Source organism: Malania oleifera, chromosome 1, assembly GCF_029873635.1.
Source record: "Malania oleifera isolate guangnan ecotype guangnan chromosome 1, ASM2987363v1, whole genome shotgun sequence".
Lineage (NCBI taxonomy): Eukaryota > Viridiplantae > Streptophyta > Magnoliopsida > Santalales > Ximeniaceae > Malania > Malania oleifera.
The window spans coordinates 48,010,510-48,082,598 of NC_080417.1; the positions used below are offsets into that span (position 1 = coordinate 48,010,510).

General features: G+C 36.6%; 3 protein-coding genes across 3 annotated transcripts; 2 read left to right on the plus strand and 1 right to left on the minus strand.

The window, feature by feature from the left end:
- Positions 1-34,617: 34,617 nt before the first annotated feature.
- LOC131161137 (secreted RxLR effector protein 161-like) lies at positions 34,618-35,118 on the minus strand. The gene has a single exon (XM_058116898.1). The coding sequence runs from the start codon at positions 35,116-35,118 to the stop codon at positions 34,618-34,620; it is 501 nt and encodes a 166-aa protein (XP_057972881.1).
- Positions 35,119-48,769: 13,651 nt separating this feature from the next.
- LOC131161340 (proteasome subunit alpha type-7-like) lies at positions 48,770-49,578 on the plus strand. Its single transcript, XM_058117086.1, has 3 exons — positions 48,770-48,824; positions 48,921-49,024; positions 49,417-49,578. The coding sequence occupies exons 1-3, from the start codon at positions 48,770-48,772 to the stop codon at positions 49,576-49,578; spliced, it is 321 nt and encodes a 106-aa protein (XP_057973069.1).
- A 1,056-nt stretch (positions 49,579-50,634) lies between these two features.
- Positions 50,635-51,048, plus strand: LOC131161405 (glycine-rich protein 23-like). Its single transcript, XM_058117185.1, has one exon. It carries the CDS (start codon positions 50,635-50,637, stop codon positions 51,046-51,048), a length of 414 nt encoding a protein of 137 aa, XP_057973168.1.
- The last annotated feature ends 21,041 nt before the right edge of the window (positions 51,049-72,089 follow it).

Below are 72,089 nucleotides of genomic sequence, written 5' to 3' on the forward strand. Positions count from 1 at the left end.
GGTGTATTCGAAGAGGTGGGGTGAATTGGAATTTTAAACATTTTTCCTAGGTTAAACTAGATATTAGTGTTACATAACCTACGATCTTTCTAAGCATATACCAAATTAATATATAAATAGTATAATCAGAGTAATGTAAAATATCATACAGGTGCTAAAAATAAATTGCAGATAAATAAAGCTGACACTAGATATGATATCGGGGTTTAGCCAATACTGCCTAAGTCCCCGCCTTGGGCATACCCGCCAAGGATTCCACTATTGTTCCTCACTTAAATGGGGCGGAGTAGAAGCCGTTTACATCCTCTCCTTACGGGGCAAGAAAAACCCCAGTTCAATTACAAGGTTAAACCAAACTTATCTCATTTACAGGACTGTGACTCCCTAGTTCACTTTTCAGGGTAAACCAAACCGGTCTCACTTATAAGGCTGAGACTCCCGAGTTCAATTCCGGCCTGAACCCAACCGATACATGAAAAATATTTTTGTACACATGAAAAAGCTTCTAAATACAAGCATGAATGTACACATTAAGCTCATAAAAATACACACTCCAATAATATGAAATAATGCTCAGGGAGTAAGGGTGCTTTCAAAATAATTTTTGTAATCTTTGAATATAAAATGCATGATGTGCACCTTAAAGATTTTAAACATTCGTAAATGAAATTGATGTGCACCTTGAATGTAAACAAAATCCCTAAATAATACTCTATTGTAAAAATGATTTCAAGAGTAAATGAAAGAGAGTGTTTGGAGAGTATGAAAAATTTTGACCCTAATAAAAGAGTTTTGCAATATATTGGCCTAACAAGGCTTACAATTATTATTTTGATGATAACAAATCATGATGTATTTAATATGGTTCGAATGAAAGTTTTTCAGGAAAAAGGCAAAGTTTAAAGTAAGTGATAAAGCTCAAAAGGATGATAAAGTTTGTGGATCAAAAAAAGATCTTGAAGAGCATGAGGATCAAAGATAGCTTGATAAAAGCTCAAAGAAAAGATCAGAAACTCAAAAATAATAGAAGAACAAGGACTTACTTTAAGATCAAGGGAATAAAGTTTTAAGAATGTTTGAATGTATTTGAATGTAAGTACTTCAAGTTAATTTTAAGTATAAACTGAATTCGACTGCTAGTGTTATGTCACTTCTGTGTTATAAGTTTCTTCTATGACAGGCGACTGCCAAGTCGTGGCAGGTGATTGCTACTCGAACGTTGGCTAAAAAATCTTCTCGTTAAAAACTTCCAACGGGAAGATTTTTTAAATGGATTTTTTTGGCACTACTATTTTGAAAAACTTGGGGATTACTTCAAGGAAACTTGGGGGACAAGGAATTACTCTTAAAATTCTATAAATAGCCCCAAACTTCAAAGATTTTATACACCAAGAAATTTCCAGCAATCAAAGTTCTCTAAAAAACTCTCAAACTCTCTTGTGTTCATTCATCTTCAACTACTAAGTTACTGCTGGTTCAAACTTCGAAGTAAAGCTTTTAAAGTCTGAATCTTTCAATACTTGACAGATATTTGGTGATTTAAATTCCGTTTTGAGCTTTAAATTCTTTTATATTTGAATTACTTTGAAGTATACTTGTGCTGAATGTTATATTAACCTACTCTGCTGTGAGAGTATTTTCTTGTACACAAACTCTTTTCTATCTTGGTTCTTGTTTACAGACGATTCAAGGTTGTAGAATAGTTGGACCAAACAAGGGAATATGGTTTGGAGAGGTAGACTCTAGCCTAATGGAAGAAGTGATTGTAATCGGTATTGTTCCACCCGTCAACGGAACTAAACTAGTGAATCCTTTGGTGGTTTGCCAAAGGCGAGGATGTAGGTTGGGTATAAGTCAAACCTCGTAAAACCTTGTGTCTTTCTTCTCTTTCTTAATCTTTGTTTTTCAACAATACTTACAACTTGCGTGTATGCTTTAAATTGTTAATTCTGAGTGTATGATTGTTAAATAGACCGGAGGATAATTTGTTTTGGTTTGATCAACATTGATTGCAGAAACTGAAAGGGACTACGTTAGTTGATCATTCTAAACTTATTAATTTAAAAGTTTGTTTAAAAACTAAATATTAAGAAGAATTGTGAGTTTGGAATAAACACAGGGCTTACATAAATTCAGCTTACTTTACAATTTAATACAAGGCTATTGATTCAAAGATCAATATTTTGATTATCTTGTTGATTGGTTGTAGTTGAATTGATTTTGTATTTACTTGTTGTGATTGTTGAAAAGTAAAGTTTTAAAATTGAAATATTTTTAAAAATTTAATTCACCCCTCCTCTTGAGAAGCTATCCTAATTTCACAATAAAAATGTGTTTTGGGGGAACGTTGATTAGGATAAAATGAGGGAGAAAAGTTGGCTAATCAAAGTTGCTAATCAAAACAAATGAGGGGGTATTTAAAAATTTTACAAAAAAATATGACCGTTAGGGACACTCTGGGTATTTTGGAAAAAGATTAATTAAGTTTAATTAAAAATAACTCAATTTAACCTTGGTGAAAATTTGAACAACTCGAGAAGTTCGATCGACCATTTTTAAGGTTCGGTCGACCAGGGTGCTCAGTTCGGTCAACCAGGAAGAATTTGAACTACGAGTTCGGTTGACCATTCATAAAGTGACATAATTTTTTTTTTATAAAAAAACAGAACGCTTTTATTTTATTTATTAATATCTTAACAAAAAAACATAAAATATAGAAAATAGTACATCCTTTTATTTAATATTTTTAATGTGATATATATATATAAAAAAATATTGCTTACATAAAAAAAAAACATATTACTATTTATTTGATAAGAAGATTACATATAAAATATATAAAAGTAAAAACATAATTACTTACATAAGAAAAAAAACCATATTACGGTTCAAAAAAATAAAATAAAATAAAACAAAATATATCACTATTTAAGTTGATAAAAAAGGTGAAAGCAATTTAAAACGTGCATAGGTGGATGGTGCGTGTGGCCGGACACGCGACACATTCAATTTTCAAAATTCATAAATTAACCCCCTCAATGGCACAAAAATCAAAATACTAACTGAGAGAGAGAGAGAGAGAGAGAGAGAGAGAGAGAGAGAGAGAGAGAGAGAGAGAGAGAGAATTTTATTTTCATTTTTTATATAAATATAAATATATTAAAAAATTATATCATCATTAGAATTTTAAGACAAGATTATACTGGTGCAAAAAAATATAAATATTTTTTAAGAGTGCAAATATTAGAAAGAGAAAATTTTTAATTAAATTATAAAATGGGTAACAAATAAAAAATATTGCTTACATAACAAAAAAAAAACATATTACTATTTATTAGATAAGAAGATTACATATAAAATATATAAAAGTAAAAAAATAATTACTTATAAGAAAAAAAAACATATTACCGTTCAAAAAAGTAAAATAAAATTAAATAAAATACATCATTATTTAGTTGATAAGAATGTGAAAGCAACTTGAACCGCGCATAGGGGATGGTGCGTGTGGCCGGACACGCGGCACATTCAACTTTCGAAATTCATAGATTAACCCCCTCAACGGCTCAGAAATCAAAATACTAGCTCTGAGAGAGAGAAATACTAGCTCAGAGAGAGAGAGAGAGAGAGAGAGAGAGAGAGAATTTTAATTTCATTTTTTAGATCATTATAATTATATTAAAAAAATTATATCATCATTAGAATTTTAAGACAAGATTATATTGGTGCAAAAAAATATAATTATTTTTTAAGAGGGCAAATATTAGAAAGAGAAAATTTTAACTAAATTATAAAATGGATAAAAAATAAAAAAATATTGCTTACATAAAAAAAAAACATATTACTATTTATTTGACAAGAAGATTACATGTAAAATATATAAAAGTAAAAAAATAATTACTTACATGAGAAAAAAAAACATATTGCGGTTCAAAAAAATAAAAAAAAATATATCACTATTTAAGTTGATAAGAAAGGTGAAAGCAACTTAAAACGTGCATTGGTGGATGGTGCGTGTGGCCGGACACGCGATACATTCAACTTTCGAAATTCATCAACGGCTCATAAATCAAAATACTAGCTGAGAGAGAGAAAAAAAAAAATTTATTTTCATTTTTTAGATCATTATAATTATATTAAAAAATTATATCATCATTAGAATTTTAAGACAAGATCATACTGGTGCAAAAAAATATAATTATTTTGTAAGAGTGCAAATATTAGAAAGAGAAAATTTTTAATTAAATTATAAAATAGGTAAAAAATAAAAAATATTGCTTAAATAACAAAAAAAAACATATTACTATTTATTTGATAAGAGGATTACATGTAAAATATATAAAAGTAAAAAAATAATTACTTATAAGAAAAGAAAACATATTACCTTTTAAAAAAGTAAAATAAAATAAATAAAAATACATCACTATTTAGTTGATAAGAAAGTGAAAGCAACTTAAACCGCGCATAGGTGATTGGTGCATGTGGCCAGACATGTGACACATTCAACTTTCGAAATTCATCAACGGCTCAGAAATCAAAATACTAGCTGAGAGAGAGAGAGAGAGAGAGAGAGAGAGAGAGAGAGAGAGAGAGAGAGAGAGAGAATTTTATTTTCATCTTTTAGATCATTATAATTATATTAAAAAATTATATCATCATTAGAATTTTAAGACAAGATTATACTGGTGCAAAAAAATATAAATATTTTTTAAGAGTGCAAATATTAGAAAGAAAAATTTTTTAATTAAATTATAAAATGGGTAAAAAATAAAAAATATTGCTTACATAACAAAAAAAAAACATATTACTATTTATTTGATAAGAAGATTATATGTAAAATATATAAAGTAAAACAATAATTACTTATAAGAAAAAAAAAACATATTACCGTTCAAAAAAGTAAAATAAAATTAAATAAAATACATCACTATTTAGTTGATAAGAAAGTGGAAGCAATTTAAACCGCACATAGGAGATGGTGCGTGTGGCCGAACACGCGGCACATTCAACTTTCGAAATTCATAAATTAACCCCCTCAACGGCTTAGAAATCAAAATACTAGTTGAGAGAGAGAGAGAGAGAGAGAGAGAGAGAGAGAGAGAGAGAGAGAGAATTTTATTTTCATTTTTAGATAATTATAATTATATTAAAAAAAATTATATCTTCATTAGAATTTTAAGACAAGATTATATTGGTGCAAAAAAATATAATTATTTTTTAAGAGTGCAAATATTAGAAAGAGAAAATTTTTAATTAATTTATAAAATGGGTAAAAAATAAAAAATATTGCTTACATAACAAAAAAAAAACATATTACTATTTATTTGATAAGAAGATTTTATGTAAAACATATTAAAGTAAAAAAATAATTACTTATAAGAAAAAAAAAACATATTACCATTCAAAAAAGTAAAATAAAATTAAATAAGATACATCACTATTTAGTTGATAAGAAGGTGAAAGCAACTTAAACCGCACATAGGGGATGGTGCGTATGGCCGGATACGCGCCACATTCAACTTTCGAAATTCATAAATTAACCCCCTTAACGGCTTAGAAATCAAAATACTAGCTGAGAGTGAGTGAGAGAGAGAGAGAGAATTTTATTTTCATTTTTAGAGAGAATTTTATTTTCATTTTTTAGATCATTATAATTATATTAAAAAAATTATATCATCATTAGAATTTTAAGATAAGATTATATTGGTGCAAAAAAATATAATTATTTTTTAAGAGTGCAAATATTAGAAAGAGAAAATTTTTAATTAAATTATAAAATGGGTAAAAAATAAAAAATGTTGCTTACATAACAAAAAAAAAAACATATTACTATTTATTTGATAAGAAGATTACATGTAAAATATATAAAAGTAAAAAAATAATTACTTACATGAGAAAAAAAAACATATTACGGTTCAAAAAAATAAAATAAAATAAAAAAAATATATCACTATTTAAGTTGATAAGAAAGGTGAAAGCAACTTAAAACGTGCATAGGTGGATGGTGCGTGTGGCCGGACACGCGACACATTCAACTTTCACAATTCATCAACGGCTCATAAATCAAAATACTAGCTGAGAGAGAGAGAGAGAGAGAGAGAGAGAGAGAGAGAGAGAGAGAGAGAGAGAGAGAGAGAGAGAGAGATAATTTTATTTTCATTTTTTAGATCATTATAATTATATTAAAAAATTATATCATCATTAGAATTTTAAGACAAGATTATACTGGTGCAAAAAAATATAATTATTTTTTAAGAGTGCAAATATTAGAAAGAGAAAATTTTTAATTAAATTATAAAATGGGTAAAAAATAAAAAATATTGCTTACATAACAAAAAAAAAACATATTACTATTTATTAGATAAGAAGATTACATGTAAAATATATAAAAGTAAAAAAATAATTACTTATAAGAAAAAAAAAACATATTACCGTTCAAAAAAGTAAAATAAAATTAAATAAAATACATCACTATTTAGTTGATAAGAAGGTGAAAGCAACTTGAACCGCGCATAGGGGATGGTGCATGTGGCCGGACACACGGCACATTCAACTTTCAAAATTCATAAATTAACCCCCTCAACGGCTTGGAAATCAAAACACTAGCTCTGAGAGAGAGAGAGAGAGAGAGAGAGAGAGAGAGAGAGAGAGAGAGAGGATTTTATTTTCATTTTTAGAGAGAATTTTATTTTCATTTTTTAGATCATTATAATTATATTAAAAAAATTATATCATCATTAGAATTTTAAGACAAGATTATATTAGTGCAAAAAAATATAATTATTTTTTAAGAGTGCAAATATTAGAAAGAGAAAATTTTTAATTAAATTATAAAATGGGTAAAAAATAAAAAATATTGCTTACATAACAAAGAGAAAACATATTACTATTTATTTGATAAGAAGATTACATGTAAAATATATAAAGTAAAAAAATAATTACTTATAAGAAAAAAAAACATATTATCGTTCAAAAAAGTAAAATAAAATTAAATAAAATACATTACTATTTAGTTGATAAGAAGGTGAAAGCAACTTAAACCACACATAGAGGATGGTGTGTGTGGCCGAACACACGACACATTCAACTTTCGAAATTTATAAATTAACCCCTCAACGGCTCAGAAATCAAAATACTAGCTCTGAGAGAGAGAGAGAGAGAGAGAGAGAATTTTATTTTCATTGTTTAGATCATTATAATTATATTAAAAAAATTATATCATCATTAGAATTTTAAGATAAGATTACATTGGTGCAAAAAAAATATAATTATTTTTTAAGATTGCAAATATTAGAAACAGGGTCGGCTCTTCACAGTATGGGGCCTTAGGCAAATGATTTAATCAAGGACCCTTAATATTTTTTTTAATTTTTATTTTTATTTAAAATTAATTTTTCTAACTTTTTGAGATGCAAAATCACTAATTAAAGTTTTATATTCAAGATTTTCAAGTATTTCTTTTCCTATTGATAACATAGCCAATCCATTTAATCTTTCTTGTGACATAGTTGATCGCAAATAATTTTTTATAAGTTTAAGTTTTGAAAAACTTCTTTCTACAGAAGCTACTGTCACAAGTATCGTTAATAAAATTCTATAAGCAATAAATGTATTTGGAAAACAATCTACCTTTTTTATAAAGTTCAATGTTTCAATTGGTGTACTCGTTTCTTCCAAACTTTCTTTTAAAATTCTCAATTCTGAAAATAAATCAAAACCATTAATATCTGAATGTGTTCCACATTTTAAAATATTCTCAAGTGTCAAACATTTTTGTTTCAAATTATTCTCATCTAATGATTTTAATATTTTTAAATCATATAAAAAACCAAAAATATTCTCATATGTTTGAAATTGTTCAAATCTACTCTCAAATGAAATAATAGCTTGATCTATTATGTATAAGAAAAAATTAATCCTAAAAGATTCTTCAGCTGAGTGTGTTGTATCATCATTAGCATTCTCATCAAATTGTTTTTTTCTATTAATTACACGTTTTTTACGAAATATAGGTTCGATATTCATTTTAAGTGCAATCTCTTTTGCTGAAATCATAGAAGATATAAATCCATTCTCCCTATAATTTTTTAGAAAAACAATAAGACCTTTTAATTAATTAATGGTGACATCAATACACATATCTTTTGATTGTAAATTTTTACTAACACAATTAACAGCAAATAATATGTCATACCAAATAATCATTCCTAGTAAGAATTCAAAATTTTTCATTTCATAAGTTGCTATACAATAAGATTCACTCTTTGTTTTTGGATCATCACTAGTTTTTTCTAATTGAAGCAAAGCATCTCTAATTTGAGAAGCTTGAAACCTTATTACCTTAACACTCTCTATTCGACTTTCCCAACGTGTTTGTGATAATGATTTTACAGTTAAATTTGGTACATATTCGGTTAAAATTTTCCATCGTTTCGTAGAAGAAGAAAATAATGTATATATTCCTTGTACTACTCCAAAAAAAGTTATAGCTTTAGAACAACAATTAGCCATATCACAAAATACTAGATTAAGACTGTGACAACCACACGGAGTATAAAATGCTCTAGAATTTATATCTAATAGTCTCTTTTGTACACCTTGTTGTTTTCCTTTCATATTAGATCCATTATCATATCCTTGCCCTCTTATATTCTCAATACCAAGTTCAAATTTTTGTATGAGATTTATTAATTCATTAAAGAGTCCTTCTCCTGACGTATCATCTACTTTTAGAAATTCTATAAAATGTTCTTCTATTTTAATTGGCCTTGTAGAAAGATTCAAATATCGTATTATTAAAGACATTTGTTCTTGATGACTTACATCCGGAGTGCAATCGAGTATGATTGAATAATATTTTGTTTCATTGATTTGTTTCATAATTTCTTTTTAATATTAAGAGTTAATAAATTTATCAATTCATTTTGCATATTATGACCAAGATAATGATTATGAATTTCACTATGTTGAAAACGTCGAATATGTTCTTTCATTATTAGATCAAATTCTGCAATCATTTCAATTAAACTTAAAAAAATTCCATTATTCTCTTGATAAATTCGTTCATTTTTCCCACGAAATGCCAAATTATTTTTAGCAAGAGTTTTCACAATAGAAATAATTCTCAATAATACTTTTTTCTAGTATTCTTTTTCTTTGTTAATTTGTTCTTCTATATTTTTATCAATTATTGTATTTTTTAACAATCTTAACTCTAAATCAACCCCATTTACTCATATTGAAAATATGTTCTTCACTAATTTCGTGACTTTTAAGTTTGGTACTAAGATTTTTCCAATCTTTACACCCTTCATTAGCTAGTTGTTGGTTATTTAATTTTTGGCCAAATAACTTATAATAAAAACAAAATACTCTATCTAAATCTTTAGAATATATAAGCCATTTTCTATCATGTTTCTCTCCATTTGATAATTTTCGAATATAATATATATTTGAAAAATGTCTTGAATTTTCATCTTTTGGAAAAATTAAATCATTATCCCTAATAGGACCTTTTTCAACTAATAAATTTCGTAATTTGATATCTATATTTTCCCAATATTTTGGAACATAAATATTATCATCATTATTTATTTATTTTTCTTCTATATTGTTAAAATGTCTTTCAAAAGAAATATCATTAGTGAACATTTCCTGTATATCAATGTTATCTTTATCACTATTATTATTATTATTATTATTATTATTATTATCTATCATTATATTAGATTCTAATTCCATCTCTGGAATTGATTGCTCGTTTTTTGGAGGGTTTTCATCTTGTTCATTTATATTTTGCTTAGAACTAAAAATAAATTTATCAAGAGCTCCCTTTTGAGATGACACTAATTCTTCTATTTTTTTTTTCTTTCTTCGTTTTTCATATCTGGATTCATATTTTCTTGTTGACATAGTTAAATTTCAAAATTAACACTATAAATTGACAAATTATGTAAACAAATAAAAATAAATTTAATAAATCTATAGAAATAGTAGATTGAAACAATATAACCTGATTATTATTATTATTAGAAATCGACCGGCGAGCGAGACTTTAGAGATATCAGATTCTTGCCGGATACAGCGCTCTAACCTCAAAGCTTCCAAAATCTAAGAAAAAATAGAAAAAAAAAAATTCAGAGTGAAAATAATAGAAAAATAATATACAAACATTGCAATCAAAATTAGAGTTGAAGAAAATTACAGAGAATCGGAGGCCCGAAGATGATGAACACAATAGTTGGAGCAAAAATCATAGAAAGACCAAGAGATGAGAGTGAGAGAGTGTGAGAGATGAAAAAAAAATTTTAGAGAGACTAAGAGAGAGAGATGGGAGTAATAGATAATTTGAAATACAATAAAATTGTTAGTTGGGAAGTATAAGACTTGAAAAAAAAAGAATTAAATTATATTTATTTTATATTTTAAAATATAATTTTATTTATTTGTTAATTGGGAAGTCAATTATGGGAATAGAGCATAATAAATAATATTAATGTTATTTAATTAAAAAAAATTTTGGGGCCCTAAAAATATATTATTATATTAAACAAAAATTGAGAGGCCCCAAAAATTTGGAGGCCCTAGGCGGGTGCCTTAATGGCCTAAGGGCAAAGCCGCCTCTGATTAGAAAGAAAAATTTTTTAATTAAATTATAAAATGGGTAAAAAATAAAAAATATTGCTTACATAACAAAAAAAAAACATATTACTACTCATTTGATAAGAAGATTACATGTAAAATATACAAAAGTAAAAAATAATTACTTATAAGAAAAAAAACATATAACCATTCAAAAAAGTAAAATAAAACAAAACAAAATACATCACTTGATAAGAATGTGAAAGCTTAAACCGCGCATAGAGGATGGCGCATGCGGCCGGACACGCACATTCAACTTTCAAATTCATAAATTAAACCCACAACGGCTCAGAAATCAAAACTAGCTGAGAGTGAGAGAGAGAGAGAAAGAGAGAAGGGAACCACCGCGATGAATCCCTACGGTTGCACTCTTCCTCTCATCGCCTCCATCCCCCGGCCTCGCCTCCACGACGATCTCAACGTCAACGACGACTCCGTCGACGCTCCGCTATCCCTCTTGGACGACTTGCTCTGCTCCATGGATGCCCTCTGCTTCACGCGCCACCGCCTTCCTGGCTGCACCACCGACGGCCGCGTCGAGACGATCCCGAAACATAGCGGCGAGGACTCAGTCCCTCGAACCTCCAATCATGCAGACGGCGGAATGATGGCTGTATCCGATTCCACTCCGCCAGCCCCCATGATGGTGAAAAAGCGGCGGTTTACGGCCCCGCTCGACGACGGCGGTGACAAATTTGACGGAGAGGGCGTGACGCGAAAGCTCGAGTTTGAGGTATAGACGATATTCATTTGGAGTTGAGGGTTTCATTTGGGTCTAAGGTTTTGGTGGTGTAAAGGTTTTAGAGACACGGTCGAAGACGAAATTTGATGTATAAGGTTTTGAATTTCGCCAGAGGAAGTTGGGTTAATGCGCGGACATGAAAGAAAAAATTAGAATCTATTTGATTGAAACTTGAAGTTTACATGGTTAATTTCTCTCTCTCTCTCTGGTTTAGTTTGGGCAATTTTGTGGATTGCTGAAGATGGGGTTACGGGGTAGGATTTTTTTGAGTACTAAATAGCGTTGCTGCCAATAATTGTGAAAAAAATTCAAGAACATTTGATTTGTGTTGTTTTTATTTCACTGTTTTGATCAACATTCTATATGTGGTTTGTTTTTTCTTTAATCTTGAAAAAGGAAAAAAGAAAAGCTCAAATATGATCATGAAGTTCCCTAAAAACATGTGCGTAAACACTATGAACTGAAACACTGCAATCAAATTTTAAAAGATAAAATAGAAAATTATAAGTAGGATGTTTTCAAGCATACCTTTAGAAATAGATTATTTTGATTACAAATTTTTCGCAAGTTAAGAAACTGCAAAAAATAGATTTCCAAAAAATGGCAACCAGAAGAACTGCAAAAGCAAAGAAAACTGGAAGCTGTTTTTATTGTTTCCCCTTTGCTGAAAAATTTCAGATAATCTAACGACCAAAAACAAAAACATGTTTTCCATTTTTCTTGTAAAATAGACTAAACACTGTACTTAAGAGATGACTTTTACTATGATTTGACGCAGTGCCAACTGAGATGTAGTGATAACAATATCATCGACATAGACCAACAGATAAATTTTTACAGAACCATGAGCAAAAATGAATAAAGAAGGATCAGCTTTGGAAGCAAGGAACAAAATAATAATAATAATAATAATAATAATAATAAAATAAAAAATAAAAAAATGAGTCTTTTAGTGTTTTTGGCAGGCTTGAATAACTTTGAAGCAATAACTTAAGAAGCATCACTCTTTAGACTTCTGATTGAGATATCTTTTATCTTCAAAAAACTCTTCCGTTCTATTCTCTACACTTACCAAAAGGGCCAAGAGTTAGCTGTATTCTTAGTCCCTTCTTGTTGAAGGTGGCATCCTCCAACTTGATAAAAATTCTATGATGGTTTTTGAAACAATGCAGGGGACTTCAGAATATATGAGATGGGAGAAGTTCCCGAAGCCATCAGGCCAGTGGGCAATCCAAAACTCATTGTTGTGAAGGCCTTCCATTTTCTCTTTTCCAACAAATTCTGTATTCAAAACTCTAGCTTTATGTTTCCTCGGTGGGTTTCCGGATTCCCAACCTACGCAATCACCAATAAATTACAAGTGGCTACAAAAATCTTGGTTCCATTTTAAGAACTCAAAAAAATGCCCTCACCTATTTATAATTCATTTCAGTCCTGAGTGAGCTCTCTCTCACCCTCACACTCTCCTTTGCACATATGAATGAATTTGTAGATAATGTGGAAATTTTAGAATGTCAATTGGTCTTGGCTCATTGATTTTAAATTTAAATTTTGTAAATAGTTATAAAACAACGTAACTTGACCCTCATATATATGAATTGCACATTTATTTGATGTGGGTGAAAATATTGTATTCTCTACAAAGGATTGAAGGTTATTGACTAAGGGAGTCCATTGGTTTCCTTAAAATTTAACAGGAATATTTAGGGATATAGTTTTTGTAACAACCCCCCCCCTCCCCCCCCATAGGCCCATAGTGACATATAACCCTGTATTAATTAATGGGGCATAAACCCCCCCCCCCCCTAATGGGGCCTTTAACCCCTTGGGAAGGCCATACAAGACACATACCAGGAAAAGGTGAGGGGACTCTCTAGGACACTCCAAGGCTTTCTAAGACCCAGAGCTGAACAGCTGGCTTCTCTGTTCGACTACTTCTCGCATGCCCCTTCAGTTGTCAATGGCGGTTATTAGATGTCTATTTGTCAAACTTCCACCATCAGAATTCCAATCGTCCCATTGTTATGGCTATTATGGACAATCCTCCTGGATGACATTGTTTAGGTTGAATGTTGAATTTCTTCTAATTTTAAATTCCTCCTTTTAAGTAGAGTTTGTGGATAGTATAGACTGCTCTTCCTAATTTTTATTTTTCTCGCATGCGAAGGTTGTGTGAAACTCTGTTAAGATTTCAATGTTCGGACCATGTTTCACAGTAAGTGAAACAGAGTACCAACAGAAATTGCAAGAAATGCCTCAGGGAGCATTTGAATACTTCCTTGTTGTTCACCAGAACGAAATCTAGTCACTCCTTGCCAGGTATATAAGCTATTATGCTATTTTTTCTTCAATTCCGTTGTATTCCTGTTTCGTTTGATTAACTTGACCCTCATATATATGAATTGCATATTTATTTGATGTGGGTGAAAATATCGTATTCTCTACAATGGATTGAAGGTTATTGACTAAGGGAGTTCATTGTTTTCCTTAAAATTTAACAGGAATATTTAGGGATATAGTTTTCGTAACAACCCCCCCCCTCCCCCCCCATAGGCCCATAGTGACATATAACCCTGTATTAATTAATGGGGCATAAACCCCCCCCTAATGGGGCCTTTAACCCCTTGGGAAGGCTATACAAGATACATACTAGGAAAAGGTGAAACTATGTTAAGATTTCAATGTTCGGACCATGTTTCACAGTAAGTGAAACAGAGTACCAACAGCAATTGCAAGAAATGCCTCAGGGAGCATTTGAATACTTCCTTGTTGTTCACCAGAACGAAATTTGGTCACTCCTTGCCAGGTATATAAGCTATTATGCTATTTTTTCTTCAATTCCATTGTTTTTCATAATGTAGTTGATTAAATGTTGAGATTTAATCCCTTGGGAAGGCTATACAAGACACATACTAGGAAAAGGTGAAACTCTGTTAAGATTTCAATGTTCGGACCATGTTTCACAGTAAGTGAAACAGAGTATCAACAACAATTACAAGAAATGCCTCAGGGAGCATTTGAATACTTCCTTGTTGTTCACCAGAACGAAATCTGTTCACTCCTTGCCAGGTATATAAGCTATTATGCTATTTTTTCTTCAATTCCGTTGTATTCCTGTTTCGTTTGATTAACTTGACCCTCATATATATGAATTGTATATTTATTTGATGTGGGTGAAAATATCGTATTCTCTACAATGGATTGAAGGTTATTGACTAAGGGAGTTCATTGTTTTCCTTAAAATTTAACAGGAATATTTAGGGATATAGTTTTCGTAACCACCCCCCCCCTCCCCCCCCATAGGCCCATAGTGACATATAACCCTGTATTAATTAATGGGGCATAAACCCCCCCCCTAATGGGGCCTTTAACCCCTTGGGAAGGCTATACAAGACACATACCAGGAAAAGGTGAAACTCTGTTAAGATTTCAATGTTCGGACCATGTTTAACAGTAAGTGAAACAGAGTACCAACAGCAATTGCAAGAAATGCCTCAGGGAGCATTTGAATACTTCCTTGTTGTTCACCAGAACGAAATCTGGTCACTCCTTGCTAGGTATATAAGCTATCATGCTATTTTTTCTTCAATTCCGTTGTATTCCTGTTTCGTTTGATTAACTTGACCCTCATATATATGAATTGCATATTTATTTGATGTGGGTGAAAATATCGTATTCTCTACAATGGATTGAGGTTATTGACTAAGGGAGTTCATTGTTTTCCTTAAAATTTAACAGGAATATTTAGGGATATAGTTTTCGTAACAACCCCCCCCCCCCCCCCCCCCCCCCCCCCCCCCCCCCCCCCCCCCCCCCCCCCCCCCCCCCAAATAGGCCCATAATGACATATAACCCTGTATTAATTAATGGGGCATAAACCCCCCCCTAATGGGGCCTTTAACCCCTTGGGAAGGCTATACAAGACACATACCAGGAAAAGGTGAAACTCTGTTAAGATTTCAATGTTCGGACCATGTTTCACAATAAGTGAAACAGAGTACCAACAGCAATTGCAAGAAATGCCTCAGGGAGCGTTTGAATACTTCCTTGTTGTTCACTAGAACGAAATCTGGTCACTCCTTGCCAGGTATATAAGCTATTATGCTATTTTTTCTTCAATTCCGTTGTTTTTCATAATGTAGTTGATTAAATGTTGAGGTAAGAAAAATAAAATGGTTGTTTTCTTTCAGTTTTTCAAATGTAACTTTAAAAATTAAAGCAGAACTGAGCAAAGTTCTTAGTTTGCAAGTGTGTTTTCATGTATGGGGTTCTTGGTTTTGTAGGTTTGAAAGCCATGGGAAAGGAATTTTACAACCCCATCATCTTATAGCTGAGTTTGAAGTAGTCCCAAAGGGGGAGTGACAAACACTGCCTGATGGGGCATTTGGTGATGTTTTGAGATCCACACAGGCAGAATTATAAAACTAACCAAACACGCTTCTTTTTTTTTTTTTTTTTTGTTCTATTGAGCAGTTAAGTAATATGATCCTACTCTTTGATGCTAATTTGTCCTTGCTCTCTGATTATTTTTTCTTTTTTTATTTATGATGGTTGAATATTCTTAGGACATGGATTTAATTTGGCGAGAGATCCTACACTTTTCTGCTAATTTGTCTATGATATGTTTTCTGTTTCCTCTCTCCGTTTTCGCCCTTCTTTTCCATTTACTGTTATTCTGGTTTGGTTCTATTCTTGTTGTACGTTGCATGTGTACTTTTCTAACGGTATTGTTTGGTGCTAAATTTTCTGCATTTTATTTTTTTTAAGATTATGTTGGGAGTTCCAGATTTTGATTTGAGTTAGTGATTGTGTAGACTGTTGATCATTTCCTTATTTTTTGGTATATGTGTTGAAATTGAAAATGTTTTGGACACCACTGACAAAACCCATGTAAGTGTGTGATGAAAATGAGTCATCCTTCTTTTTTCTTTTTTTTTTTTTCCATTTTTTAAAAGTCTGATTTAGATGCGTTCTTTGGTTCCCCAATGGAATCCTATGCTTCTTAGTGGATTTTTGGGTACGTGCACTTCAATCATTGGTTTCCTTTGTTTTTCTTTGTTTTGTTTTTTTTTGTTTTTAGGTATAAAAGTTTGACTCTTATGTGAAATTTATTACATTTATTCATATTTACAAAATACCACTATTTGTATTATGAACCAAATTATAAACCAAACTCGTTTCGTTTGATTAAATTCCTTTTTCAATCATATGTTTCCCTCATAAACATATGAGGAGTCTTGTATTCCTGTTTCGTTTGATTAACTTCACCCTCATATATATGAATTGCATATTTATTTGATGTGGGTGAAAATATTGTATTCTCTACAAAGGATTGAAGGTTATTGACTAAGGGAGTTCATTGGTTTCCTTAAAATTTAACAGGAATATTTAGGGATATAGTTTTTGTAACAACCCCCCCCCCCCCCTCCCCCCCATAGGCCCATAGTAACATATAACCCTGTATTAATTAATGGGGCATAAACCACCCCTTGGGAAGGCCATACAAGACACATACCAGGAAAAGGTGAGGGGACTCTCTAGGACACTCCAAGGCTTTCTAAGAGCCAGAGCTGAACAGCTGGCTTCTCTGTTCGACTACTTCTCGCATGCCCCTTCAGCTGTCAATGGCGGTTATTGGATGTCTATTTGTCGAACTTCCACCATCAGAATTCCAATCGTCCCATTGTTATGGCTATTATGGACAATCCTCCTGGATGACGCTGTTTAGGTTGAATGTTGAATTTCTTCTAATTTTAAATTCCTCCTTTTAAGTAGAGTTTGTGGATAGTTTAGACTGCTTTTCGTAATTTTTATTTTTCTCGCATGCGAAGGTTGTGTGAAACTCTGTTAAGATTTCAATGGCGGACCATGTTCTGACCTGTGTTCACAGCCTCAGGGAGCATTTGGATACTTCCTTCTTGTTCACCAGAACGAAATCTGGTCACTCCTTGCCAGGTATATAAGCTATTATGCTATTTTTTCTTCAATTCCGTTGTTTTTCATAATGTAGTTGATTAAATGTTGAGGTAAGAAAAATAAAATGGTTGTTTTCTTTCAGTTTTTCAAATGTAACTTTAAAAATTAAAGCAGAACTGAGCAAAGTTCTTAGTTTGCAAGTGTGTTTTCATGTATGGGGTTCTGGGTTTTGTAGGTTTGAAAGCCATGGGAAAGGAATTTTACAACCCCATCATCTTATAGCTGAGTTTGAAGTAGTCCCAAAGGGGGAGTGACAAACACTGCCTGATGGGGCATTTGGTGATGTTTTGAGATCCACACAGGCAGAATTATAAAACTCACCAAACATGCTTTTTTTTTTTTTTTTGTTCTATTGAGCAGTTAAGTAATATGATCCTACTCTTTGATGCTAATTTGTCCTTGCTCTCTGATTATTTTTTCTTTTTTTATTTATGATGGTTGAATATTCTTAGGACATGGATTTAATTTGGCGAGAGATCCTACACTTTTCTGCTAATTTTTCTATGATATGTTTTCTGTTTCCCTCTCTCTGTTTTCGCCCTTCTTTTCCATTTACTGTTATTCTGGTTTGTTTCTATACTTGTTGTACGTTGCATGTGTACTTTTCTAACGGTATTGTTTGGTGCTAAATTTTCTACATTTTATTTTTTTAGGATTATGTTGGGAGTTCCAGATTTTGATTTGAGTTAGTGATTGTGTAGACTGTTGATCATTTCCTTATTTTTTGGTATATGTGTTGAAATTGAAAATGTTTTGGACACCACTGACAAAACCCATGTAAGTGTGTGTCTCTTCCTATTCTGAAATCATTCCTTTTACCATTGCCAAGGGTGGGTTTGATTTTGACTTTACTTTCCTATGTTATGCTAAATTGTTCGGTACAGTACTCTAGGGAAAGGAAGAGAGTTCAAGAGCTCTCTGAAAAAGAATTGATACTTGATTGTAATTTTTTTCCGTACAGTAAAGTTCATTTTTTAAAGCAATGCTTCTTTTAACTCCATTTCAAACATTTTTAGGAATATGTACAAATTCATGTTATATTATTTAACCCTTTTAGGGTCTAGCTCAATGCCTTCTGGAAACTGATCAACTTAGAAATCAAGACAAGGCACTTGGTCTTCCATTTAAATGCATCGACTTCTAAGCATAACTACCCAACATCCATACTTATTCCATGTAACACAACCATTTTAGAATCTTTCCACTAAAGAGAAGATAGCCCACATAATCAATTATGTGCGCCGATAATGTAATGTTATGTGTTTAGTTAATAATCAATTAGCTCTTTGTCTCATTTGTTTATTATTCTCTTTTGCTTTTCTATTTATTTTTTTCATTTAATTTTCATTTAATATAGATAAGTTCTTTAGTTTAATTTTATAATTGATGAATTTAGGTGCATAATCTTATTCCTACTTAAAAATGGGCACATATTTATATGGGAGCATCAAAGACATGTGACATCCTACAGAACAGAAAAAAACTGATACGATAAGAACTCTAGGAACCATCCATGTAATTTACATTTAGCTAGGCTGGGTCTTGAAGTCGTTAGAGAACCTTATTTGAACAATTTTATTGTATGAGTATGTTCCTTTCACTTCATGATTTCAACTTCTCTAGATTTGTAACTGCCTTGTAGTATCCTTGTTCACTCCAAATTTTTTGGGGAAAATTAGTAAGATATTGAGCATCATGTTATGGAAGTAAGCTAACACTAGGCTGTAAGTTATCCTTTTATCAGTATAAAAGATAACAAAATGCTTCATGTTAACTTTTCAGAAGTAGTTACTTGATTTAAGATTCATGTATGAGGAAGCTTGCTTTACTAAGTTACATGTCAGGATTTAATTCAATTTTGTTTTGATTTTTTTTTTCTTTCCAATTAGCACATTGATGTTCAAAAGCATCAAACTGAAGTATATGAAGCAGTTCTGTAAAGCGCATAAGATTACTTCATTTTTTTTTTTTTTCGACTTTATAGTTTTATTATCTGTAGAAGTAGGTTAATTGTGATATTATTCAATCTCTTTTTCTCCTATTAATTTTGAAATTTTTTATTCTGGTATTACTGTCCTGGGATTTCCTATAATTTTGTAGCTTATTAGTGTAGCTTTTGTTTGCTTTTGGATTTTTTTTTATTGTAATTTAAGGAAGGTCGTGCTGAACTCATTAGTGATTTGATGCTAGGACAATGGAAGACAGAAAATAACAGGAGAGGATATAGTTGCTATTAGACATTAGTAGTATGCTTTAATTATTTTTAGGGAGAACCCCTATGTTCATAAGGGTTGTTTCTGGGTGGCTTGGAGTGTTTTTAGAACTTCAACCACTTGTTCACTCTTGAGTTTTAATAATTATAGTTATTATTTTGATGTGAATTGGAAGTCGAATTCTAAACACTAAACATTAGAGCTCCCCCTTCCCCAACTTCTTCCTTAATTTTTTCCCTAAACCCGTATTATTAATTTAGTGAGGTACCTAGGTGATCTTTTTAACAGAGTCCATTTTTTTCCATACAACTAGAAGACACCCAAACTATGTGACCAATACGTGCAATACATTAATGTTGTAAACTTAGATTTCCTTTTTACAGTTCCCATTAACTTCTTGAATACCCTTTCCACAGATTTCAATTATTTTTCTGTGCTTTTTGTTCCTACAATTATATTTGATATTTTTCTGTCTTTTCACTTTGTTACCCTTCAGATAAATGTATCAAAGGTGTAAAATTTTAATTGTTGTGAGTGGTGCAATTTTGTGGCATGGATCATAATTTTAAAAACAACAAAAACGGAGCCTTCATCATAGGAAGCATTTTGGTGATAGTTTCAAAGAGGCGAGTGATAGAGGACCACTTGTACCTCCTAGGCCGTCCATTCGACGCATGTATTTTAGGTGTAGGATAAGGAAGGTTTAGGAAAGATGTGTATGGAAGACTTCTTTGTATTTTTAGGCGTAGGATTAGGAAGGTTTAGGAAAGATGTGTATGGAACACTTCTTTGTATTTTTAGGGATTTTAGTGTTTGTCATTATGTGTTTAGTTGGGTCCTATTTGTAAACACGTGTTAGTTGTAATAGTTGTATAAGTGCTGGGCAGGCAAGTTATTGTTCAGTTATTGTTTGAATTAGATTGCAGTTTCCCTCTCTGTTTCTCTCTCCTGTAGGCTCTGCTGCTCCTCTTCTTCTTCCACTTCTTGCTCCTCTTTTCTCTTTCTCCATTCTCTTCTCTCTTCTGATTCTGTGTCTCACCTCTGTTATGTTGTCTTCTTCCCTCTGCTGATGCTACTTCTCTTCTTCTTCTAGTTCTCATATATATATATATATATATATATTCTAACGTCTGTCCTACATCAAATTGTTATCAGAGCACATTATGATCACCATGCAGCCATTCGAAGTTTGAATTCCTAGAAATTCAAACACTGCACACTGTTGAAACTTCCCAGAATATACCAGTTGTGCCCCTAAACTCGAACACCCTTTTCCACCCACCAATCCACGACACGTCCCTTACCACTACAATCAGACACCCCCAAACCCCTTTACCTACAATATCATCCCCAACCAACAAGGGAGTGGCCCCCATGCGCTAGCTGACACTACCCCAGCCAGCAGCCCTTCTAAATTCCTCATTTCCTGAAATTCTTTTCTGCAGAGAGACCATCACTGGAATCCTTACCTCCTGATTTACCCCCAGCCAAAACCCCATTCCCGAAGGTCCCTCACCGGTGGCTCATGCACTCCACGCACTGACCACGCGTGTGGGGAAGATGTTGATGTTCCCCTGTTTTGCTCAGACTTGCGAGATACTGCTTCCTGCTTCAATAATTTGACATGCTTCCTGATATTATGAAGATTTCAAAAGATAAATTGAGTTATCAAGTTTAGTTTGCATTCCTAAGATCACATACAGCCTAATATTGGGCTGCTTGAGCAAATTTCAGACTTTTGAAGCGTCATCAGCATTCAGATCGAGTTCCAACTACTGTTTGAAGGTTGTTTTCCTGAGAATTGGAGAGTAAGGACTTGAGAAATTGCTGGTCTAACATTGGAATTTGATGCCAAAGTCAAATTGTGCTTCAATTCCTTGGCAGGGTGAACAAACGTTTGCATTTTCTTCGCTATTGTTTGTATGACTAGGGAAAACTCGTAATTGCATACTTCCAAGTTTCTTATTAACCTTAAAAAAAAAATCTGCCCTTTGTTTTATACGTTCCCCTAACTAACTCATCATTGCATCCTTGTTCATATCCATACATAGTCAATCCCATGTTGCCATGTTACGTGTGACCATATCCATTAATATGCATTTTGTTCTATAGCTTTATGTTTGTGCATTGTAGTAATTTTAGGATTCATATCATTTACGGTCAAGTTTAGTCCTCAACATAAATTTAGCATATTGCTTAACCATGGTCACCAACAAAATCATTGACCCCAACAAACTTGCACCCACTAACACTTAGTTCTTGTCTGCTCGATTAGATACTCTTCAAGAGTCTGTGGACCAAAAGTTTGAGCACTTCACATAACATTTTGAACAAGTCTTGAAGATGTTAGGTAAATGCCCTATTGTGGAAGACATAGTCATCTGTTAGGCACCCTAACGACTCCCCATACTCAGTAGGGTCAGCCCAGGGTGTCTTTCCTACTCCCGGTGTTCCTCTAGTACCTAACAATGTGAGTTAGGCTCCAAAACAAACTGGTAGGCCGGTTCAGCCCCTCTAGCTCCAAATTAATCTAGAGTCTAGGTTTAAGGAATGTAGCCTTGAGGAGTTTAATGATGCAAGGTACCAACCTGACTGGAGGCATGCTCCATATTCCCCCTTGGCAGGGTTGGGAAGACTGTGGAGATGCGACCAAAAAGGTCAAGGTGGATGTGCATGCTTGTGATGGGAAACTCAACCCAAGCTCCTTTTTAGATTGGTTATTGGAGATGGAAGATTTCTTTAATTGAGCTCTCTCTCCCCCTCACACTCTCCTTTGCACGTATGAATGGATTTTTAGATAATGCGGAAATTTTAGAATGTCAGTTGGTCTTGGCTCATTGATTTTAAATTTAAATTTTGTAAATGGTTATAAAACAACATAACTTGATAAACCATACCAGGAAAAGGTGAGGGGACTCTCTAGGCCACTCCAAGGCTTTCTAAGACCCAGAGCTGAACAGCTGGCTTCTCTGTTCGACTACTTCTCACATGCCCCTTCAGCTGTCAATGGCGGTTATTGGATGTCTATTTGTTGAACTTCCACCGTCAGAATTCCAATCGTCCCGTTGTTATGGCTATTATGGACAATCCTCCTAGATGACGCTGTTTAGGTTAAATGTTGAATTTCTGCTAAATTTAAAATCCTCCTTTTAAGTAGAGTTTGTGGATAGTTTAGACTGCTCTTCCTAATTTTTATTTTTCTCGCATGTGATGGTTCTGTGAAACTCTGTTAAGTTTTCAATGGCGGACCATGTTCTGACCCGTGTTCACAGCCTCAGGGAGCATTTGGATACTTCCTTGTTGCTCACCAGAACGAAATCTGGTCACTCCTTGCCAGGTATATAAGCTATTATGCTATTTTTTCTTCAATTCCGTTGTTTTTCATAATGTAGTTGATTAAATGTTGAGGTAAGAAAAATAAAATGGTTGTTTTCTTTCAGTTTTTCAAATGTAACTTTAAAAATTAAAGCAGAACTGAGCAAAGTTCTTAGTTTGCAAGTGTGTTTTCATGTATGGGGTTCTGGGTTTTGTAGGTTTGAAAGCCATGGGAAAGGAATTTTACAACCCCATCATCTTATAGCTGAGTTTGAAGTAGTCCCAAAGGGGGAGTGACAAACACTGCCTGATGGGGCATTTGGTGATGTTTTGAGAATCACACAGGCAGAATTATAAAACTAACCAAACACGCTTCTTCCTTTTTTTTGGTTCTATTGAGCAGTTAAGTAATATGATCCTACTCTTTGATGCTAATTTGTCCTTGCTCTCTGAATTATTTTTTCTTTTATTTATTTATGATGGTTGAATATTCTTAGGACATGGATTTAATTTGGCGAGAGATCCTACACTTTTCTGCTAATTTTTCTATGATATGTTTTCTGTTTCCCTCTCTCCATTTTTGCCCTTCTTTTCCATTTACTGTTATTCTGGTTTGGTTCTATTCTTGTTGTACTTTGCATGTGTACTTTTCTAATGCTATTGTTTGGTGCTAAATTTTCTGCATTTTATTTTTTTTAGGATTATGTTGGGAGTTCCAGATTTTGATTTGAGTTAGTGATTGTGTGATCATTTCCTTATTTTTTGGTATATGTGTTGAAATTGAAAATATTTTGGACACCACTGACAAAACCCATGTAAGTGTGTTTCTCTTCCTATTCTGAAATCATTCCTTTTACCATTGCCAAGGGTGGGTTTGATTTTGACTTTACTTTCCTATGTTATGCTAAATTGTTCGGTACAGTACTGTAGGGAAAGGAAGAGAGTTCAAGAGCTCTCTGAAAAAGAATTGATACTTGATTGTAATTTTTTTCGATACAGTAAAGTTCATTTTTTAAAGCAATGCTTTTTTTAACTCAATTTCAAACATTTTTAGGAATATGTACAAATTGATGTCATATTATTTAACCCTTTTAGGGTCTAGCTCAATGCCTTCTGGAAACTGATCAACTTAGAAATCGAGACAAGGCACTTGGTCTTCCATTTAAATGCATCGACTTCTAAGCATAACTACCCAACATCCATACTTATTCCATGTAACACAACTGTTAGACCAAGTAGTTAAGGGTTTTTCATTCCTACCGTATTTTGATGACAACAATCCATTAGCAGTTCTTAAGGCTACTAACGTTTCTCTCTAAGTCATGTTTCAGCTATACAGAACGGCACATGAACAAACAAACAGTCAAAGCAACTCATGCCATGACCAAAAGCACAAGCCTCTCAATGCATTCATGGACAATACACAATATACAAAGTCATCTGAAGGATGAGTATGAGAATGAGAGAGAGACCATCTTGTAAATATCTTGTATATAGAGTAAAACTCAAAACTAAGAGCAAGAAATGGGCGTATCACACACACAACAAAATACAAGTAAAGTTATTTAAAAAAGTGAAAAGAAACCCGCAAACGGACAAGGACCTTCTTTGAACTTAAAGAAGAAGTCTTAAGAAGAAGGAACTCGTCGACGAACAAAGGGCTTCGTCGATGAGTGTAACACAAACGTCATCGACGAACACAAGATTCTTGTCGATGAAAAGATACCAAGAGTTATATGAATTCAGAGCCATAACTCGTCGACAAACATAGGGCGTTGTCGACGAATGGCATAAGAACTCGTCGACGAACACAGGGTTCTCGTCGACGAAAATATACCGAGAGGTACCTGAATTCAGAACCAACAACTCGTCGACGAACACAGGGCTCCGTCGACGAATTGACTGAAGAGCTCGTCGACGAATCTCCAATTTCGTCGACAAACGTCGGGCAACAGCGAACACTAAATGCTGCAGAATGGCTAGTTTGACCCTTGTCTTACATTAATAAATGTCCAACGGCTCTCCAGCATTTCCCTCGCCCATTTGGTGTTTAAATAGGAGTAATTGCATTTATTCCTCACCAAGAAAGTTGATATTGTAAAAAGATCATTCATTGGTGTTCTCATTTCTAGGGTTTGCTCATACACTCACTTGCCCTCTTCTTGCTGCTCTTAGTCTTGCTTTTACTCTATTGATAAGAGGACATTGAGTAAGGATTTTATTGTTGTAATCAACTCAAAGAGAGTATTCAAGTTTACTTTATTTCTCATATACTTCTTGTAAAGAAAGGCTCTTTGTGAGCTACTGTTGGGTGTCTCTAAGAGAGCACCTTGTTGAAGCTCTTTGTGAGCTACCGTGTATTGGCTTCTCTGCCCGAAGGAGGATTATAGTGGATTTTGGGAATCCTTGAGTTGGTCTCAAGGCGTGGACGTAGGCGGGGTGCTGAACCACATAAATATCTTTGTGTTAAGCGTTTCTTCTCTCATATCTCCTTTATATATTTATTGTGATTTCCTGCATTTTACACTGCAATTTTATGCACTTGCTCTTGGTAAAATTTCTGTGTTTGTAGAAAGTTAGCACATCCGTGAAGAAAGTCTATTCACCCCCCCTCTAGACGTTCAATTGGGCCAATAAGTGGTATCAGAGTGCCAGTCGCTGAAATTCAGAGTAACATCCAGGTGAAAAGATCAACATGGCAGATATGTTTGCCCAAGGTCAATCTGTGGACCGCCCTCCCAAGTTTTGTGGAACTAACTACCTAGCATGGAAGGATCGAATGCCTATCTTTATCCAGGCCTATGACTACCATACGTGGAATGTCATCACTGAAGGAGACTACACCTTCAAAAATGAAGACGGTGATGACATACCCATTGGAAAACTTCCCAAGGCAGATTCAAGGCTGGCACAACTCAACTTTAAAACCAAGAATTTCCTATATAGCGCCGTAAGTGATGAAGAGTACAACCGGATATGCAGTTGCAACATGGCCAAGGAAATGTGGGAAAAACTTCAGGTAACATATGAAGGCACTACCTAGGTAAAGAGATATGAAATTTATATGCTTGTAAAAGAATATGAAATGTTCAAAATGGAAGAAGGTGAAACAATTACAGTTATGTTCACACGGTTCACACACACACTAATGGACTAAAAGCTCTCGGTAGAGAGTACTCTATGGAAGATAATGTACAGAAAGTCCTTCGTTCTCTACCGACATCTTGGCACGCAAAGTCCACAGCAATTGAGGAAGCAAAGGACCTCTCAAAGGTCACACTTGACGAGCTAATTGGATCTCTCATGACCTACGAGATCAAGAAGAAAAATGCTGCTGCTGAAGCTGAAGCACCCAAGAAGGCTACCGGAATTGCTCTGAAAGCCGGGAAGCAAAAAGAAATCATAGAAGAAGAGGAGAATGATGATGACGATGAAGTTGCCTTACTAACTAGAAGATTCAGAAACTTTCTAATGAACAAATGAAATGGCAAACAAAAGGAGAAAAGAGAATCGAGCATCAGATGCTACAATTGCAAAAAGATCGGGCACCATATGGCCGATTGCCCTCTCTTCAAAAACAAAAGCAACAATCAATAGGGAGACAAGAAGAGGTTCAAAGCAATGAACGCAACTGAAAAGAGAATCGAGCATTAGATGCTACAATTGCAAAAAGATCGGGCACCATATGGCCGATTGCCCTCTCTTCAAAAACAAAAGCAACAATCAATAAGGAGACAAGAAGAGGTTCAAAGCAATGAACGCAACTGAATGGGATGAACTAGATGGAACCTTAACCGACGAAGAAGTCGAAGAAGAAGTCGCTCATTTCTGCCTTATGGCGGACGAACAAAGTGAGGTATGCTTGAAGAGCGACTCCGTAAAGAATAAATGGTTTCTAGACAGCGGATGCTCAAGGCACATGACGGGAGACACAAGCAAGTTCCTCTCCCTCACTTACAAAAAGGAAGGGCTAGTCACGTTTGGAGATAACGCCAAGGGAAGAATCATTTGTAAAAGTAAAATAGGTAATTCATCCTTGGCTATTGAAAATGTTGGTCTAGTTGATACTCTCAAACATAATTTGTTACGTGTTAGTCAACTATGTGATAAAGGGTTAAACATTATTTTCCAATCCATAAAGTGCTTAATAAATGATTTAAATGGAAATACCATTCTCATAGGAAAGCGCGAATCCAACATATATACAATTGAGTTTAATGACATCACAAATTGTAACATTAAATGTTTAGCTGTCACTAATGAAAATTGCTGGCTATGGCATAGGAGACTAGGTCATGCAAGCATGGATCTTCTTCATAAACTTTCATCCAAGGAACTAGTAAACGGCCTACCAAAAGACAATTATGTGAAAGACAAAATATGTGATGCATGTCAATATGGAAAACAAGTTAAGACCTCCTTCAAAACTAAGAAAGTAATCTCTACATCAAGACCCTTAGAATTAATCCATCTTGATTTATTTGGACCAAATGACATAGCTAGCATTAGTGGAAAGCTGTATGCATTTGTTATAGTTGATGACTTCTCTAGATTTTCATGGGTAATTTTTCTTGCTAACAAAAGTGACACCTGTAATGCATTTATTTATTTTTGTGGAAAAATCCAAAATGAGAAGGGAATGTCAATTATACACATTAGGAGTGATAGAGGAAGAGAGTTTAGAAATAAAAACTTGAGGATTTTTGCAACGAAAATGGGTATTCACACAACTTCTCCGCATAAAAAACTCCACAACAAAACAGAGTAGTTAAAAGAAAAAATCGAACACTCCAAGAAATGACTAGAACAATGCTCAACGAACATAACTTGCCAAAATACTTCTGGGCAGAAGCCGTTAGCACAGCATGCTATGTTAGTAACAGAGTCATCATTAGATCCAAGATAAGAAAAACCCCATATGAAATATGGAAGGGTAGAAAACCTAACATCTCGCATTTTAAGGTTTTTGGATGTAAGTGTTTCATATTAAACGATAGGGATCATTTAGCTAAGTTTGATTCAAAATCCGATGAGGGGATTTTCATAGGATATGCCATGAATAGTAAAGCATATAGGGTATTCAACAAAAGAATTCAAACTGTTCAAGAATCAACCCATGTTGTATTTGATGAAACAAATCCTCACGCTTCCAAAACACCTATTGAGATAGATGAAGGGAACCAAGTCTATACCTTTAGAATTGAAAGAGAATTAGAACAACTCAAGTTAAATAATGATCAAGACACAAATTGTCAAGGTACAAATGTCGATCATCTAGGATCTTCTCCTCAAGAGTCTAACCAACCAGAAGAAAAAGAAGATCATGAATTACCTAAAGTTTGGAAGTTTGTAAAAAATCATCCAACTGATCTCATCATAGGTAGTCCCTCTCAAGGAGTCAGCACCCGATCTCACCTTAGAAGTGGATGTAATCAAAGCAACCTAAAAACTTTGAAGAAGCTGAAAATGATGAAAATTGGATAAATGCCATGCAAGAAGAATTAGATCAATTTGAAAGAAACAAAGTATGGAACTTAGTCCCTAAGCCCAAAAATACTACAATAATTGGCACTAAATGGGTATTTAGGAATAAGAAAGATGAAGATAGAAACATTGTTAAAAATAAAGTTAGACTAGTAGCCCAAGGATATAACCAACAAGAGGGTATTGACTACGATGAAACTTATGCCCTTGTAGCTAGAGTAGAAGCCATTAGAATGCTCCTTGCCTTTGCTTGTTACAAAAACTTCAAATTATTTCAAATGGATGTTAAAAGCGCCTTTTTGAATGGATACATAAATGAAGTATTTTTCAAGCAACCTCCTGGTTTTGAGAGCCACACTCATCCCGATCACGTATATAAACTCTCAAAAGCCCTTTACGGACTTAAGCAAGCACCAAGAGCTTGGTATGAGGGCTTAAGCAAATTTCTTCTAGAAAATGGGTTCACAAGAGGAAAATTCGATACCACCCTTTTCTTAAAACATAAAGAAAATGATATGCTAGTTATACAAATTTATGTGGATAATATTATCTTCGGGGCCACAAATGAGACCTTGTGTCAAGATTTTGCTCAAACTATGCAGGAAACATTTGAGATGAGCATGATGGGTGAGCTAACCTTTTTCCTAGGATTACAAATCAAACAAATGAAATATGGAATCTTCATAAATCAGGCCAAATACGTTAGGGACATGTTAAAGAAATTCAACCTTGAAATGGGAAAATCTAAGGCAACTTCTATGAGCATCACAACAAAGCTTGACGTTGATGAAAAAGGGAAAAACATTGACCAAAAACTCTACCGTGGCATGATAAGTAGCTTATTGTATCTCACTTCCAACAGGCCTGATATAATGTTCAGCGTTTGTCTATGCGGTAGATTTCAAGCTTGTCCTAAAAAATCTCATCTTCATGCGGTCAAATGAATTAGATACTTAGCAGACACTCATGACTTGGGACTCTTCTATCCTAAAAATGCTCCTTTTAACCTCACATGTTACTCTGATGCTGACTACGGTTATTGTAAAACCGATAGAAAAAGTACTAGTGGAACATGTCATTTCCTTGGACACTCTCTTGTTTCCTGATTTTGCAAAAAACAAACCTCCGTAGCTCTTTCCACCACCGAGGCTGAGTATATCGTAGCCGGCAGCTATTGTGCTCAAGCATTATACATGAAACAACAACTTGAGGATTTCCGCATCTTAGTTAAATGTACTCCAATACATTGTGACAATACTAGTACCATTAACATATCAAAGAATCCGTGTCTCCATTTTAGAACCAAGCATATTGAAATCAGGCACCACTTCATTCGAGATCATGTCCAAAAAGGAGACGTTGAGTTGGTTTATGTTCCCACCGAAAACCAACTTGCCGACATTCTTACTAAGCCTCTCAATGAAGAAAGATTCCACAAAATTCGACATGCCCTAGGAATGTGCACTCCTTCAGACATACTATAGGATCCTCATGTCAACTCCTACCCCCGGTCTTATTCCCCATACTCTTACACTTAGTTTTTTCCTTTTCCTTCCTCCAGTTCTCGTCAACGAACACAGGGTATTCGTCGTCGAGAAGTCTGCATAATTCGTCGACGAACACAGGGTATTCGTCACCGAAAAGTTTGTATAATTCGTCGACGAACACAGGGGTCTCGTCGTTGAATTTGTCATAATTTCGTCGACAAACACAGGGCATCGTCGTCGAAAACTATCGTGCTACTTATTTCTTCCCAGTTAAACAGCACCTCTCCTTTCTCTTGGCTTTGTGTCCATCCTCCACCCACCTTGCGTCACCTCCTACCTCTCTCGCCACCACACACGACGATCTCCTCCACATCCCTTCAGCCTCCACGCTACCATCTTCGCCTCTCTCCCTCCTCACTCGGCTGTCCCATTTCCTCAAGCTCTCTCCGTTCCTCAATGGCTCTTCGTCCTAAACGCCGCAATCTTCAAACCGAAGCCGGCGAAGGCTCATCTCGCCCTGCCTCCGGTCCTCCTACGCCTGCTCCAGCCAACCCCGACCCCCGCTTCATCTCCCCTGAAGCCGCCTACCGGTATCAAAACGACATTCTCAAGCGGCATATTGTCTATGGCAAAATCGTACCCTCTGATTTCCTCTAGCTTCATTTCCCCACCCTTCTCACCAAGATTCAAGCCCTCGGGTGGGATGCCCTCTTCAATCTTGATGAGCTCATTTATGAAGACCTTGTTCGCGAGTTCTACGCAAATTTCGTTCCCTCACATTGCGGCATGGCCGCTTACTCCACTGTTTGAGGCACCGTTATTCGGATTTCCGATGATACGTTCTCCGCAGTACTCCGTTGCACCTCTTATCCCCTTCGCGGCCTCCCCAAGTTATCTTGGCCGACACGATTCGACTGGTTCGACTCATACACCGCCCTCAAGCAAATTATCGGTAATCCTCGCATTCTCGCGATGGCTAGCCCAAAATCCAAAGACCTCACTGTAGAATTTCGGGTCCTCCACCATATCATAACGTACAACTTGTGCCCTCGCACTGGTGGCAGGGATTGGGTCTCCCTTGGAGACATATTCTGCATGTATTGCCTATGGATTGGCCGTGGTATATATCTTCCCTCTATTATTATTTAGAACATGGAAGAAGACCTCAAAAGGCAACGCGGTTGTCTCTCGTATGGTCGTCTTCTCACGACCTTCTTTGATCACTACGACCTCATTCGCGCCGGTCTGCCTTGCATTCGTCCCGCGCCAGAAGATGTTTACACTGAGGTGACTCTACGTCGCATGCACTTTGAAAAGGATGAAGCAACCAACACGTGGGTCAAAGCTCACAAGCAGGGCAATATTCCCGTCGATGAGGTTGAGGCTGCTCTGGAAGCCGGAGAAGAAGAAGAAGGCGAGCATGAGGACACCGTGTATGGCCACATACTGGAGCGCCTGGATGAGCTTCAGAACACCATGACACAATTAGAACTTCGACACCGCTATCGTTTTGACTCCTTAGATGCATCTCTTACTCGGCAAGAAAATGCTAACCGCGCTCGTTTTGACTCTCTCGATGCATCTTTTGCTGCACTCTTTGATCGATTGGGTCACCCACGCGAGTAGCGCACTTTCTCCGCTGTCCCCCAATTTTGATTATGGAAAAGGGGGAGAAATAGATTTAGGTCTCTTTTCAGTTGTATTCGGATGTAGTTTGAATACATTTCTGCTTGAAAATATTAGCCTTAATCACTGTTTGTAAGCATGACACATATTTAGTAATGCAACATTAGCAAGCATTGCATCTTTTGAATATAAATGCTCTATCTGTGTACTTGAATGATTGATATACTGGACTGTTATGGTGTATGCAGGATTAAATGGAAAATATCCTACTTATAAACAACATGCTGCCAAAATTTAAATAAAATATTCTTTCATAAAATGCAAACATTAAGGGGGAGAATTTTATTTAAACTCTAAAACCATTCCATTTAGTAAGGGGGAGCATTTATCTTTCAAAGAGAACACTAATGGATTGCCATCATAAAAAAGGGGGAGAATGTTAGACCAAGTTAAGGGTCATTCATTTCTACTGTGTTTTGATGACAACAACCCATTAGCAGTTCTTAAGGCTACTAACGTTTCTCTCTAAGTCATGTTTTAGCTATACAGAACGGCATCTGAATCGACAAACAGTCAAAGCAACTCATGCCATGACCAAAAGCACAAGCCTCTCAGCGCATTCATGGACGATACACAATATACAAAGTCATCTGAAGGATGAGTCTGAGAATGAGAGAGAGACCATCTTGTAAATATCTTGTATATAGAGTAAAACTCAAAACTAAGAGCAAGAAATGGGCGTATCACACACACACAACAAAATGCAAGTAAAGTTATTTAAAAGTGTGAAAGAAAACCCCCAAACGGACAAGGACCTTCTTTGAACTTAAAGAACAAGTCTTAAGAAGAAGGAACTCGTCGACGAACACAGGGCTTCGTTGACGAGTGTAACACAAACTTCGTCGACAAACACAGGGTTCTCGTCGACGAAAAGATACTGAGAGGCATCTGAATTCAGAGCCATAACTCGTCAACGAACACAGAGCGTCGTCAACGAATGGCATAAGAACTCGTCGACGAACACAGGGTTCTCGTCGACGAAAATATACTGAGAGGTACTTGAATTTAGAACGAGCAACTCGTCAACGAACACAGGGCTTCGTCGACGAATTGACTGAAGAGCTCATCGTCGAATCTCCTTTATACTATTATTGTGATTTCCTGCATCTTTACACTGCAATTTCATGCACTTGCTCTTGGTAAGATTTCTGTGTTTGTAGAAAGTTAGCACATTTGTGAAGAAAGTCTATTCACCCCCCCTCTAGACGTTCAATCGGGCCAACAACAACCATTTTAGAATCTTTCCACTAAAGAGATATAAAAATTTTCAGAAATTTAAACACATCATGAAACATTATCACATATAAGTGTACATGCATTAATTACAACATCTTGTTCTATATAAACCCTATGTATCACTTTATATAATTTTTTTGAATCTTTCTGCGAAAAAACTGTTAAGAAATATAGACATTTCAGCACAAAAATTCATGAAGGTATAGTTTTGTGGTTTATAAATGTCACCCTTGGCTTATAGTAGGCCACTTGCAATCTTGAAGAAACCATGCATAAGATTCTTATGTGTTCTATGTAGGCATATAATGAACAAGAAAATGAAAATATAAGGTCTACTAGCTGGAATTAATAATGAGAAAATGTAAATGCAATGCCTCTTAATGAGGATTTTTACACTCCTAAATAGGTATTAAAAATATATCCAGCAAATTTTTTCTTGATTCCTTTAAGAAAAATCAAGAAACTCTAGCTCGTGTAGAAGACGAATTCTTCAATCGAACTCAACGAATTGATAACGTGAAACAAGAACCACTGAAACTTGACACTCAAGAGAAAATACTCGGCGTTGATCAAAGATAGCGCCTTCTATCAAAAAAGAAATTTCTGAAGAAGAAGAAGACAAAGCAGATCCAGAAATCTGCAGTATTAACTTAAATTTATCAAACACTCTGAGGCAAGATCTGAAGTTGCTTCAGATGAAGATATCAGAGAGAAGCTAATAGCTGGAATATGCTCACTGCAGATTTCATTTACAATACTCAAGAATTTATACAAGTAAAGAAGGAATCAAGTTTGTTACAAAGCTAAGAGGGAATAACAAACAGAAGCCTACAATTACAGAGAGAGAGAAAAGATGCGTGCAATTACAAGACATTTGTTATGGTGCTCCATAGGGATCAGTTGCGGTTATGCTAATACGCCCCCTTGAGTCCAATGGTGTGTCAATAACATTGAGACTCGGTTGAAAACAAAGATATTTTTCAGAGACTAGAGGTTTGGTGAAGATATCTACAATTTGGTTTTGTGAGCTGAGAAAAGAAACTAATAATTATTTTGTTGCCACTTGGTCACGGACAAAATAAAAATTGATTTGTGGAATAACAAAACAAAGGATGACACAATCTTGCAATTGAGATGTGTGTAGTGCTCCGGTGGAGGGGGAGGGGGGGTCTTATTTATAGCTTCTTGTTCATGGAAGAAGCACATGGGTGGCTCACCTACCATGGTAGGTGGTGGTAGCTCACCTATCATGGCCGACTTTGACATTAGTGGCCGTTTTTTACATTAGCGGCTGACTTTGACATTAGTAGCCATTTTTGACATTAATGGCCGACTTTGACATTAGTGGTCGTCTTTGACATTAGTGGTTGTCTTTGACATTAGTGGCTATCTTTGACATACCGTGTCAACCGTTCACACTGGATAGGCCATATCGTCTAGGGGGGTGTTGCCCCTAAACCCCCGTGTCTCGGAGGGGAACATCTTCTGTCTTCGTAGTACCATTGCGGTCTACCGCTTCGACCTCATTTGAACGATACGTGAGGTGAGTGTGCCAATTAACTTTTGGGAGGTGGGCATTACACATATATACACCAACACCCCCCTCAATGTCCACCTACACTCTTGAACCAATACCAAGAGCATCCTGATGCTTCTGGAAGTTGGAACTACCCAATGCTTTGGTGAAGATATCTGTATGATTATCTTCTGTGGGGCAATACTCCATCTTAACAACCTCATCCTAAATATGAGTTCTCGTATGTAGTGATATTGAATCTCAATGTGCTTGGTTCTTGCATGGAACATCGACCTCTTAGTGATAGCTATGCAACTTTGATTGTCACAGTGAATCAGAGATATCAGTAAGAAGTCTTCTTATCCAAACAGATTCACATAAGGTGAGACATGTTGACTTGTACTCGGCTTCTGTGGATGATAGTGACACTGTTGGCTGCTTCTTGCTTGTCCATGAGATAATTCCATTCCCAAAGAGAAAACAATATCCAGAAGCTGACTTTCTGGAATCAATATATCCTGCCCAATCGGAGTCACAATATCCAATTAGGGAGTTCCGTAATGTATAAGAGACGCCAAAATGAGGAGTCCCTTTTATATACTTGAGGACCCTTATTCCAGCCTTCCAATGAATTTCTCGTGGCTTATTTGTAAATTTACTCAAGATACCAACTGCAAAACTGATATTGGGCCTTGTGTTGCACAGGTACACCAAACTCCCAATTAGGCTTCTGTACCTCTTTGTATCAACAAGTAGAGAGCGATCTTTAATGGAGAGCTTAATGTTTACATCCATTGGAGTAACCACTAGAGTCCATTCTACCATCCTAAATGCCTTCAATAACTCTTGAGCATATCGTTACTGAGAAATAAAGATTTCTTTTGGATGTTGCCAGCCACACTTCAATGCCTAAGAAGAAGTGGAGTAGCCCCAAGTCTGTCATCTCAAATTCTGAGCATAGGCCTTCATGGATGTTGTTGATCTTCTCCTCGTGGTCACCTGTAAGCACAAGATTATCTACATATAGTACAATTATTACATACATCCCATTCTCCTTCAATACATATAAATTTGCATTAGAGTTACTTTTACAAAATCCATAATTGGTGAAGAAAGAATCAATCCTCTAGTACCATTGGGGGTTTGTTTCAGCCCACACAAGGCTTTCTTCAACCTGCACACTTTGTTGTCTGAATTTAGCAATTCAAATCCAGGTGGTTGTATCACATAAACCTCCCCTTTAAGATGACCATTGAGGAAGACAGACTTCACGTCCATTTGAAATAACACCTAGCTTCTGTGTGCTGTGGTAGCCAAAACTAGACGGATTGTTTCCATGCGAGTTGTTGGTGCAAAGGTTTCCGTAACATCAAAACCTTCCACCTGAGAAAATCCTTGTGCAACATAGTGTGCTTTGTACTTCTTTAAAGTACCATCAGCTTTATATTTTACCTTCCATATCCACTTCGTACCGATTACCTTCCTATGAGGGGGACGATCCACAATCTCCCAAGTATCATTTTTCATGATACTTTTATATTCAGCTTCCATAGTCGTTCTCTACTTCGGATCAGCCAGCGCTTCATCTAGGCTACTTGGTTCCTTAATTGTATTGATTATATCAACCATTAAGGCCATATTTACCAAGTGTTCTGTTGGTCAATGTTGTTCCTCTATTCTCTTTGACCTTCGAGGTCCATCAAGTTGTGAACTTTGATTCATAGGTTCTGGATTGCCTTTGTTAAAGAGCTGTTGTACCCACTTGGGGTGTGGCTTCTGAACAGGTGCTATTGGTACAACAGGCTGGTTTTGAATTTATTCACCATTCACCTCAATCTGCTGCTCTTAGTGAGGCACATGGTGGTTTACTTTATTGGTTGATGATAAAATGGGTCGATCTCCATCTCCCACTGAGTGTGGTCCTTCATCAAATACCACATCTTGGCTTGTGACGATCTTCTTTGCCTATACATCATACAAACGATATGCCTTTGATTCTGTACTGTATCCCAAGAAGATGCACTTGCGACTCTTGTTAGCTAACTTCCTTCGACTATCATCTGGAACATGCACAAAACATCTACAACCAAATGTTCTAAGATAAGAAATGGAGGGTTTCTTACCAGAGTAAGCCTCGTGAGGTGTTTTGTTCCCCAAAGATTTAGTGAAGCATCAGTTGAGGATATACACAACTGTATTAACAACTTCTGCCCAAAACGATTTTGGAAGGTCTTGTGCCTTCATCATTGCTCTGGCCATCTCCATCACAGTGCGATTTCGCTGTTCCACAACGCCATTCTTTTGTGGAGTTTTTGGTCCGATAATTGGCTCTTGATGCCAAATGCACTGCAATAATTGTTGAACTCTCCTAATGTGAACTCGCCTCCTCGATCTTTTCGAAGTTTCTTTAATTGCAAACCTGTCTCATTTCCAACAAGTTTATGCCACATTTTAAATTTTACAAAAGCCTCAGCCTTATCATGAAGAAAGTACACCCACATCTTTCTACTATAATTGTCAACTAACAACATAAAATAGAAAGATCCTCCTAGTGCAAGAGTAGTCATTTTACCATAGAGATCTGTATGCACCAGCTCTAGAGGAAGCTTTGATTTGTTGTTGCTTTCTTGTGGAAATGACATACAATATTGCTTGCCCAGCATGCAAGCTTCACAAGCCTTAGCAGTATCAACTACTACAGGTAGATCAATCACCTTTTCCTTTCTTTGCATCTCCTTCAAAACTATATAGGAGATGTGTCCAAACCTTTCATGCCAAAGTCTGCTTGTTGTATCTCTAGTTGTTGCGGCAAGTGCCACAAACTCATACAGATTATTCCTTTGAATACTTTCACCCACAATGCTACCATTGCTATCAATGATCTCAGCTTTTGTTTTCATAAATCGTACTTCATAGTCACAGTCAATGATAGCAAATACATATAAAAGATTCTTCTTAATTGAGGAACATAAAGGACATCTGAAAGAGTTTTACCTTGGCCATTCGTGGTTTTTAAGGAAATGGATCCAGTGCCCTTTACTGAACACTTTGCATTATTTCTGACAATCACATTCATAGGTTCATGTAGAGGCCTAAGGGAATCATACCAATCCTTTTTGCTGGTCATGTGTTGGGAAGCTCCACTGTAAAGTACCCATGAGCAATCTCCTAGTACTATTTGAGCAGTTGAGCACATTTCTTTTGCAACCATGAAAAGATCTAATTCTGGTTCAGCACAATTTGCTACCTGTCTGACATTCCACGTAGGCTTCAACGTGCTATTCTTTTCATCGTGGATACGTTTTCTGCAATCCTTGGTTACATGCCCCTTTTTGTTGCAATAGTAGCACGTACCAGAAAATCTCTTCTTGTTCTTTCCCTTCTTCTTTTCAAAATTATTGTCCTTGCCTTTGATCTACATAGTGAAAGCATTACTGCTTTCATTTTCTCTGGTTCTCAGCCTTATCTCCTCCTCTAGGAGTAAAACACATAATTCCTTAAAGGTTAGTGCAGGCGTTCTAATCTGCATGTTAAGAGCAGTTACCATACTATCATATTTTGATGGTAGCACTCAATTACATCTTTGAGCTAACTCCTCATTGGTTTTTTCTATGCCTACTACCACCATCTGATCACAAAGATTTTTGATTCTAGTGATGAATACTTCTACCAAATCTTCGTCATGTAGCTTTTCTACAGCAAGTTGATTCTCCAAGTTTTGAATGCGTGTTTGGTTCCTTGTTTCATATTTATTCTTCAGACCATTCCTAGCATTTGTAGCCTTGGATATATACTAGATCAACGTAAGTACAGAATTGGATACACTTGTGACAATAGCACAAAGCGCATCTGCATTCCGCCTCTTCCATGCCTTGACGAGGGCACCATCTAGAGGGATGATAACCTTAGGATTGGTGGGATCAGGCATGCCAATTGGTTCTGGATCCATACCTTGAGTTGTATCAAGTAGTTTATATGAATCCACAATAGCACTCATCTTGAACTTCCACAAAGTGTAGTTCGTGCCGTCTAGCTTTCCTTTTGTGAATACTGGTGGACGTATCCGAAGTTTTGGTGGAGATATAGTAGAGGAAGATGAAGTTCTTGCCATTGTGTCACGGATCGACTATTTTCACACCGTTGTGAAGGGTCGTGTGGCGCTAGCTAAAGCACTCTTGCTTAACTAGCCAGCTTATCGTTTACCAACATTCATCCACGAAGCACTTTCATTAACATTCATTCAGATAGCAGCAGAAATAGTAATCAATTCATGAAAGCCATGGCAAGCAAGCAGTAAACATTGAAGCAAATGTAATTCATTAACAAATCTTCCGTTGACATGTTGTACTTAGCGAGGGAGGCAAGTAGGCTAAGCACGTTGACAATTGCTAGTGAGTTTTACGATAACTGATGAACACTCACCCTCCCCTAAAGAGGTTTTTATGTAATTATCATCCAGGCACTAGGAAACATCAAAGTGACTGAGGAGTCATATTGCCTTATTTGGCTTACAAAGACTCTAATAGCAGAAAATAACCCTACACTAGTATTTACATGATGGAAACCCATCCTAAGCACACGAGATAAGCGGTCACAGGCAAGCATAATACCCTAAACAAGCTTAGCTTGTGACATTCTCCCCCACTTATGCGGTCGACGTCGTGGTAGACTTTTGGCGATAGGTACACTTCAACTTTGTCCACGAATTGCTTCAAATCTTCCGCAAAAATCCAGCTGATTTCTTTGTCATCAAGGCACTTCCACCTCACTAGGAACTTCTGCCGCTTCTTCCTTGAGGATATGAACTTTCTATCTACAAGGATCTCTTCAACTTCATGTCTGTCAAGTTGCACTGTCTTCAACTCTGCACTATTTGACTAACTTCTACTCAGGTCGTTGGTGTTGGCGTTGAATGGCTTGAGGCAGCTGACATGAAACTGCGGTCTTCTCTCCTGATTTGCCCACTTCTTCATCTTCTTAGAAGCTTTCTCCAGATAGGCTTGGGCAAACTCTACATTCAGTCTCCATTCTCTGGTGAAGATGCACACCTTGGGACTCTTTCGTCTGTACGGCTCGCCCACTGGGTGAGGTAACAGTGACAGCTGGCCTGTAACAAGCTCAATAGGGCTCTTGTTGGTTGTTGAGCGCCTTTGTGAAAGTACCATACTTCTTCCGCTCCCCCTTGTCTTGTTGGCAAGTGAGACAAGTTTTGGTATAATCAACCACATCATCCCACGTGTGCGGCCAATAATACCTTCCCAGTAGTCCTGTCATTGGAGTCATTCTCTGCAAATACCCCTCAACGAACTTCCTGCAGTATTTAGTAAGGCCAAGAAAGGAACGCAACTCCTTCACTGTCATGGGGATCTTCCGTTCTTGAATCATCCTTACCTTCTCCATACCCCTCCAGATACGACCTTGTTCAACCACTTGACCAAGGAATTTGTTGCTTCGCCGAGTGAAAGAGAAATTCTCCTTCTTCACATCCAGATTGTTTCCCCTCAGCCTGTCGAACACCTTCTGTAGATGCTCTTCATGTTTCCTCTGAAACAACACTAATGCTCCCAATGGTGTGTTGGAAGGGCGAACACATCCCACTTCCAATTCATCAAGTTGTTTCCCCAACTCTACTATCTCTCGAGGCGCAATCCGACATGGCCCTTTAGCAGGTGGTTTCACTTCTGATAACAACTCAATCTCATGCTCCACAATCTGTCGTGAAGGCAAATTGTGAGGCAGCTTATCCGGCAGCACCTCCTTGTACTCATCCAACACTGTTTGGATGGTCATAGGCTCCAGTTCTTGGCCTACTTCTTTGTCTACCACCATCGTGGCTAGACGTGTCTGCTCACCCTTACCCAATCCTTCATTGAGTTGTATGGCTGAAAGGGACTTCTCGTCCTCTCCTTTCGTTGCAACGACTTGCACCATGCACGAGTGATCTACCATTAGACACAGGGAACCAGCCGAAGGCATCAGCACTGCCCTCGTCCCCTTTAGGAACTCCATTCCTAGAATGATTGGAAAGTCATCCAAAGGCACCGTTGTGAAATTCGCATGACCTTCCCACTGTCCAAGCTTTATAGCCACTTGCTTGGCTACTCCCAGAGTAGGCTGGGCTATAGAGTTAACTGCTTTCATGCCTCCTGTATCCTTCTCTAAGGATAAGTTGAGTCTCCATGCTTCCAACTGCGAAACAAAATTATGAGTAGCCCCCGTATCCACCATAGCGCGAGTACTCTTCCCATTTATCCTCAAGTCCACAAACATTAACCCTTTTGCTCGTGTAACTTTTGATGTTTTTACTTGCTTTTCCAATGCGTTCACCAGCCGCACTGAACCCACCCTCGGGGCATCATCCTCTTCCCCATCATCTTCCACTGCCTGCTATGCAATGGAAGCCTGTAAAGCATTAAGTGATGCTTTGTGAAGGCACTTAAAAACTTTATAAGGTCCACTACACAAGTAGCACGAAATTTTACTTTTCCCCTTTCCATTGGGTGTGTTGAACCCTTGAGACGGCGAAGCTTCCTTTGAGGTTGATGATTTAGAGTCGGCTCCCCCACTCTTGGGTTTGTCATTCTTGAAAGACTTTCCACTGTTTCCTTCTCTGCCAAACCGTTTGGACGAAGCGGTATCATCAGCAGCGTAGTCAATCAAGCGTTCTGCAGCCGCTTGTGCAGTTGACAAGTCTTGAACCCTTTGCCTATGAAGTTCAGTTTTTGCCCACGGTTTCATCCCCCCAAGAAAATAGAACAACTTGTCCTTCTCCAACATATCCCGAATATCCAACATTAAAGCAGAAAATTGTTTCACATATTCGCTGATTGACCCCGTATGCTTGAAATCTCTCAGTTTTCTCCTTGCATTATACTCAACATTCTTAGGAAATAATTGGGCCTTGAGCTCTCTGTTCAAGTCTGCCCAACTATCAATTACACAGCTTCCATTTTCAATTTCTCTGTACTTGGTACGCCACCACAGTTTGGCATCACCAATCAAGTACATGGTCGTAGTATTCACCTTTGCCTGTTCTGAGGCCATCCTCATAATGCGAAAGTACTGCTCCACATCAAACAAGAAGTTCTCTAACTCCTTGGCATCTCGGGCACCCTCGTACGTCCTGGGTTCTGGCACCTTGGTCTTGCTAACTCCCGGAGTGTTGGAGTTCCCCATAGCAAGAACCATCAGATTCACCTTTGCATCCAGATCAGCCATCCGCGACTGCAAAGTTTTAACTGTGTGGCGAAAGTCCTCTGACATGTCGCCTATCAAACCTGTTTGATGTTTTTGTGATCCCATCACCTCATCAACAAGTTCTCTCATCTGTGCCACCTCCGCGGCCATAGTGTTGGTTGTTGTCTCAACCTATGCTTCCAGCACGCTGATCCTCTCAGCAGTGTTTGGCGCCATGGTTACTTACCAAAGCTTCCCAAATCCAACAACGAAGGCAATCGAATTCACATAGCAACTCAACCTTGGGCTCTCACCAAGTGTCAGCAACTTGGCTCTGATACCAAATGTCATGGATCGACTATTTTCACACCGTTGTGAAGGGCCGTGCGGCGCTAGTTAAAGCACTCTTGCTTAACTAGTCAGCCTATCGTTTACCAACATGCATCCACGAAACACTTTCATTAACATTCATTGAGATAGCAGCGGAAATAGTAATCAATTCATGAAAGTCGTGGCAAGGAAGCAGTAAACATTGAAGCAAACGTAATTCATTAACAAATCCTCCGTTGACATGTTGTACTTAGCGAGGGAGGCAAGTAGGCTAAGCACGTTGACAATTGCTAGTGAGTTTTACAATGACTGATGAACACTCACCCTCCCCTAAAGAGGTTTTTATGTAATTATTATCCTGACACTAGGAAATATCAAAGTGACCGAGGAGTCATACTGCCTTATTTGGCTTACAAAGACTATACTAGCAGAAAATAACCCTACACTAATATTTACATGATGGAAACCCATCCTAAGCACACGAGGTAAGCGGTCACAGGCAAGCATAATGCCCTGAACAAGCTTAGCTCGTGACATTGCAATGTCTCAACAATTATAGTTGTCTTATTAGTAGCCTTCAACTCTATTACCATGTAGAATAACAACACAAAGATCTGTTTTGAAGAAACGATTGAAGAGATAACACAAAATTTTATTACAACAATCGGATTACAACGATCTGTCCAACCATGCACTCAGTAAATGAGTTTCAATGGCGAAAGGACAACAAATAGAAAAATAAAAGAGGACACAATCTTGCAGTCAAGATGTGTGTAATGCTTTGGTGGGGGGGTCTTATTTATAGCCTCTGGTTCGTGGAAAAAGCACATGGGTGGCTCACCTACCATGATAGGTGTTGGTAGCTCATCTACCATGGCCGACTTTGACATTAGTGGCTGTCTTTGACATTAGTGACCGACTTCGATATTAGTGGCCGCCTTTGACATTAGTGGCCGTCTTTGACATTAGTGGCCATTTTTGACATACCGTGCCCACTGTTCACACTGGATAAGGTCATACCGTCTTAGGGGGCGTTGCCCCCTATACCCTCCCACCGAGGACGCTACCCCCGAACCCTTGTGTCTCGGAGGGGAACATCTTCTGTCTTCATAGTACCATTGCGGTCTACCGCTTCGACCTCATCTGAACCATACGTCAAGTAAGTGTGCCAATTAACTCTTGGGAGGTGAGCATTGCACATATATACACCAGCACGATGTCCATGTATTTTCTCCGAGAGTGGTAAATTGGGTTGGCTATGAGGTAAGTTGCGCTAATGTTGTCACACCATAAGATTTGAGCACGTGAGAGAGAGATCCGCAGCTCACATAAGACAGTTTATAACCAGATTGTTTCAGCTGCAGCAGTTGCAATAGAGTTGTATTCAGCCTCTGTGCTTGAGTGAGCTACTATTTTCTGCTTTTTGAAACTCCATGAAATCAAATGGTTGCCAAGAAAAATGCAATATCCACCGGTTGATCGTCGGTCATCAGGACAACCTGCCCAATTGGCATCAGAGTAGGTTTGAAGGGTCAGAGAGGACCGACTGGATGGTAGGAGCCTTAATAATTGGACTGAAGGTGTCATGGTAATCGACCCCTTCTCGTTGATTGAAACCTTTTTCAACTAATCATGCTTTACGCCATTGAATCGTGCCATCAGAGTTGTATTTGGTCCGATAAATCCACCTACAACCAAGAATATTAGAAGAGGGGGTTAGGGGGAACCAAGGTCCAGGTGTGGTTTTGAATAAGAGCAGTGTACTTGTTGAAAACCAAGGTGTAGTCCCAATAGGGGGGAGGGTGAATTGGGTTATTAAAATTTTAGTTTTAAATCTTTTTATGAATTCTTAACTTTTTTTAATTCTTTCAATAAATTCTTGACTTCTTATTGATTTAGCAATCACACAAAAACTTAGTTTTTTATTCAATCCACAACCACACAACTTAAACAAAACTTAAACGACCAATCAATTGATTTACCAAGCACAAGTCAATGTATGCACTGTAGCACTATCAAGATTAATTTAATGGTAGATTTTAATGCTTGCAAGTTTTAGCACTTAAAGTAAAGATTGAGAATGTATGCTTGCTGATATAAAGCCCTGTATTAATGATTTTGTTTTCTCAATATGGTGTACAATATAAAAGGAGACTAAGGTTTTTACGAGGTTCAGCTTATCCCCAGCCTATGTCCTCGCCTTAGGCAAATCACATAAGGATTCCATTATACGTGTTCCTTTCCGAGCGGAACAAAACCGTTACAAGCAAACCCCACGCTCAAACACTCCTTCACTAGGCTAGAGCAACGCCTTTCCAAGCGATACCCAATGCTCGGTCAATGATCCAACAACCTGGAATCGTCAAAAACACTGCAAGAATACAAGATAATCGCTACATACAAGAACACTCTCTCAAGGAGCAGATTAATACAAATTCAGCACTATATACTTCAATATTTAAATATTAATTAGAAATAAGATGAAGCTCAAGTATAGAATTCACCAACATTCCTTCTTAAGATAAGGATCAGCAGTAAAAACAGGTTAGGATGGTCACATGCCTTGTGACATTGCCCATTTATACTTGAATTTATATGATTACACGTGCCTTGTGACTTTGCCTGTTTATACTTGAATTTATATGATGATATTAACTTTGAATTGCAATTGCTGATTGATTCTCTTCGAGCTATGATTTACTTGATGGGTATACTTTGCTGAAGCTTGTATAAGTGACTTGCTTCGGCGTTGTTTGTATAATAGAGTTATGTATGGAGGAGCTTGCTTGTAACTAGGTTATATTCTTGTATATGAAATGGCATGATTGTGTTACATGTTGATCTTATTTTATGTCACTAAGATTGGTGTTTGTGGGTACCACCCTAGAAACACTCATGAGACTATAACTCATCCACTAGCGCCACATAGGGGTTTAAAGCCTTGTTACATATGGTAAATGCAACCGTGTTTCCCACAAAAGAGGATGTAGATAGGTTTTTGGTGATCTTTTCTGTTTTTCTTAGTTTTTTCTTTGCTTGACGACTAGCAAAGTATAAGTTGGGGGTTGTAATGTGTTCCCAAAATGCACTATTTTCGGCCCCCATTTACCTTTGTTTTATCCTTATTTATCATGTAATTAACCCTTCTTACCATAGTTCGGAGTTATGCTTGGTTTGTTCTTATTTCAAGAAAAAAAAAATTGTTAAAACCGAAGAGTTAAGCAATATGAGAAGCCAAAGGAGTAATTGGGATGCACAAAGCTCAAATCAGATGCTCAACCAAGCCCTTGAATCTTCAATTTATCAAAGGAAAGAAGATCTTGTTCGACCATGTGGTGCGACCAACTAACACGAGGGGCGACTAGGTCACAAGTTGCAGACTCTAAGGTTCAGACTAAAAGAGAAATCCTGCAAGGTTTGACCAAGTGCTCGACCAAGTGCGACTGAGGGGCGATCAGGTCGAGAACCTGAGACTGACTGAGCTAGAAATACCGAGAGTCTCGACCAACATCTCGACTAGGAGATCTTGAGGGGTGACTAGGTCGAGATCTTGAAGAATTATCGAAGTTGATATCTTACAAGTCTTGACCATTAGCTCGACCGGGAAGATCCAAGGGTGTGACTAGGTCGAGAATTCCTGAAGTTTAAATCCCTAATTTCCCGCGAGCCTCGACCAGGGCGTGACCAGGGGAGAACAAGGGTGCTACCTGGTCACCAGATGCAAATTGCTTTGCGAGATTTTCTGCAGAACTTTCCTATTTTGAAGTTTAAACCTTGTAAACCCTATTAGGTATAATAGATAGCTTTGTCTATGTGTCTAAGGTTCCCCTTTGGCTACTCTTTGGTTAGTGATAGACCTAGAGAGTCTTTGGGTGCCATTTAGAGCAAGATTTACTGCTTTTCATTTCAATTCCATTTTGGTTTTGTGCGTCGAAGGCCTGTGACAACCTTCGAGTTCCTTGTGCTGCCGCGTAGATAGCTAGTTTTCCGATTGTATTCTTGATCATTAGTGACAGACTTTCAAGTTGCAATCGAAGCCATTTTTATATGCTTTCTTTACCGCTTTCATTTAAATACAAGCACTTTCAATACCTGCACTTTGTTTTCCATGCAAGTTTACATCTTTAATTGTGATAAGACCTTAGGGTAAAGGATAGCTTAGCTATGGATTCAGTAACTTATACAAATTAGGCTACAGTCCATGTACGGGGTGTTCTCGTGATCATTAGACAGAGTTTACCCTGGTTCTTGATCGTGCTCCGGACAATTGGTGCACCTTCGCTACTCTGTGCCATTGAATGGTTCACTTGACTGTTTATCCTAAGATGGATAGATGACCGGACATAGCTAGTGCATACTACAGTCTAAGCTTGATTCATAATCTGAGACCTGCTTTCTAGGAGTAGTATTAGTATAGATTTACATGCTTTGAGTATTTGTTAGAAAACACCTTCAAAATCTCTCCTTTTTCTCTTTTATAAAAAGAGTAGCAAATTAGGCTAGAAGTGGTGAATAATTGCACTGTAGTCCCTATGGATTGACACCTCACTTACTCACTATTCTATTGAACTTGAGTTAGTTAGGTTTATAAATTTTATTTTTGGTAGTTAAGGACCCAAACCTTTGGCAAGCATACTAGAACCCCAAGATAGGACAATGGCCACTTGAACTCGATGCACCATAGCTCTAAAAAAAATGCTTTGCAAGCATGTTAATTCCCATGATATCACTCTTTCCCGTATTAATCTTAAGCTTTAAAATCTTTTAAAAAATATAAAAAACCTCAAAATATTCAAAATAAAATAAAATAAGGTCAATGATCCACCAGGAAGAAGATGGTATAGTCAACAAACTGAAGGTGTGAGACCGTAATCCCTTCCCTCCCCACTTCCAACCCTTTCATTAAATCTCTATCCACCGCCATGTTAACCAACCTACTCAACATTTTCCACTAAAAAAGCAAAAATGGGGAAAGAGGATCCCTTGTCTCCTTGTGGTCCTAAACCAAGATTTAAGTTCACCATTTACTATCACCAAGTAAAACACGTTAAATAGACAACCTTTCATTCGTTTTTACTATCTCTTTGCAAACCCCTTCCTTATGAGAGGTTTGGAGAGATGCTCCTTACAAGCCTAAAGCTGCGTGAGAGAGTTTTTGAACAGTCCTATTTCTTTTGCAAAAGAAATAAGAGACAAAGTTTCTCTTTTCTCCTTGGTTGTTCAAATCCCTTTCCATGTCTAGAGTACCCCTCCACCGAGCTAGCAGTAGTCCACCTTTGTCCATTCATGGTTAGAGTTGTATTCCAAAGGTTCCTTGTCTAGGGACAATGAAGGAGGATATGCTCAAATGATTCTACATCAGTCATGTAAAGGGAGCACCTGTTGACGATAGCTAGGCCCCATTTCTGCAAATTGTCAAGGGTTAAGATCTTACTATGAGTTGTTTCCTAAGCAAGAAAAGCTACCTTCATTGGGAATAGATTAGTTAACCACATAATCCTTTATGACCCAGACATTTCCAAACTTCAATTGAGATGACATTTGTTCCTATAAAGTTCCACTTCTAAGTTTTAAGCTTTGAATTTGATTTTCATTAAATAGCTTATTAAAGTATCTTCGCCATCTCTCTTTTATGTCTTCTTCTTTAACCAAGAGACTATCATTCTCATCCTTTATACATTTACATTTAAATCTTTGCACTCTTTATTCCACAAAATGTTTGCATCTACCTTATCTCCTATTGTCCAATCACCCTCTTTTGATAATTTTATCTTCAATTTTACCATATATATTTTCTCCCTTCAAACTCTACCACCTAGTCTTCTTGCATTTATTTTGCTTTCTTTATTCACCATTATTGGATAGGTCATAGAGGCACTATGGAGACCCACTTTAACTTGATAACCAAGGTCTTTCAAATAATGGGCAGCTATTTGAGGAGTGCTAAATCCCTTACGGCTCTTTTGGTTTGCAGAATAGTTATTCCTTGCAATAAGAAGGAAAATATGAAATTTTTAGAAATGTTGGTAATTACTATTCCTCGTATGTAGTTGTTATTTCATTCAACATATAATAAGAAAAGGAATATACATTCACATGGTGGAATTTGAGAATAGCTATTCCTTCTCTATTCTTTGTTATGAACTTATAAAAAGTTTTACATTTTTATTTGCTTTATGGTAGAAAAGTAGTTTTTTGCATAACCAATTGTAGCTAACTTATTATAACCACTCTATTTCTAGGACTAGCCATTCGGTGAACCAAAGGTTGGGTTAGTTAATGAAGGAGTCCTAGTACTAGGGAAGGCATATTCAATTTTCATTTCATTTTTTATCTGAAGGAACATGATTTATTTCTATTTGCTTAGTAAAGGGTTACAAATTCCAAAATATAAATTAGAGAAGTTATGTCAATCAATCATGTAGTATGTTATAATGGTTATGGTCATGAAGGCCTATTCAATTGTTTGAGACTTTTGAGTATTTTGACTTTTATAAGTATCTTAGAAGAAGAATATGTAGATATCACTAAAAGTGCAGAAGTTGGAGGATATCCTCTGCAAAACAACTAATTACGATAACGTTTCCTTCCAATCCCTTTGAAGATTGCACACTGATGTCACCCCCTCCCCCCCTCAATAAAAATAAAAATCCCAAAAGAGTGCCAAGACGGAAGCAAGAAAAATTAACTCTACCAAAAGAACAAAAAAATGGAGAGGAGGTTTGATCCTTGAAAATTCTTGTGTTTTTCTTGAGCCAAATAGTCTAGAAAATTGCATACAGTGGACAAGTTCATAACGCCATGTGTCTTCTATTTTCCCCAAATCCCCGAAATCTTACTGGCAAGAAACCATACGCATTCTAAGGGAATCACTCACACTTCACCAAATTTTTGAAAGAGCATTCAAAATGTCTGAGATACAATTGAAATTGATTGCTTACCAACTGTATTGTTGCTTATCTTTATCAGAATGGTTAGGAAGATTGTAAACCTGGACTCAAGGCAGATGCTGTGCTGGGCTCAAGGCAGATGCTGGGATCTTAATAAACAGGGCAAGGATTGAATGCCAAAGCGCTAACTGTATCCTGTTATTGTCGAGTATATTACACGGTACATTGCAGGTCTTCAGCAAAAGTACACACAAAGTGGTGGTGTAAAATCGTTTGACCTTTCAACATTGTGTGTTGGTTTTGATCCATACATTGGTATCCCATCGCTGCATCAGGCAAATCCATAGGGGACATTTGGAAAGTTAAATGTATATGTTGATGTTATCTAAAATGATCCATACATTGGTATCCGGGTCTTCAAAAAAGAAATGAGCATTGAATTGCATATGTTGATGTTATCTAGAATGATGTTGTCTCATACCTAATCCTAAAATGCTCATCGAGGAAATCAAGAATGAGGCATGTAACTGTATCTTGTTCATGTTCAATTTTTAATGCCAATGATTTTCTAGGCAAGGGGGTGCCTTTGTATTATTAAATGATAGTTTTTTTTTGTATATGATACAAATTTATATCATGCTAGCTTGCATTTCTCTTCTTCTTAATCAATTTTTTTTTGTTATCTTCATAAAAAATTGTATACCGCTGTAATGCTTTTAATCCTTAGGTTGTTGAGAGCGGGGGAAAGAACATAGAAGTTGCTGTGATGACAAGGGAGCATGGGCTGCGGCAACTGGATGAAGCTCAAATTGATGCTCTTGATGCTGAGATTGAAGCAGAGAAGGCAGCTGCCGAGGCTACCAAGAAAGGTCCTCCTAAGGAAACATGAATTGTTATGTTTAAACCCTTTTTCTTTGTTACTGCGCTCCATCTAGCCATTCTGTAGTCATGGGTAAATTTTCTTCTGATGTTCTATTATGAGTTTCTCTTGTGTGAGTGATTGGAATGCTATTGGAGTATCAGTATCATTAGCCCTCCTATACTGGTGTGTTTAGTACAAATAGACAGAAATTTAAGGCACTGATTAACACAATACAGGGAATGGATTGTTTTTCTAAGTGATTCAGGTTTATTTTTAAAGCCACATTGGTTAAAATTGAAGCTTCGATCTTGATCTCTTTCCAAATTTGGCATTTGATGCTTCTGCTGCAATTTTTATTACCTTGCCTCCTCAGAGTTCAGACCCAGAACAAATTCTGAGCTGACCTGCATATTTGGACCTAGTACTAGGTCTAGGTCAAATTGCAATTTGGTTAGGTTCCACTTCAAAGCTTGATTGACCTTCCTTTTATTAATCTTCCAACTATCTGTGGGAACATTTGATTTCTAATATTTGCGTGGATTTGAAGGAAGTTTAATAGAATATTATATTATAAACATTTACAGAAATTCTAAATAAGAACTGAATTAATCAGGTAATGAAAACAAAATATTAACAAATTTAGTTTTATTTTATTCAATTAATCAGATAATGAAAACAAAATATTAACAAATCCGGTAACAAATTTAGTTTTAATAAGGAAACTTATAAATCCCTTGCTAAGGCAAATAGGAAGTGATATTGATTGACCATAAGAGTATCATTCTCATAAAAACATTAATAATTACTTACTTTTAAGTAGTAGTAGTAGTACAAAGGCGTTGATAAATGAACTTCTTTCCTCTAGTTTCAACTCTAGAAGAAAATTAGAGTTAAGTTCCTTTTATTCATATATAATAGTTTCTAATCCGACCTGCATATATATAATATATCGAGAAAATGGATGATCACATTCCAATCTCGGTGCATGCAAGTGCGTTTCTATAATAATTAGAGTGCATATTGGAGAGTCCGAGTGTCGTCTTTCTCTTTATATATGCCTATATAAGCTTACAGTCTGCTCTCATGGTCCTTCAAATACGCTTAATGCACTGGGGTGGTGGAGGACTTTTTGGCGTCCGCGATTTTGGGGGCGAAGGGGGTGGGGGTGGATGTGATGATGGCAGTAGTGGGCGTGGTGGGGGAGGTCTCCTAGGTGGTGGAGGTCCTTTAAACCTCGGTGATGGTGGCGGCGGCGGTCTCCCCTTAGGCGGCGGTGGTGATGGTGGTGGTGGCGGCGATGGTGGTGGTGGGGATGGTGGTGGTGGTGGTGGCGGCGGCGATGATGGTCGCGGTGTTTTGGGAGGTGGCGATGCTTGGCGCCGTTGTCGTTGTGGGGGATTGTTTGCCTCGGTTTGTAATGGAGAAGTTGCTTGTGCAAGGATTGATTGTTTAGTCATCATAGATGATGATACAGAATGTGGATTGAGTTTGTTTTGAGAATGCGAAATGGTAGCGTAGTGTTGCTCTGCTAGAGTTTCTGAAAATGAAGCACTCAATAAAACTATAACCATTAGAAGAGCAATTGAAGGCATGACTATGAAAGTTGCCCTCTTCCCTTCTTCCATTTTAGCTGCTAAGAGGAAGTGGCTGCTCCTCGTTATATGTTATACCTAATCCCCTCCTTTATATACTATACAACTCGCAAGTGAATTTACGTTTTTCCCAATCACCGACTAGCCAAATGTACAGTTGATTCCTATGTTTTTTTTTCTAAAAATAAAAAAAAATTCACCTCAACTTGTATATTTCATTCTACTGACTCACAAGCATGGTTGAGTCTAACTTATTGGGATCAATAAACAATTAAAAAGTTGTAGACACTAATTGCGGAATTTTAACTAGACATAATTTCCTATTTTTTTTAAGGTAAATACCAATACTACCCTCCAAAATAAGTCAATATAGTGTATTCTTTTAATAACTATCAAAAATATTATTATATTTTTACTTTTATTTTTATTTTTTTACAATTGTTTGAAAGAAACTTAAAAAATCACATGTCGATCCCAACCTAAATTATCCAATTTTAAAGCCTCATCTTTACTTTGTTCCTTCTACCGGCTGGCAACGCCAAAATTTTCATTGTCTCTTCGATATAAATTAGCGTATTAGTATCACACTTTTATAATATAATTATTCATACTTTAATAAAAATAATAATTTTAAGAGCAATTATATATATATATATATATATATATATATCTATATCTGTGTCTTATTACATATTTTCTTAGGGCATTTTTAAGATGCTCTATTTAAATGGGAAGCATTGATACGCATACCATTCCGTGGAAAACAATTTACATTTTATTGCATGTAAAATTGTTCATATCATATGTGCATTAACACTTACGTTCTAAATATTAATAATTAGTTCTATAAAAGATAAAATTGTTCATTGTGCAGCCCATTTAGAGCCACCTATCAGCCCAAAAGATAAAAAATAAAAAAGACATTCTTTGTAATCTAAACTAGATTTTATTTGTTCGTAGTTTGGATTTCAAATATTAAGTCTGGATTTTTGAAAATTAGAAACATAATATAATATTAATTGTCCTTGTTTCATATATCAAAAAAAGTCTCTTAATCGAGGAAGACCCCATGTGTGTGTTCGATTAGGTTTGAGCTTTTCATTCCTCAAATTGTGCTTTCATATTGTATAGCATGAATTGTATATGTCAAAAGCTACCTTCTTATTCATGTGAGGGAGTTGTTTGCTTTCATATTCTCGCAAATTTACGCTTAAATGTATTTCGCATGGATAGAGTGAGCCTCGACATCAAAAGCTAAAATTTCCTCGACTCCCCTCAACCGATATGAGACCTCCAACCCACTTTCATTTCAGGATCGTTTAAAGATATTTTTTAACCTTAAGCTGCACAGGAGCAGGCAATCTATATCTCATTTCTTATCCTTTCCACTTTCCTATTTCTAATATGGAGTCTTTAATTGTAAAGTCTTGAATTTTAATCAACGAAACGTCGGATGAATTTATGTGAGAGTGGTGTTGATTGCCAAGTGTTGGACAAAATTTGTGATTTATTTATTTGCGTTAATTGGAAGGTCATGCCGGCTCAAGTTACAACAAAATGACAATTAACCTATCTCCAATTAATACCCGTTTCTACCGCTTTTAAGATTTAAATTTTATACTTTCCAAATCCTTTTCTTTTTAATATTCAAACTTAATACGTTTAACATTTGACATATAAATATTAGGCACTAAAAAGTTTGGTAAGAGACGAAAATTTTCTTTACCTTAAAGTTATGTAATGGGTTCATTGAATAAAGAAACATTGATTTCTGTGGCATATGTATATTATAGACTGTTAAATTAAAGAAGTCATTCCCTTAATCTCTCCTCGTGATTTCAAATACCATTCACATGCTATTCTACTCATAGGCTCGTTTACCAACAACAACATAGATTGAAGAAAAAGCAATAGAAGACAAGCAGCCCCATCTCTCTTCTTTGAGTTGCTCATCGAAGCAAAAGTATTTTAATTTGTTTTGGGAAGCCCTCGACTCATCAAATCAGTCCAAAATGAATTTGGTCTATATTTCAATCACCCTAGGGATCCATCTAAGTACACGATTCATTTATTTCATAAAACTATAAAGGGTAACATTTACAAAATTAATAAAAATTAAAAATTTAATTAAAAAATATTTATTGTCATCTTTAAATCAACTAATATTATAAAAATATAATTAAAATAGTAAAATTACAAATAATACACATTAAAAATTACTATAATAAAAATAAAATTTATTATAATTATTTGACTTAATTGTTCTACTTTCAAAATTTAGTTCCCATAAATTTTACATTTCCCCATCACCAAATAGCCAAATGTACAATTGATTCCTAAAAAAAAAAAAAAAAAAAATTCACCTCACCTTGTGCATGTCGTTCTACTGGCTCACAAGAACAATTGAGTCTAAGCTTATTATGATGAATAAACAATTAATAAGTTGAAGACACTAATTGCGGAATTTTAACTAGATATAAATCCTCCTCTTTTTAAAGATAAATACTAATATTATCTTGCAAAATGAGTCAATATAGTGTTTTCTTTTAATACTATCAAAAAAATTATTATATTTATATTTTTGTTTTTTACAATTGATTGGAAGAAACTAAAAAAATCACATGCAAGTTGATGGGATTCCAACCTAAATTGTCCAATTTTAAAGTCTCAATTTAATTTGTTCCTTCGACCACAAGCAACGCCAAAAATTTCATTCTCTTCAATATAAATTAGCGGATTAGTAGTGCACTTTGATAATATAATTATTCATAATTTACTAAAAATTTTTTAAGAGCAAATATATATGTATATATACACACACACACACACACACACATCCATGTCTTATTAAATATTTTCTTAGGGCACTTTTAGGGTGCTCTATTTAACTTGAAAGCATTGATACACATATCATTCCATGGAAAACAATTTATATTTTGTTGCATGTTAAATTGTTCATATCATATGTGCATCAAAACTTAAATTCTAAATATTGGTAATTAGTTCTATAAAAAATAAAATTGTTCATTGTGCAACCCTAGCCCATTTAGAGCCACTTATCGGCCCAAAAAATAAAAAAAGGACATTTTGTAATATAAACTAGATTTTATTTGTTCGCATGTAGACAACCCAACTTTAACCAGGTCTCTTTTAAATAGGATCTCTTTATTTGTTTTCTCGTCTCATGAAAAATGAAATAAACCTATGGGGTCCTTTGTAACCCCTTTGTAATATGAGGTCAATTTTTTCATGTCAGAATTTTAAGGATCCCTTAGGAAAATATTTTATTTCATTTTTTTATTTTTTATTTTAATTGGATCCTTGTTAATAGCATTTTTTTTAAAAAAAAAAAAAAAATTCAACTGGGTCCTTTTACACTCCTTTAATTGAGTCTCATTCCTTTAATTAAGTCCCTTTTGACATATTTTTTTTGTATTTTGTCTCACTGGGTCCCTAGTAATTACTGTAATCAAGTGTGTGGGGAAATTCCTTTTTCTTTTTTTATTGATTGATTGTACAAATATATTGGAACACAGGAAAATACAAATACAAGAAAATACATGTTGTCTTTATGAGTTTGATCCCGTTTTGATAATGACAAATCACAAGTATCTTACCTGTGCATTGAGTACATGAACAAGTTTATAATCTAGCACACACGAATGGTAAGGATACAATGGAAACCACAAGGAACTCAAAACTCACGTCACATGATGTCAAGAGCAAAAAGAATGAAGACTTAAATTTTCAATTGCAATTGTATTTAGTTTTGATTTGTAATATGTATATCTTGCATGATGTGATTGGATGCTCAACAAGGACCATAAACTGACCTTAAAAATCCAAAATTTTTCATGAAAAACTTGTTCATAAACTGTCATACTTATATATAAAAGGTTTGAAAAGTTTTAAGGTCAAAATAGGGCTAAAAACACATTTTCTTAGTAAGCCCAGTCAACCGCCCAAGAAGGCCTAGTCGATGAGCCCTGCATTATGGCCAGAACCTCATTTTATAAAGGCCCCAGTCAACCATCCTTTATAGCCTAGTCGATCGGACCTTACATTCAGCCAAATTACAAAGGCCCAGCCGATCGAACCTAAATGAACTTGAAATGCCCAATCAATCAGCCTGATGATCCGATAGACAGCATTTTGAGCCTAGTCAACCGAACCTCGAAAATTTGAATATCGCCTTGGCCCAGTCAATTGGAGCAAGTCTCATTCGATCGGATCTCTTGGGTTGAGCCATTTTTAAGCTCCCAAATGGTCGAAAATTCAAATTTTAATATAAAAATAATCCCCAACAGTCACTTAACAGCCATATTTTCAAAAACACAATAAATAGCTCACTCAAAGTTCATTCCACAACTTTTGATTATCTTGTATTCTCTCTAAAATATTTTGGGCTTATTTTTACTCATTCAACCATACTCACTCAATTATTCTCTTGATTTCAAAAATCCTTTTAGAGAATTGATCTTGAGTTTCTCTCACTTATTTTCTTGATAAATATTCTTGGAGAAACTTTCATAGCTTGTGAATCTTTGAGCATTCCATTACAAGATTCAAAAGCTCATCTTATTTTTTATTGCGAAAATTTATTTTGAGCTAAACCCTTGAGTCTCCTACACTTATCTTTTGTAAAACATTTTTGGAGATATCACTTGAGGGTTGTAAGATCTTTGAAAGGTTTTAATGCATACTTCATCTTCAACATCAAAGATCATTTTTATTTTCTTCTCTCATATTATTTCATATATATACTTTTGAGAGAGAAACCCTAAAACTCTATTGAGCACAAATCCTATCATATAAGAGTGCATTGATTTTATATTGTACACACTAGCTTATTTGGTAAGCACCTTATTGTACACAGAATTATTTTTCATATCTTGTATCCTTGTGGTTTGAGTAGTGAATCGTGTTCCAGGTATGGGGTATCACATGAAGAGGAGGACTTCATCCTGTAAGCAGTAGTTGTAAAGGGGGACTAACCCCTATAAGGAGAATTTGTAAACAGCGTTGCCCCGCCTGGTTAAGTGAGTTGGATAGTGAATCCTCAAGTGAGTTGGCTTGAGGTGAGGACGTAGGCAGGGTTTTCCAAACCTTGTAAAAACGTTGTGTTTGCTCTCTCTTCCCTATACTATTTATTTTCTGCTTGTGTATGCAATATTTAATTTGTTGTGCATGATTTAAATATTTGTATATCTTTATATTTGCAATATTTGTGATTGTTTAAAAAGGTCCTAGGTTGTGTAATACTGGTTGTGATTTTGAAAATAGGACATACTTGACCTAGGAATTTTAAAATCTCCAATTCACCCCCCTCTCTTGGGAATACACCAAAACACACATTTGGTATCAAAGCCTCATTGCATTAGACTTAACCGTTTTTGTAAAAGATTGCAATGGCTCATGTTGGTGTAACCGCTTTTAGTGAGGGACAATCGCCCACATGTCCTCCGATTTTTTGTGGTGTTAACTACACCTTCTAGAAACAAAGGATGCACATTTTTTCTTCAAAATCTTGGTTGAAAGGTGTGGAAGGTTGTCTCCAAAGGAGATTATGTCGTTATGAAAAGTGTAGAAGGAAAAAGTGCTCTATAGATGAAGAGGAATTTACTGATGAAGATATGAAAAAGGTTCAAGTAAATGCCATTGCCATGAATGCTTTACACTATGCATTAGATGTTAATGAATTTACTAGAGTCGTGACATTCAAAACTACTAAGGAGATATGGGATAAATTAGAAATAACTTATGAGGGTACTAGAGATTGAAAAGATAGTAGGATTAATACGCTAACGAGTGAGTATGAGGCATTTAGAATGATTGCTAGTGAATCGATATCAGTCATGTACACTAGGTTTACACACATCACTAATTCTTTGCATGCTCTTGGTAAGACTTACCCCATGTATTAAATGATCCAGAAAGTTCTCAAGGGTCTACCTCCAATTTGGGAGTCCAAAGCTACTGTCATAGTTGAAGGGAGGAACTTAAAGGCAGTGATGCTGGATGAGCTTATCGGATCGCTCATCACTTACGAAATGGTAATAAATGAGAGGATGAACAAGCAGATCAAAGCAAAGAAAGTAACAGCTCTAAAAGCATCTACTAGAAGCTCCAGTGAAGATAGTGATTCGGAGCCAGAAGAGGACATGGCAATGCTGACCAAGAAGTTCAAAAAATTTTTCAAAAAGAATCGGAGACCCGACAAAAAGTTCCGGAGCTCGAAATCAAAAAAGGGAAAGTCGAGTAGAAGAAAGCAAAATCATATCCTCCCACGTGCTACAATTGTAATGAAGTTGGTCACATCAAACTAGAATGCCCACTGCTGAAGAAAGATTCGGAAAAGAAGAAGAAGGCGATGAAAGCCACTTCCTAGGATAGACATAGTACCAACGGTTCAGACCTTGACTCCAGCGACAATGAAGTCGCAAATTTGTGCCTAATGACACATGTGATTTTCGGTGTAATCCCAAAAGGGAGGGGGAATTGGATATTTTAAAACTTCTAGGTCAAGTGTGTCCTATTTTAAGTTCACAACCAATATTACACAACGTAGGGTCTTTCTAATCAATCACAAATTCAGCTGATAAATGATAGTCCAAATAATTTAAACAAGTATGGAAATTTCAGTATTTTATCAATTAATCACAAAAATAATATAAACAAGTAAATATAAACATGTAAATACTAAAATGTAAAGAGTATAGTAAAAGAGTGACACACGTTTTTTACGAGGTTCGGCAAACCGTGCCTACATCCTCGCCTTAAGCCAACTCTGTAGTGACCTGAGGAATAATAGTATTTTAATAATAATAAGGGAGAGAAAATGGAAATAGAAATATAAAGAGGCCGTAGACTTCGTCGACGAACGCTTCGCATTTGTCGACGACATTGCATTTTGGAGATAATAATAATAATAATAATTTCAAGGAAATTACCAGGACTTGTCGACGAAGACAGGGTTTCGTCGATGAGTGCATAAGGAAATTCGTCGACGAATCTAGGGTTTCGTCGACGAGAAACTACTAAGAGAGGTTCTGGGGCAGCTTGAATTTCGTTGACGAATACTCGACGAATTTACTGAAGGATTCGTCAACGAATCTAGCCCTATAAATAGCTAAAAACCAGATTTTCATTTTTCACGCCACTCTCTCTTTCCTCTCTCTCTCTCTCTCTCTCTACGACCCTCTCTCACTTCTCTCTTCGTTTCCGGGCCTATTCCTCACCGGATCGAAGATTTGAAGCTACCACGACATTCCTGGCGGAGTTCTCTTTAAGTTTGCTAGGACGGACCATCGGTAGGATCAAGTTAAAGTTCATTCCAAATTCAGGGTAAGACCTTTTAGTCAGTTTTTGGCTTTCTAGCAGTTATAGAAATGATGTAGGTGCAAAAATACTGATATTTTGTTTTGGTGAATGTTATTTTCAGGGTGTTATGTAGGAGGCCCTGCGGGTGTTAGGCTAGTGTAACATATGAGCTTTTTAGTAAACAGGTAAGGGAAATATGCCATGCTAGGAAATTTTGAAATATTATACAGTTTATTAAATTATGAAAATTATGTATTAAAATATGGTGTGGCTTGAGAATATGAATTTAATACGAAGATATGTTTTACGTATTTTAGTACCATGATTATACGAATTCTAGTACCATGATTATACGAATCCATGATTATACGAACTTCAGTATTATGATTATGCAGTTCTCAGTATTATGATATATGAATTACAGTACAGTTTATGCAATATCATGGTTATTACGGTTATTTCAGAATCATGGTAAATCAGATAGTTGAATATAGAGATATACTATATAGTACCAGACCCTGTTGGACCATACGACAGAGTACGGTACCGTTGCTACAAATATTATGTTATGTTATGAGTGCAACCACCTATTTAGATAATACGTGGTAGTAGGTCGATCACCTAAGCCCTTGACGTGGATAGGCTCCCCATCAGATATGGGTTGAGGTGGGCAGATCAGACCGATGAAGTATAATGATTTATTCCTGGTTGGCCAGCCAGGGTAAATCTCGCCTACGAGCTGCACAACCCTGTCATGAGGGGTTAAATCATGACACACGGTTATCCACAGGAAAAATTCTCAGTTACTATTACATATATACAGGTTTATAGAAATAGGGGACATACCTATGTACACTGGAATTATTTTAATTAGTAATCTACAATACTGATATGATAAGCAACATGGAAAGGGTGGGGTATTTTATTACTTGTACTGTACTTTCATTTTTAGTTATACATGATTATATGAAAATAGATTTTCATAATATTGTAGCTCATTTGCCACACACTAGTAATAGCATGTTTCGTCTTACTGGGCGTTGGCTCATCCTAGTGTTGAATCATTTTTTTTTAGGTTATCCAGGTAGGCGAGCGGACCAGGCTTGTAGATAGAGGGGCTTCAGTAGTGCCCTATCAACGAAGTGAGTATTGTGGGAGTATTTTGTATAGGCCTAGTGAGTTGAGGGTGTTTTTGGGGATATTGTTATGTTTGTATATTTTGGGGGAAACATTTCAGGACCTTGGTATTGTATAAAATGATTTATGGGTTATGCTTATATGATTTATGCTTCTTGCTGCTTAAATTAATGATTGGGTTTACCCCCAGTATGGTATCAGAGTATGTGGAATATCATAGTATAAAAAAAAAAAAAACCAGTTAATTAAGCACTTCGTTACATTTTGGTATCAGATCCTAGGTTGCTAGGTTCTGTAGACTATAGAATGCAGCAGAAGCAATACCAAAGTATAGGAAAAGGATTTGAGGTTTGTTCTGTGTCTGGGTATAGGATTACCATGGTGGTTTCTGTGCTTTTCATGGGGTGACGATTTCAGGAAAACCATGGTAAATTATTGTTGGGTCGTGTATCTAGGTGACAAAACTAGATATTGGGTTATGGTCAGGGAAGGTAGTTAATTTTGAATTGGTACAGGATAGGTCCGTATAGGAGATAAAGTGCTTAAGTGTGTTTCTTATTTTTAGGATGGACCCAGGAAGCAGTGGCACGAATGCTGGGGAGGATAGGCCAGGACCTTCCAGCATAGGAGGGGGAGATACAGATGCTGTACTGCGTAGTGTCACTTAGCAGGTGATAGCTGAGATGGCCAGAAGCTCTAGGGAGCGTGGCTGTTTGATTCAGCAGTTTACACGGATGAAACGCCCATCCTTTACTGGAGGGGATGACCTGATTGTAGCTGAGAATTGGGTCCAGGATATCAAAGAGACATTGGCGGTGCTTCCATGTACGGATGAGCTGAAGGTAGAATTTTCCACATTTAAGTTGATAGGGGAGGCAAAGCACTGGTGGAGAGCAGTGCATCTAATAGAGGAGTAGAGGCCGGTTCCAATTCCAGTGACGTGGGAACGATTCAAGGATTTGTTCTTCAAGCGGTATTTCCCTGCTATCGTTCAAAGTGCGAAGGTAGCAGAGTTTCTGCATTTGGTATAGGAGCAGATGACTGTATCCCAGTACGTCGGTTTGTCGAGTTGTCGTGTTTTGCTCCATATCTGGAACCTAATGAAGAGAAGAAGGCAAGGAAGTTTGAAGAGGGACTAAGACAGAATCTGTTTGAGCAGGTGATTGGTTTCAGGGCTCAGACATTTACAGAGGTTGTAGATAGAGCTACGATCATTGAGAGTGGTATACAGAGGGGTGTAGCAGCTCAGAGTCAGAGGAAGAGGCCTGTGCCTTAGGGTTTTCAGGTTGGCACCAGTAGGGGTCCATGGAGAGGAGGTCGCGATAGGGGAGACTAGAGGCAGATGGCAGGACCTCGTGGGAACCAGGGTGTACCATCTTACCCGGTGTGTCAGACATGCAGGAGACATCATTTGGGGGAGTGCCGGGCAGACATAGGAGTATGTTATCATTGTGGGAGACCCGGTCACGTGATACGCGAATGCTCAGTTCAGCCAGACTAGGTCCCAGGTCCCAGGCCCTATCAGGGAGGACATCAAGCAGCTCAGGGAGGATATCAGGTGCCCCTGGGTGGCCAGTAGAGGAATATGGCCCCAACACAAGTATACGCTCTAGCGCCAAGAGATGTAAAGGTTGTTACGGATATGGTGACATGTACATTTACTATTTCATCATATTCAGTTATTGTTCTTTTTGACTCGGGTGCTACTCATTCTTTCATTTCTACATCTTATGTTAAATTATCTGAGAATGAGACCCAATCATTAGATATAGTACTGTCAGTAGCTACGCCATCAGGATCAGTGATTAGATGTCATAGGATACTTAGAGGTTATCCGATAGAAATTCAGGGGAAGGTACTACCAGATGATCTTATTGTGTTTGATATAATACTGGGTATGGACTGGTTGGCTGCCAATCACGCCAGCATTGATTGTTTCCAAAAAGAAGTAATTTTTAGACCTCCTGGAGAGTAGGAATTCAGATTCGTTGGTTCACGGGTACGTACTCCAACACAGCTAGTATCCACCGTGCAGGTAGGCAGATTACTCCTGGATGGAGGTCAGGGGTTTATAGCATTTGTGAAAGAAGCCTCTGAAAATGAATTGAAGATTGACAGCACCCTAGTAGTACGAGAATTTCTAAATGTTTTTCTATAGGAGCTACCAAGGTTGCCTCTTGTGCGCGAGGTAGATTTTCCTATAGATTTACCTCCAGGGACTGTGCCGATCTCTAAGGTCCCATATCGTATGGCTTCAGCCGAATTGGGAGAATTAAAGGAGCAGTTGCAAGATTTATTGAACAAGGGGTTTATATGACCTAGTGTATTGCCGTGGGGAGGTCCAGTGTTGTTCGTAAAGAAGAAAACAGGTCCATGAGGATGTGCATTGATTACAGGGACATAAACAAGATTACTATTAAGAATAAATATCCTCTATCCCGTATAAATGATTTGTTTGATCAGCTCCAGGGTACACGGGTATATTCCAAGATTAACCTCAGATCCAGGTATTAGTATCATTAAGTGAGAGTAAAAACGGAGGACGTCGTGAAGACAGCCTTCAGGACTAGGTACGGGCACTATGAATTTCTTGTTATACCTTTTGGTTTGACAAATGCCCCGGCCGTGTTCATGGACTTGATGAACAGAGTTTTCCACCAGTATCTAGATCAGTTTGTTGAAGTTTTCATTGATGATATACTGGTGTACTCAACAAGTTTTGAGGTGCATTTGAGGCAGGTGTTGCAGACTCTTAGGGAGGAGAAGCTCTATATTAAGTTTAGCAAGTGTGAGTTCTAGCTTGAGAAGGTGGCATTTTTAGGCCATGTGATCTCAGAAGACTGTATAGAAGTGGATCCCAGCAAGATTGATGTAGTGGTGAGTTAGGCCAGGCTGAGAAATGTGCAGGAAGTCAGGAGCTTCTTAGGACTGGTAGGTTATTACCGCTGTTTTGTTGAGGGGTTTTCAGCTTTGTCAGGTCCTCTCACGCGGTTGACTAGGAAAAATGGTAGATTTGAGTGGGATAAAGAATGCGAGTAGAGCTTCTGGGAATTAAAGTAGCGACTCATCACTGCACTAGTTCTGACAATTCCATTGGGAGGCGATGGGTATGTTATTTACAGTGACGCATCCTTGAAAGGACTTGGCTGTGTGCTAATGCAGCATGGTAGGGTGATAGCATACGCGTCCAAGCAGTTGAAAGAATATGAAAAGAACTACCCTACTCATGATCTTGAATTGGATGCGGTTGTACATGCACTGAAGATCTGGAGGCATTATTTATATGGTGAGAGGTGTGAGATATTCTCTAATCATAAGAGCCTAATGTACTTCTTTACACGGAAAGAGTTGAACATGCGACAGAGGAGATGGTTGGAACTCATTAAGGATTACGACTGTATCATCAGTTACCACTTAGGTGAAGCAAATGTGGTAGCTGATGATATAGTCGTAATCCTTAATGAGTTCCAACCATCTCCTCTGCCAGGTAAAGCAAATGTGGTAGCTGATGCATTGAGCTGTAAATCAGGAGACACAGCATAACTAGCAGCAGTAGTTCAGCATCCAATTCTGATGGACTTAGAGAGACTCGGTGTGGAATTAGTGGAGGATGATCCTCAGGCGTTTATTGCCATTTTGGTTATGAGAAGATTAAAGCTGCTCAAAGATGATCCAGAGTTACTGGAGGTGCTAGCCAGAGTATAGGATGGTTAGGATGTGCAATGGAGATGCACAAAGATTCACAAGCTATAAAAAGTTTCCCCAAAAATATTTATCAACAAAATAAATGGGAGAAACTCAAAGCTTACTCTCAAAAATGATTTTCAAAAATAAAAGGTTGAGTGAGAGTAAATGCTTTTAGGATGAGATGATGAATGCCCACAAGAATGAATCTTCAACAATCTTCAAGTGCAATAAATTTGCAAATGAAGAAAGTGAATCAAAGCTCTCTTTCAAGGATGATTTTTCAAAAGAATGTTAGAAAGAGAGTGATTCTTGCTTGTATATGTGAGAGTAGGAGAAAATAGAGCACAAAATATTTTGAGATATTTTTAAAGCTAATCAAATGTGTTTAAATGAGCTTTGAGTGGGCTATTTATAGATTTCTCAAAATTTTGACCATTAAGGAACCTGTTGGGCATAATTTTAATTTGTTTAATTAAAAATTAATGACATTTTTCGACTAAACACTTGCCCAACTTGAGATGGTCAACTGGTGAAGGCATTGGTTGGCAGGCCTTAGGGGCTTTTTCAAAGGCATTGAGGGGTCCGATCGACTGGGGACTGCACCGATTGACTGGCCTTAGGCGATTTCCAAAACTCTGATGGTTTGGTCAGTTGGGAACAAGATCCGATCTACCAGATCATAGGGCCTGTTGACTATCCTTTTCAAGTACGTTTAGGCCAGTCAACTGGGCCTTTGAATTTAGCCAAAAAGTGGTCTGGTCGACTGGGGGTTTTAAGAGTAAAAATGATTAGTTGGCTAGGGCTTTTGAAAATAGTGTTCAATCATGGATTTGACCTAGGATGTCGTGTTCATAATCTAAGTTCAGTGAGTTTACCATATTAAACTAACCAGAAATCGGTAAAATAGTCTAAGGAGCCATTCGATGGCTTAGGGTAGCAAGGGTGCACCAACCGTATGGGGCATGGGGAACTGGAGTATACTCTATCACAATGATCATGAGAACCTCTATGGGAGATTGTAGCCTATTATGTGTACCTAACTGAAGATGTAGAAGTGATATCCTATCTCAAAGGACACAATCACAATCAAGTAGTAAAGATAAAGCTGTAAATTGAAAGCATGTAAAAATCGATTCTTTGTATTCGAGTCATCTGTCACTAATGCCTGTCCTTATAATGGATGATAGCCTAATCTAAAAAAGTATGTAAAAATCAATCCTTGGTATTCGAGTCATCTCTTAAAAATGACAATCCTTGCAACGGAATGATAACTAATCTACAATTGGTTCTTAATGGTGTTCTAAGTCTGTCACTAACCTAAAATCGGAAAAAGAGGAACCTAGAGCACATTGTTGAAGATATTATTTATACCCATTAGGGTTTACAAGGTTTGAAATTCAAATAAGGAAACTTTACAGAAAATCTCACACAAAAGATCGTCGATGTCGACTAAGTTGCACCCATGCTTCCCCTGATCGCGCCCTAATCGAGACCCTTGGGAAATTAGGAATTCAAATCTTCAGTGTCTTTGACTAAGTCGCACTCCAGGGTCTTTCTGGTTGAGTTAATGGTCGAGACTTGTAGGATCTTGATTTTTAGGAAATCTCAGGAACTCGACATAGTCGTCCCTCAAGGTCTCTTAGTCGACCACTTGGTCGATACTCTTGGTATTTCTTGGCTCAAAGACTTCAGCATCTCGCCTTAGTTGCCCGTAAGCGTCACATGGTCGAACACTTGGTCGAGCCTTGCAGCATTTTGATATCAATTTGAACCTCGGAATCTGCAATGGATGACTAAGTCGCTCCTTGTATTGCTAGTCGCACCACTTCGTCAAGCAAAGACTTCCTTTTCTCTGATGATCTAAGGCTTTGGGAGCTTGGTTTAACATCTGAATTTGAGCTGTGTGTATTCCAAGTACTCCTTTAGCTTTTCGTATGCCTAATTCCTTGGTTTTAACCTATATTTCCTAAAACACAAACAAACCTTGCATAACTCCGAATGATAATAACAAAGTGTTACATACAACCCAAATGAGGATAAACAAAGGTAAATGGGAGCCTAAATAGTATGTTTTAGGAACACATTACAACCCCCAACTTACACTTTGCTAGTCCTCAAGCAAAGCAAAAGTTAAGAAAATTAAGAAAAAGTAGAAAATCCTAACTACTTCCACTTTCGTGGGAAACACGGTTGCATTTACCGCATGCAACAAGGCTTTAAACCCTTAGGTTGACCCTAGTGGAGGAGTTCTAGTCTCATGAGGGTTTCCAGGGCAATACCCATGAACACCAATTATTAGTGACTAAAAATACATGCAACATAGTTATATTAGTTTACATACAAGGATATAACCTAATTACACACAGGCTTTTGCATACATGACTCTATTATACACACACTCCACAACAAGTTACTCATGCAAGTCTCAACAAGATACAACCATTATTGACAGCACACTTACAAAGAATCAACTGGTAATAAAAATTCAGAGCTAACATTATCATGTAACTTCAAGTGTAAATACGCTACATCTAAAGGCGTGTGTAAACTGTATGATCTGTCACACTCAAGATATCTCTTGGACACCTACAAAATGGTCACCTTCACTCAGCCTCACTAATATTCTCTCAAAAATCACTCAAGAAAATGGGTTCACTCTCCATATGTGTTGACTTTGGTGTATTCTCAATAGGGGGTGAATTGAAAATTTTAAAATTTATCTCTAGGTTAAACTATCCAGCAGCAGTATATAAACAACCTAGGGTCTGTCTATGCAATTCCAAATGCGCAAATAAATATAATGTGCGGAAATTAAATCATGCGCAGCTTTCACAGACAATTGAGAATAACATACATGTGCAATAAATATAAAGTGCTGAAATGTAAAGTGCACACATGATATGTTATCAGGGTTTGGCCAATACAGCCTACGTCCCCTCCTCAAACTCACAAGAAAGAGGGTTTCCACTATGGCTCACTTAATGGGTGGAACGGCACCATTTATAATCAAGTCAACTAACAGGGCTAACCTTAACCTATAACTACACGTTACCAGGATGGTGCACCTAGATTTCCTAACTGAGTCGTAGCTAGTCTAGGACTTTTACCAGGGCAAGTCTCCCTCTTCAAGCCCATGCCTGGAATATAATCAATTACAATACAAGATGTGTACAAAATATATGCTTCTCAACCAAGCGTATTTGTACCAGTATTAATCAACGCACACCAATAATGTAAGAACTATAAGCTCAATGGTGTATATATGCAATCAACACTCAAAGTAATGACTATCTCAATTCAAGCACAAAAGGGTATCAACAAGCTATTCTTTGAAACTATGTAAAGAAGAAAATCTCAATCACAGTTTAGGGTTTCAAAGATTTATACCAAGAATAATCAAAATATCTCAAAAATATTTTCTCAATATAAAAACACAAAGAGATATTCAAATATGAGCTTGTAAAAAAATTTTTTCACACACAAAAATACAAGCCCAATGAGTTTTGCAATAATAATGCATAGACTCGCTTACCTATAAGATTTTTCCCAACCAAAGATTTACTATATAAAATTAGAGGAAAAATCAAATTAAACTCTCAATCCAAAATCAAACAAACAATGTATACAAAGAAAGTTTCTAGCAAATGAGAATGACGAATAACCATTCAAAGTACTCTCACAAAGTTTGGTTTAGCGAAGGAATGATAGTATGTGAGGGTATAGGATTTGTATGAAGAAAAAGCACTCTAAAAAATACGGAGGATATTTTTCTAATCAAAGTTCTATATACTTGCTAATTAGAGCAAATGAGCCCTTATATATAGAGAAGGTTAAAATTACAACTGTTGGGGATACACAGGGTATTATTAAAAATGTTTAGGAAAAATAACCCTGTTTAACCCCTCTTAATCACGGTAAAAAGTTGTGCAACCCGAGAGTTTCGGACGCTTGACCTATGGTTTGGTCGCCCGAACAGATACATTAGAAAAAGTGCATTTTTGAAGTTCGAGTGGCCGTGAAAGAGGATGGTTTGCTGAACCTGTGCGATTTTCCAAAAGACCCCAATTCGGTCGCCTGGTATCAAGTTCGGTTTATTGAACTTGAACATTCGGTAGCTCGAGGCAGTTTTGAACGTGAGATTTGGGCTGCCGAGTTGGTGGAAAAAGTAAGAATGGACGTTTGGCTGACCAAGGATGGTGCCCTTTTTGGTTCAGCCGCTCGAAGTATGGTCAACTTTTTTACCTGTCAACGGTTTGGTCGCTCGAGGCAAATTTAACTTGCCTAGTTTGGTAGCCCAAAACCCTTGTGATTTAGCCCTTTAATTCATGATTTAATTCAATTGATTCTCCTGATATTATATGTGATCTTGGGGACTATTTTACGTGTAAGTGCAAGGACCTAAGATCATTCTAAGGTCTTTTTAAGTACACCAAAAAGCCTGACGTTCAACCCTTAAGTCATTTGATTAACCTATTGTCTGTCCATGACATTACTAAGCTTGTAGATCCTACATGCATGATATGCATTAATTATTACAAACCTTTCCTATTTAACTATTATAGACCCGAATAAAACATAATATAAAATTACAACAAGTGAATATTCTAGGTTTTCTTTTGCTTCAAGATAACATGTGCCCTCATACGATCTTACTAATATAAACCTGCACACAAACTTGATAAACATTAAATTCCGAAGTATTTGTCATAATCAAAATCGGGTATGACCTATAAAGTCAACAACGTGTGAGGCAAAATGTCATGATCAAACATCCCACATATGTTAAAGAACTAACACTAAAGTATGGAGTGAACTAGTCTTATAAGGAAAGAATCCAACCTATGTGAAGGGCGTGGAAGGATAAGAGATGGTGAAGACATGATGAATAGGTGTTGGTCTCACACCAACTGATATTCGAGGAGAACATCGTAGCCTCTCGCCACTCAATCTCAAGGATAGGAAGAAAGCTTAAAGCTTTGCAAAGGAAGAACCTTTTTTCATTCAATAATCATACCTAGCCATTTTTCAACTCTTACAATAGCGATATATATATATATATATATATATATATATATATCTACGGAAAAAAAAAAACAAAGCAATAACTGACCTATGCTTCCCATACAGGCAGGAGAGACAACTCATTTAATGTTCCAAGTTATATAAACTCATTAACTCACAAATTAAATACCTAACACAACTCACAATATAACATAAGACAATTAATTAAATGTAAACAAAGTCAAAAGGGAGGCTAATCCTATATGGGGCCTAATGGGACTCACGCTCGCTTGTTTTGGTGTTCAGACAATGGTATTTTCGACTAGGTCGCACCCCCAAGGCTCCTAGCCGCACTCCTAGTCAAAGTTGTTAGGATTTTCTCAGTGTGCAGGTGACTTGGACGCACCTCAAGGTGTCCTGGTCGCGACCTGGTCGAGACTCTTAGAAAAATCTGCAAATTGCTGATGGATAATTTCAACCATGAACATGATTCAGTATTTAGGCCATAACTTTTGCTACAAAGCTCCAAATAAAGTGATCTTGGTATCAAAAGAAATCTAACAAAATGTCCCACAACTTTTTTGTTCAACCCATTTAAAGATGGGAAGTTTTTTATATAGAAATTTGCACATCAAATCATGGGTTCCTACACAGAAGATTTAAGATTTAATGGTGGTGGACTTCCGAAGGCCATCCATGTGTTACCATGTTAGCTAACGAAAGGGAAAGTGGTTGTTGATCCCCATCATATCTCCCAGACCCAAAATAATTCTTCTATGAAGAATAAGAAGCACAATACTGGGAGTATAGATCTGGGTTGAGATGATGTAAATCTTCCTTCAAAATCCAATCATGCTCTGAAATTGTGATAGTTATGGTGCAACCCCAAGAGGGGGGGGGGGGGTGAATTGGGTATTTAAAAAATTTGTTGCTAAGGTCACCAGATTTAAACAACAATGTAATTTAGCCTAGGGTCAGTCTATGCAACCATCAAGCAAACATACACGTGCAGTAAATGTAAATTGCGGAAATGTAAAGAATACGCACAATATGTTATCGAGGTTCGGCCAATAGAGCCTACGTCCCCACCTTGGCCATATCGGCACAAGGATTACCACAATAATGCTCACTTAAATGGGTGGAGCGGCACCTATACAAGCCAGGTCAATTTAAGGGGCTGACCTCAATCAACACGCCTTAACAGGATGGCGCACCTAGCTTTCCTAATCGGGTCTAAGCCAATCCGAGACTATTCCACAGGGCTAGTCTCCCTCTTCAGGCCCATGCCTGGAATACAACCAATGTGTATAAATTGTTTGTACATGTAAATACACAAGCAAATGTATGCACCAATATAGCTCAATTAATAATGCAAGCACGAATGATATGTAAATATGCTCAGTGCTCTAATGTATGCTAAACACTCAATCACGTATATATTTTCAATCCAGATCTAGAGTGTATATCTAAGCGATATTTGAAATGCACTATGTGAAAAACTCAAATTAGATCAGGGTTTCAAAACTATGCTTAGCAAGTTCAAACAAACAAACTTAATAATATGTTCTAATATTCAAAGCACACTAGAGTTGTTTGACGTACTAGCTTTTGTAAAAAAATTTTGCACACAAAAACTAGGTTTAGGTAACTTGCAACAATAATGCAAGAACCAAAACCTCAAAGTCTTCCCACACAAGATTTATCAAATGAAATCCGTGGAAGAACTTTAAAGCCAAACTCTCAAAGAAAATCAAAGAAAATTATCCAAGTGAGAGTTCTAGCAAAGTAGGTTAAGCACAATAGCCTTGAAATACTCACAATGCTTAGAGAAATCACGAATGAAAAATATGTGAGTGCTTGAAAGAATATTTGGCTAATATAGAGTTTTTAGGGTTTTGAGAGTTGAGAGAACTTTTCCTTAATCAAAATGCTAATCCCATGTCTAATTAAGACAAATGAATGGGTATATATAGGCAAGGAAGATTTTTTGACTGTTGGGGACACAAAGGGTATTATTAGAATTGTCTAAAAGACCATTAAGAAAATTAACCCAGTTTACCCCATTTAAAAATCAGTAAAAATTATTTTAACCCGCGAGGTTCGGGTGCCCGGCCTAAGGTTCGGGTGCCCGAACAGACAGTCAAGAAATCAATTTTAAGAAGTTCGAGTGCCTGAGTTGAGATTCGATTGGCTGAAACAAAGTCAGTAGCCAAATGTTCGAGGTTCGGGTGCCCGAACCATAGTTCAATTAACCAAACCAGGTAGTTCAGTCGCCCGAGCCTCTATTTGAACGTAAACAGACGGTTGCCCGAGAAGTTCAAAAGTGCTCTGAAAAGCATTTGGGTGCCCGAGGAAGATATGTTCAAAAGAGGTTTGGTCGCCCGAAGCTAAGTCAATATGTTGACTTTGTTCGGTCGCCCGAGCCGCTTTACACAACATAGGTTCGGTCGCCCGAACCCATTTAGCCTATTCAATTTAAGTCCATGTTTTAACCAGTTGTGGTTCCCCTGATATGAAGATGGTAATGGGGACCTTTGTGCATTTGTTTAGTGACCTAGGGTCTGTGTAAGCCCCTAAAGATCAACTATGGTCTTTTTGAGCATATGTATCTACCATGCATGATGCAAATTATTACAAGCTATATAAGCGCACAGTTCATAATAAATTACATTCCAGAATGAAGAAATAATCAAAGGAATACAAAATACAATACATATATCTTCATTCTTCGGCACGAACACTTCACGCCATCATGAAATGACTTTCAGTCCTAAGTGCGCATAAAGGGAACCCACATGCAATTCTTAGTACAAACATCAGTATCAAGAGTATTTGTCATAATCAAAATTGGGTGTGACCAATAAGGTCAACAAATTGGTTTACCTATCCACTTGGACCAAGAATTTTTGATAGGATCCAGCTCATATGATCATGGTTTTATCATCTAAAATTTTCTCAATTTCATCATGATTCTTGGATATTGGTATTGATGGTGGCAAAGGCAATTTCTATGGTTTGGGTTCATGATGAGAAGAGAACGGAGTGGGATTGTAAAGACCTGATTTATTATATATATATATATATATATATATGTATGTATGTATGTATGTATATATACTGTTAAATTTCACTGCTCTGATACCTTTAAATATAAATCATACCCTCATCACGGTCCAGATAGGACCCATGGAATTAGTGCCACAACAAACAACCTAAGCAGCGAGAAGCTAAATTCATAAAACCATAACCATGTATATACAATACCAGAGTGTCAGAATATTTCCAAAAATATACATACACAACTATTCCCAAAATACACTCGACTGAAACTAGGGCTATACAAAAATAACCTCCTAAAATACTCACCCTACAGATAGGGCAGTACTATAGTCCCCCTCTATATGCGAGCCTGATCTACTCGCCTAGATGGATCACCTAAAAAATATCAAAATCACTGGGATGAGGTAACGCTCAGTAAGACGAAATATGCTATTGCTAGTGTGTGGCAATTGAGTTACACATTTGTAAAACCTGATTTAGAAATACCATAGATAACTGAATCAAAGAAAACATGTATAAATAACGTACAATATAGCTCATAAATGTCTTTATGAATTTTCTATTCATAATACTTCTAATATTCATAGATACATCTACTGTTTCTGCAAATCTGAATATACATGTAATAACTGAGAAAATTTCCGTGGATAGATAACTGTATGTTATGATTTAACCCATCATGATAGGGTAGTGTGACATGTAGGTGGGATGTAACGACCCGGCCGCCCTTAATACGGACCC

Excerpts from the sequence above, each read along its gene's own strand:
- LOC131161340 (XM_058117086.1), top strand. The coding sequence starts at position 48,770 with ATGGTTAGGAAGATTGTAAACCTGGACTCAAGGCAGATGCTGTGCTGG. Across the intron at positions 48,825-48,920 it reads GATGCTGTGCTGGGCTCAAG|GTCTTCAGCAAAAGTACACA; the intron begins GCAGATGCTGGG and ends GGTACATTGCAG. Across the intron at positions 49,025-49,416 it reads GTATCCCATCGCTGCATCAG|GTTGTTGAGAGCGGGGGAAA; the intron begins GCAAATCCATAG and ends TTTAATCCTTAG.
- LOC131161405 (XM_058117185.1), top strand. The coding sequence starts at position 50,635 with ATGGTCCTTCAAATACGCTTAATGCACTGGGGTGGTGGAGGACTTTTT.
- LOC131161137 (XM_058116898.1), bottom strand. The coding sequence starts at position 35,118 with ATGGTAGAATGGACTCTAGTGGTTACTCCAATGGATGTAAACATTAAG.